Genomic DNA, 72,089 nt, shown 5'->3' on the forward strand with positions numbered 1-72,089 from the left:
CAGCGGAACGAGAAGTGATTTTGGTACAGTTAAACAAAAACGTGTACAGTAAAACAATCAGTGGTACAATTGGTTAAAATAATTATTGTTTCCATTATACCAATCGCGTTTTCGTCGAGAAAAGCAGGTCACTACAGTTAACATCTTTCAGAGATACTTTTCCCAGTATTTCCGTAGGTTTCCAGTATGTATTCGCTTGGCTTATAATGTTGAGGCCTTGATGAGACTAAACTAAATGTACTGAATCATGCATGTTGGTTATGTTCAGCCAAGCGTTTCACAGTTCTGTCAATGTGAGGAATTAATACATGTAAGGATATATATAATCTCCGAGTTAGCTGACTACTTGACCCAGGTCAACTGTTTAGAGTATGGTGCCAAATTCTTGTTTGGTTATCTCATTAAAAAAAATTTTTTCCTTTTATGGATAGTACTAAGTGACAATGTTTTGATGAAGTGAAGTAATAGGATATTCTTATGAGTTCCAGGTGTCCTATCATTCTAGGAGTGCACATTCCACAGAGTACGATCCGACCAAAGGTTTTTGAAATTCTACTCTAGGACTGGTCTCAACACTAGCATTTCTCTTCTCTAATTTCGTGATATAATGTCTGCTTACGTGAGGTTTCACATTCTGATGTGATCATTACGAATCCTGTTTATCTTGCCAGTATACTCATCCCTAATTTAGAGGACTAGTCTAAACCTTTCGGCATAAGTTATGTTCAGTTTCTTTTTAGATATTTCGTTGCATTATTGTTGTCGTTGGTAAACTTCCATTATGTCTTTTTGATTTGTAACGAAGACCTAGACCGTTTAGCTTTTCAGATAAAGACATGAACATTAAGTCAGTCATTTGAAAAACTATCTTCTCAAAGTGAACAAGTAAATAAAGTAGATAATTAGTCGAAGTAGTATATTAAGAGCTCAGATTTTTAAATAATAGAGCTTCAGGCACAATACGTTTAAAAGTCACTCCACATGTTTGCAAGAGCCTTGAATGCACGACCGTCATATGCAATTTTAACAGAGATCTTTAGAACCTGATAATACTGATTAATAACATTAAAGTGGAATTATCGTTAATTTGTACTTTATGGTAATTAGACGCAGTGCATAAAACTTATAAGTAGAAGACTCGTTAGTTAATAATAAAATATCCATTTCGAAGGAAATATTAGTTCGGAATATATCTCAAAATATCTAAAATCTATTGAAAATGATGAAATTTTGTTTCTATTCTTCTGATTTTATATGGAGAACTCACCGCTGATACCTTACAAGGATTTTCTAATCTTCAGAAGAGCAACTTACTTGACTATTTCCTTCAATATGATTCTACACATAAAAAGTAACCAAAGACATAATCACTTATACATTCTGTAAATGATACCTACATACTGAACTGCGATGGATAAGTATACAACTGATCAGTTTTACTCGTCGGTCAGTTTTCCTTTTTCATTGTTTTAATCAGCTATCCTCGAAGTGATCTACAACTACACCTAGACCTTCCCCATCAATTTATTTGGTGGTCATTTACTCACATAAGTCATGATTTGATTATTTTCATGCTTTAAAAAAATTTACACCCCCCTCATTCGAGACATTAATCGTTACTGCCTCACATCAAGAAATTCAGGTGTGTGTTTTAAAAATTATTAGTATATTCTGTGTCTCTTTCAGCGGTGAATGAATGGATGTCTTCAGGATACCGTGCTACCAATACATTTCTTTAGTGCAGCAGTACTAAGGATACTGTAGTTTCGTTGGTGCTACTCAAACCTGATTTACTTAAGACTATCGTTTCAGAAAACACTCACCTCGTCAACTGTAGTGACTTAGTTTTGAATGCGTTATGTAAATAATCTGAATGTTTGATTGTTTTCGCTCTGGTAATCGATTCTCATTAAATTTCAGTACACTGATTTTCAGCATATTTAACCAATATTGTGCTGTAAACACACATATACATACATCTGATCGACGAAGTTTGGTCTATTCGGTTGTGATTTTAAATGACTACTAAAACATTGCTCTTTACTGGTAACATTAACAAAAAGTTATATCGTTTGTAGTCTTAAGAATCCGAGAATAGTGATCATGAAGTTATTTAACTTTTGCTATACTCGTAATTATCTTATTACGATTAAGCCTAATTCTTTTCTTACTATCCAACTGTTAACATCATGTCACAGTAGGCTATTATTTGAGTCCAAATTCCTGCAAGTTATATGGTACCAACAAACACCATAACGAGCAGTTAACACATTGGGCCATATGAGTTTTTATGAGGCCTGTCGGACCATGTTTGAACATAACAAATCGTACCTAGCAAATAACAAGAAACTAGGCATGAATGAACTAAATTCATTGAAAAAAGACAGTTCAGAAGTCAAAATTTGTAAGATAGTGAGTTAACATACTGATACAGGTGATCCTGAAGAACAGGGTTTCACATTCGATCTTGAAGTTATGTTTAATAAATGGTTGTACCACTACACGGCTGAAGTGCTCTCATGCTTTAAGTGGTTAGCAAATGATATCAAAATTATAAATTTATGTAATGGATGTTTATCTGCTTGGAGTAACATCCTCACCATACAGTGTAACTTTTGCTCTACAAAAACCATTTCGGTTGAGGAAAATAAGTTTCTAGAATGTATTGCGTATAACAATGACACATTGATGACTCATTATTTCCTAAATTTTTCTAATGATTTGTTAATATCCATGTCACAGGTATAGAAAATCGTCTTAGCATCTTTATTTCACATACAATATGTTCAATAGCATTCATCGTCCAATTACACCTTGTCTTCTGCTTAAGCGTGGAATTTCCTGTCCTTCCTAACTCTCCTCCTGGACTACTGACTAACTTGACAAGATACGTCATTGGAATATCATGTGAGTTTCTACGTTTTACTTTGGTAGTGTAGCTAAGCCTACTGAAGATCATTTTATAGTTGGGAACTTTAAAATATGTAATCGATGGTAACAGGTAAACTTGTTGAATGGTATTTGTTAACTATAGACCACACGACAATATCGAAGATTATTAGTATACTCAATACACGTCTAAATAAGACAGGTGATATTTAGGATCATATCTCCAACACGATCCTTGTAGAATTTTATCATACTTGGGGGTATCAAAAAGATTATTTCCAAATTTCTCTTTCACGACATCATATGCACTCCTGACAGAATAGATTACTAAGATCTACAAATTGAATAATGGTTATTGAGATATTATAAAATTTAGGTAATAGGACGCATGATAACTCGGACTAACGCGGCATCCAGTGAAAATATGTAAATAGGAAGTATATGGTGACGGTAGCATCGTTACCTCATGATTTATAGTGTGTGATTTACCAATGATATCAAAATTTTTATGAAGAGTATTTATGAACTATGATAAAACAGAAAATAGTTACTAGAATATTGCAGCAATTTCTATTTAATAATGCAGATCAACGAACTACTAATATCGCTTTCTTTAAAAGTATTTTTACTAGGTCTCTTCTAATAAGATTTGTAATTACAGTCCTGTAATTTACAATGCCGAATCATTTTTCTTAAGAATTTACAATACTTATAAATACATATTTTTTGTACTAATATATCAATTTAATGTTCGACACATTCCGGATTTAATCTCAGTAAAACTACAAGAAATAAGAAAGCAGATTAGGTAAGAATTTATTATCATCATATCATAATTGTATAAAGATACTAAAGTTATCAACCCCGTAACATACACCGTTGAGACTGTAAAATTTAAATTCAAAGCACTTGAAAGACAATACACCGTAATGTTAGGAAAAATTTACATTTATGAAGGATCATAAATTTTAATCCGATGAGAATGGCTCTGAGGACGTGCAACAATATGCACAAAATTGTCAGGATAGGATAAGTGTTCGCTGATCCATTGCATCGGTGTTTCGTGGGGTAATGTGATACCGTGGATGAAAAACAGATACCCTGAAGGATAAAAATGGTACGACATAGTTACATCAAAATTTCAAATCAGCATAATCAGACCATATTGATCAAGACAAACATGATTTACAAATGTGGGAACACCAGTTAGTTGTACAGACGAAGCTTATTTGAATCACGTTGGACAAATGAGATCATCAAGCACGAAAGTGCTTTGAAGGACAAGTAACGTATACATTTCATATTTTTGAAATACGCTCTCATTTAATAAGAAAAAGAGAATTCAGCGAAGAAAATTTTCTTTTCGACGAAATCATTTACTTAAGCTTTCATTTCCTGTGTAACTTTTAATTATTTAAATAAAAAGGCTGTAATTATTGAAGTACACGCTTCACTCGAATCATCTACATTTTTTGTAACTCATCGCTAATAACATTCAAAGAACGAGAATTCAGGAGTATGATCACGTTTTCTATTCACTAGAGACGTTCCGATCTCTATCTGTACAAAACCAAGTAAAAGTACAATCTTTTACTCTCAAATAATGCTTTTCATTTTTGTTTTAATGAAAAAGGGAACCAAACGCGTAACAAAAGTCAGGATATACATAAGGCTAAATGACCAGTTAACATATACCTTATTACAAGTCCGAATATCGGTTTACAGGCACAGTAGAGCATGAATATCATTTGCTAATCGCTTGAAAGTAAAAATACGGTTTGAAATTTAACTAGCACTGATAAACTAGGTACTCGATGTCGATGGCATAAATTAAACAACTAACCAATGATATTTACAATCTCAGTTACTAACGTGATTTTATCGTAAAATTACTTATTCTAAGATGATCGATTTGACATTAATAGGCAGAACGAATTAATTAAACTCAATGAAGCATACATTTTATTACACTAAAAGGTATATTCAGCTTTCGATAGAAGTCTAGGTGATTGTACTATTTAAAAAGTGAAATAATATACAAATACTTAAAAAATTACCTTTTGGTTCGGTATTTTGTACAAGCGGATTTTTATTTGTATGGAAAAGAATTTCGATAGCATCTTGAAGTGAAGTAAGCGAACCGTCATCATTTAAAGGGCGAATAAGTTTTTGAATGAAACCAGATGGCGTAGAACTTGGATTCTCAGAGACACAATAAAGACGACATGGAATGTAACGAAAAGTTCTACACTTTGAAGATGATATATTATCGAGACTTGAAGACAATGGTTTGTTTTCTGGAATTTCAGAGGCAGACATTTCCTCTAAAGGAAGATCTAAAGATAATAGGTGAATGAGAACATCTCACAATGGTAAATAGTGTGGAAGAAATTCACAATACTCTTCAATACGTACATATACGTTAAGAAAAGTAAGGTGCTAAAATTAAATTCAGAGTAAGTGAATAAATGTAGGATTTTTTATACACTGCTAAACATCATTTTTTTGACGCGCAGCATGTACTTTTTCTTAAACACCTAAATGTTGTGATGGTCAGATTTATCGTGGTGATTTCTGTTTCACAAATTTACTTACCTAGTCTTGAATACAACAAAAAGTTTCTAAATATGTTTATTACTGTTATTCGATTTAATTAATAAAATGTACTACAATAAAGCGAAGCTGGTGTCGAATACATTTAGCAACTGAAACGATCTTAGCAGTTTCCTATTTTGTGCCATATGTAGAAAATTGGGTACTACGTTTATGTTGTAAGAATTAAATTATTGATTACGATTAGGAACAAATAAGAGACATGATAACATCCAAAAACATGACACAAATAATAACACAAATCACCTCAACTATAAAGTTTTCGAAAACAGACTATTCAAAAAATGTACGTGGTGATAAATATAGGACATACTTACTTCAAATTAAAAATGAATATCAAGAGAAACAACGTATAATAAATATCATATGGGAGCAGAAAAAATATTCAATTGGGAGTGAACAGTCATTCTAATCAGAAAGCAGTTAAATTTACCTACAATTAGCTTACTGAGTCGAATAAAATGTTTGAGCTCAAGTATGGAGTACATTTGCAAATAGTTTAAGACAAAACAATAGCCACATTGGCTGTTATACATTAACTTGTTAACTGAGACAGTGGCGACGTGTCTATGCCATGATGAGAATGTGACACAATGAAGAAATGGAAAGGCGTAAAAACTTCCAAGTTTTCACTCATCTGTGAAATTCTTGTCGAGACTAAAAATAATTTTTGGTTCACATTTATACGGTGTAGTGAAAACATTCGTCTTATGAAATTGATACTTTTTTATTCTCAATGGTCCGCAACGGCCTACTGAACTAATCTAAGTGAAAACAAAAAAGGGATATGATTTGTAAGCAATGACACAGGGATGAAGTTTTCATACAGTGATTCAATGGATTCTCCAAAACGAAAAAAAATCTTTCACATTAGATACCTTCTTTTTAGTAGATGGGAAATTATAAGGTATGACTAATACTCAGTAATATACGAAAACACAACGTCTTTGTAAACTTCGGTTAACCGATGCAAACAGGTTATGCGTAAAATGATACCGGTTGTCTTCCGTTAAATTATTTTTGGGCAGTGTACAATCTGGACTACACACTCTTTAGTATCAGCTGTAATATTCAACAAAAATGCAAAAGACACCCGTGAAAGTAGCCAAAAATGAAGAATTATAGTAGCGGGTAAATATATAAGTTATGTACAGTATTCCAATTGAGTTCATAGGGCTAAATTCTGGTAACAGTCAATTAAATGGGTAATAATTTCATAATCTTGAGTATCTTTTTATTTTGTTTTCTTTGACTACAGACAAGTTCACTCCTAATTGCGTAAACAGATAAGTAATTTTGATATCTACTGAACCTACATTTCCTTGTTTGTAAAAGCTGCTTGCTGTATGACGAGATAGAGCAGGGAAATAAAAGCTCATAGCCTCAGAAAAAAGTACACCGATTTGTATGAATGAATTTCATGAAAACACAGAAATGTTGAGATATTTACATGGAGACCAACAAAAATAAAAAAGGTATTTTGACGTATTCACTTCAAACTTTTATATGGGCTACACACTCCAAGTGTGAGGGTTAGTGATACTGCTTGTTTGCCCGAATCGGAGTAGCTGAAGTAAGGTTCGAACTGTGATTTGGTGGCTTAAAAGTTGAACGCCCTAAACACTAAGACACCACTCCACCGAGATGATACAAATAACGAAAGATTAGTGACACATCCAAAGTCTCAAGAGTAAAATGTATTCTGTCAAGATATGTAAATAATTTCAGATACTAGAACATGTAGTTTGAGACCAAGTGAATATTACATAATCTTATCGTTTAATGTAAAGCAATTCGATGTATATAAACAGAAGTACTATGCCATAGCACTATCAAAAACAAGGATATTAGTGCTATGTTTGGGGGAAGTTTTATCTAGAAAACCACGACGCATGAAGCGTGAAGCGAAAAAACTCCTTCTTATTTAAATAGGAATAATATATTTGTAAAATCTCAGCGAATGAATTTGTAGTAAATCCAACGTTTCGCCTGGCAATCTGGTCCAAGCTTTTTCAAGGAATTATAATCAAACATCAAAATTATCGAATATAAATAGGTACATGGTTCTCCGAGTTCATTATACACTGAATAGGTCATCCAATCAACGTTAACAATAAGTCTAAAATAGGTATGTGTATTAGTGTGCAAAAAGGTGTGTGATGTGAAGTGATGAGTGTTCATATAACATAATGTATAGAAAAAACGTAAGAGGTGAGAGGAGAAAATTACATTCACATTATATATTGTCTCTTATCAGTGAATTTATAAGGAAAAACATACAATTTGTAATATATATGATATGAATCATATCTGTCACAGCATGTATAACATGAAGATAATTAAACAAAATAAAAATAAAATATAAAGGTGAAATTTGAAGAGCGTAATTTTTGACTGTATGTATGTGTCATTTTTAATGTTCCAATGAATTCTTTAACAAATTCCGATAAGACAACAGATTAGAATCATTGAGTGTAAATTGTTGTCATTTTAGATAATACGAATTCGATAAAAACATTAAGGAGTTCAGGTTGTTACTTATTAATGATTAGCTGCCATGGCACTGCTAATTGTATTCCATCCCTCCTATTAATATTGTTTGGGTTAGCCCAAATGTATAGGGCTTCAGCTGTTTGTCTCTCCTTGTAAGAATTAAACGCTTTTTGAAGGATTCTTGTGCCATCGAAATCAATTGTATGACCTGATTCTATCGAGTGTAATGCTATCGCTGATTTGTTCTCCAATTTCCTTACATCATCTGAGGATTTAGGAATATGTTTCAAACATTGTTTGTGTTCCTTCACCCTCACATTCAGTTGTCTTGATGTTTCACCTACATACGTTGCATTACAGTCACTACATTTGATTTCATAGACACAATTTTGTTGTTCTTCTTTGTGTATTGGATCTTTAATTCTTACTAATTTTGATCTTAGAGTATTGTTTGTTCGAAAAAATACTCTTATATTTTGATTATTTAAGATTCTTCGAATATCTTCCGAAACTCCTTTCCGATATGGGATCACTACTGTGTTAACCCATTCCTTTTTCTGTAATCTTTTTGTATTAACAATGTCGTCTTTTCTTTCATTCTTAATTATTCTTTTAACAAAATCTTTTGGATAATTGTTCATAATTAAGGTAGATGTAATTAAATTTATTTCCGTTTTCATATCATTTGGTTCAGTGACAAGTTTTTGTGCCCTTGTAATCATATTTTTGACTACTGTCACTTTGGTCGAGTGTGGATGTGCCGATTTAAAATCTAGAAATTTTTCTGAATTTGTCGGCTTTCGAAATATACTAATTTTTAAGGTATTATTATCTTTCCTTTCCACTAAACAGTCTAGGAAAGGTAATTTGTTTTCAGGAGATTCCAATTCTTTTGTGAACTTGATTTTTCTATCAAAGTTGTTGATAAGTTTAAACAGTTCATCCAAATGGTTCCGTTTTATAATGACAAAGGTGTCATCTACATATCTTAACCATACTTTTGGTGCCTGAGAACATAATGAGATGGCACTAGTTTCCAATGAATGCATAAAGAGGTTAGCAACAATTGGGGAAACTGGTGATCCCATAGCTACACCTTCAGTCTGTCTGTATAAATCCCCTCGAAAACTGAATATAGTTGAACGTAAACATAGATCTAACCCTTTAATAATATCCGAGGTAATTAAAGGACAGCGTTGTTTAAGATCAGTGTCAGAATCTAATAGATTATATATAATATCTAATGTTTTCTCAATTGGAACATTAGTGAATAATGAGCAAACATCAAAACTTGCCATTATTTCATCTTCTATGTGAATATTAGAGATAACATCTTTAAAAACATTAGAATTTTTTATTCCGTGTTTGATTGTGCTTTCATATGGTTTAAGAATCTTAGCTAGGTATCTAGAAAGATTGTAGGTTGGTGAATTGGTATAATCAACAACAGGTCTTATTGGGACATTTGTTTTATGTATTTTTGGTAATCCATAAAATCTGCATGGTTTGTTGCTTTTTGGATATAGAGAAAACCATAGAGATGGTCCTAGTTTCGGTTTTAAAGTCTGTAGCATTTTGGCTCTTTCGGCTTTCAACTTATTCAAAGTTGCTCTACATTTGTTAATCTTGATTTTTTCATAAGGTCCAGATTTGAGATGTTCATTGACTTTTTTCTCATAATCAGAATTATTCATAACAACAGTAGTGTCTCCCTTGTCAGCTCTCATAATAACAATTTTTTTGTCTTTACGTAGCTGTTTTAGAGCATTCATTTCTTCTTTACATAGATTAGGTGTATTTGGTTTTTGTTTCAATAACGCATTTGAGATTTTAAACCTCACTGAATTCGCTTGATCAGTCGGAACATTGTTTAAGGCAGGTTCAATAACCGGAATAATTTCTGAAGCTATAAGTCGTGTTTTGCTCAAATTGAAATTGAGGCCTTTTTTAAGCAATGATAGTTCGTGTTGATTTAAATGTTTGTCAGATAGATTCACAACAATTTTGTTTATATCTAGTTCTTTGGAATTGTTTCTAATCGTGTCATTATTGGAATTTGATGGATGTTTAAACATGTGTTCGAATTTCCTTATTTGACGTTTTTTTGTAATTTGATCATAAAAGTTTTCTTAATGTTTAAAAAATTCAACAACATTTGTTTTTATTTCTGGTGGTATAATTAAAGATAAAACATTATCAATGTTTGCAATACGTGAACGTAGAGATTCCAAATTTTTAGTGGATTTATGAATACGTTCTCTAAGAAATACTCTAGTAGCTCTAATAGCTGCTTTTTGTGATCGTGGTGAATCGTCTGGAGTCTTGACTCTTAACGTTCTTGGATAAACATGATGGTTTAAACAGCGTAGATTGAAAATTCGGTGGTTATACCAATTGTACATTTTCTTCGATAATTTTATGCGATTGCAGAATAATATATAAGAACTCTCGTCTAAATTAGAACGAATAGTTTCACAGTATTTGAGCGCCGAGTTGATGTAAGACATTAAATAGGAATAATATATTTGTAAAATCTCAGCGAATGAATTTGTAGTAAATCCAACGTTTCGCCTGGCAATCTGGTCCAAGCTTTTTCAAGGAATTATAATCAAACATTAAAATTATCGAATATAAATAGGTACATGGTTCTCCGAGTTCATTATACACTGAATAGGTCATCCAATCAATGTTAACAATAAGTCTAAACTAGGTATGTTTAAGAGATATTTATTTAGTTGATTTAATATAAAACATCTATAGTGAAATATAAAGGCACTTACCCTTGGTATTTTGTGGAAGAGGCTCCATTAATTTGCTATTGATCGACCAAAATTGGTCATATCGAAAGTGTAGTAAGCCATTCCATAATTGCCGATGATCTCTAGCTTGCATCTGATTGATAACGTAGCTACGATGCTTTAAAGCATCAGCTTCTTTAATCATCGACAGAAAATGTGTTTCAACGGCTAGTCGACTTACCGGTGGGGATAAAAGCAAGTCAGTCGGATAATTCTAAAATAATATACAGTAAGGAAATAAGAACAGTTGAATTCGACATGATAAAAACTCTGAAGTATTTTATTAAGTGTCATTTACGATGAAAAAATATTGGACTTCCATATTCATGTTTATGATGTTTAATTTACTAAAAGGATTAGTGTATGACAAATCTACATCAGTCAACAAATAAGCTTTAGGGATGGATCTGAATAATGAAGCAAAAGCCTGTTCACTCTCCTTGTTTATGCTATGAAAAAAATTGTTCACCAGAAAGTTTACAAGATGAGCTGAATTTCCGGGGAAAAAATATAACACAAGATAGTGTGCATAGCTCCGAAGGAAATAAAAAACATAAAAACTATCTGGATAAACCAATACGAAGTTTTATACAGTTTATATTATTTCTGTATGAGATAATTTATTACGACTGGACAACTAAAGTGCTTCTTTGGAGTGGGGCAAGTAATTGGATTATTTATCAAGATCTATTTTTTTGTTTCGTTAAAGAGTATTGTCTATCAAAATACAGTGTAGATCTTTGAAATTTAAAAGAGTAGTGACCGTTAACCTTGGATCATTCACTTGATATAACCTACAAGATTCAGTTAAACATTCCCACAAGCCAACGTCTGAAACTAATTCACACAACATAAACCTCTCGCCTTTTACACAACATAGACAAATACTCGATTAAACCAGAATTATGTATATCAGAAGTCAGTTAGATTTATTTCGTTTCCATGACCTTAACCATTTTTCTTTCCGTTGCTTGTTGTTTAAACAGATATTCTCATTTCCTCGGGTTATTATTTTGTTACACAGAATTCTTTTTACCAAGGATTCTTGATTATTATTCACATAACTTACTTTTTAGAGTTTTGGATTCAGCGTACTTAGAGTTATCCTACGCACGTTCATGACCCAATATTTTATGTTTTACAGACTTCACATTAAAACTTATTAAATTCATATTGTTACGAACACTAATAGTTTCCAACCTTAACTTAGTATAAGCATAGGAAACTTGTGAAGATTACACAATAACTTCTTGCTTAGGTTGAAATGTTCATCTTTGAAAACTTGTTGACTTCGATGAACTCATTTACCTACAATTTAATAAGTATATGTAAGTTAAGAAGAGAGAAAGAGTACAAAATAGGAGTTGAAATATTGAATGGAAATAACGCGAATTACAGTGCAATTTAGTGCGTAAATTAAAGAACTACTGTTTATTGTTATATAAATTATCTTTATTAAAAGTTGGAGAATTCTAGTTATGTTCGTGCTGACTTGCAAATGACTGATTTTAGAATACATTGTTTTTTAGACCTATATAACACCAAATAACTCAGATAAACAACATTTTAAAAGACTTTACAATCCCATACATATAAGTATAGAAATCCCAATTATTTAGTATTATCTATATTTATTTACTACGTGGTGATTTTCGATCCGTAAAAATAGTGACATTATTGTGATCAATTCTAATGATTTGCCAACCAACAATAATTCTGAGTGGCAAAAGATAACAGTCACATTGTAATAGTGTGTAGCTAGTATAAATACTCATGATGTATATCGACCACATACACTAAAATGAACTGTTATCTTCCATGGAATGTCCATTGTATTTGCACACATATCAAATACAAGTCCGATCGGATAGTGCCTGTAAGAAACGAAAAGAAGTGTGGAAAGAGAGAATCATTTAAATTAATCTGAAGATGCATGAAGGAAGTGTTATGTATGGTTTTATGGTCAATATACCTTCAAAACTGGCATATTAAGTGTGTTAATCTCTATCAATAAGAGTGGATCAACCAATAATATTAAAGTTAAACACCCACCACTTAAGACTCATTTGATCCCAGACTGGTTATCACTCAGACCATTTTTATTTAACTACCAATGATGAAATTATATAAACATCACTGATTCTTGTTACTGATTGACTTTGCCATGACACCGCTACGATTCGGTATGCGTGTGTCTATTGTTCTCTTTGCAACTGACTAATATATTGTGTTATTGTAATAATTGTATTAATTTATACATTAAAAATGAATTATAATTGTTGGCTATATATATACCTGTTTTGATAACTATAGCCCGACTAAGACTCCGTGAGCGACAGTATGAGGACTTATTCAAGAAATCCACTCGCAGGTAATTACTTCATACAAAACGTACTCACTCTATACAATGTGAAATACTTTAATAGCAGGTTGACTCTAGACCTTAACTACGTTATGTGATGTCAGGAACATCACTGAAAAAGGGAAGCCATTGAAAAAATATTTTGCAGTCATACAGTTAATCATAAGTAGGGTTGTAAAGGTGAACCACACGAAATAATTTTTCATGGTTATCAAAACAGAGAAAAATACTACCAAACTACGACACAAAAGATTAAACTAAAAGTTGAATTAAAGAAAAAAACAAAGAAACTAATGGCGAGGTGCGTATACGTAACAGGAACCAACTTTTGATCATATTATAGTATACTTATTAATACTATTAGTTACCAATACTTAATCATTATAATGGACACTACAAGACATTGGCTTTCGATTTCCATGCAGATTGTCAGTGATTTCTGAAACCGATTTTTATATATCAGGTTAACTTCCGGAGGCTCATTTTGTGATTAATTTGGGTTTTCATTATAAAACTAATATGGTATTAACCTCTTCATTTCGATCTCTCCGTTGATTGAGGATTTGAACGTTTTTAGATCAACAATATCACATAGTATGTAATATTTATAAGACGGTGATAATTAAAACGGTAAAATGGATTCTTAATAATAGAATCCGTAGACTTTATCAGCGAGGAGAAATCAAACGCCTGGTGACCTATTCAGTGGACGCTTAACCTCTAGACCAGTGAGCCGGCATCCAACGATGTCAATGCCTGACTTTAACCAATTCACGATGTTGCTCGACCATCTATTGTTTTTGGTGGGTAACTGCTTCACACCCAGCATGGTTGAACTCAACTGCCCACGGATCCTCACTATAACTCCGAGACTCCCAGTGCTCCTAGGTTTTTAATGGTGGTCTAACACTGATCGGTTCATGATTGCAAGGAAATTGAACAATCCCCACAACCGCAAACTGAAGATATTAGGTTAGTTGACTCATTCTTCTTATCCTCTAGTTACTGTTTGTTAAGACCAACATTATTCCAACTTCCTTTTCAGGTCCCTCAAGAAATACCCTTCCACGGTGTGGGCAGCCGGGAAGTGATGTTAGCCCTCATACCCGTAACAGCACACGAGAACAAGTTGGTCACGTTCAAATCCTTCCTACACCTAATAACTCTCTTATCTCCACGACTAACCCTTCTCACGTCCTTTTATCACCTCGCACCGCTACGGCAAACGATTCGAGTACACGGAACGTTATTCCTGGTCTCCTGAAACCACGCTCTAAACTACATGTAGGAACTTTTAATGTCCGAACAATGTGCCAAATAGGACAACACGCTTCCTTAGCTAGGACTTTAGAATCTTATACCAACGATATGTGCTGCGTCTCCGAAACGCGCATATAGGATCCGAGTAGCGTCATTCATTCGACCTCACCATGTCATAATAAAGAACCAACTCGATTCACTCTTCGAGTATCTGGAAGCCCCGATGCTGCTTCCCGTGGCCTCGCTGGCGTAGATATAGCATTGAGTCTTAGGGCAGAACAGATAACGGCGATTGTCTGTTGCAGCTATGCTCAGATAACCGCCTGTTTCTTGCAAATACCAACTTTAAGCACAAGAAAAAACATCTTTTGACATGGCGACCTCCGAATTCGTCCCAACGCTGGACTCAAGTAGATCACATCGCTATCAGACACCGATGGAGGGGCTCGATGGAAGACTGTCACTCATTCTGGAGCACATGATTAGATTCAGATCATGCTCTAGTGCGAGCATGTATCTGTCTGCGTCTTACTGGACGTGAGAAAGACGCTGCAAGGAAGCCTATTAGGTTTCTACTTAATGATAGGCAAGCTAAGAATATAGGAGTAGGTTGGAGGAAAGCTAGGGGCCGCCAGACCAAGCCGTGGCACAAATCCATGAAGTCACTGACAAGTGGACTGAGACATGTTGGTAGGTGTAGACTACCTGGTTGGGATCCACGAGATGATAGCAATCGATGGTTAGAGACCTTGAATGACATGGCTCAAAATCGTTTGCAATGGCGAAGGTGCATCTACTCTTTGTGTTCTGCCGAATTCTAATCAGTTGAATTCTGCATGTCCCTATCTTTTTTCTCATCTCAAATTTATTTCACTGGATTATACTCCTTGAATAACATCTTCAAACCCTAATCTTCCGGATTACTGCTAATACTCTTACTACTTCTACCACCATGGGATTTGAATCAAAGGTGTGTGGTTGGTGACATCACACACGAATCCATAAGAAATATGAGGGACGAACAGGAACCACCAATGCCATTCTAGTCAATACCTATTACTGTAGGGACATCAACGAAGTTGAAATATGCAAAAATTATGCACGAGAAGAAATAGCTTATTTACATAAACCTGTTACCCCTCATGGGAGCATACGCCACCGCCAACTTGAAAGAAGAGAGACAGTGGACAACGCTGAGGTTGGAAATCCCAGGGACAGTTCGCTATGTCCACACAACCTCTCGCTTAACAGAGTCAAATGATGCCTTAAGGTTAAGGAATATCACTAAAGTCAAGGGTCTGTAAGTATGCTTGTGTTCTGAAATCTGATAAAGAGTGGATATTTGGACTACACATCCACGTACATATCTAAAACCGACCTGGCTTTCTCAGTTTCGCTGTTCACAAGCCGTATATAATCGTTACAAGAATATTAAGGCCTATATTTTAGACACCATTTTAGTCAAACTGATTCCTCTGTGATTATTATAAACTAAAACGATCAGTGACTGAGACCAGTCAAACGGAATTACTTCTGCTCCTCAAATCCTAGCTAAGATCTTAATCAACTTAAACACTAAAACTAGGGTTAAGTCATCAGGTCCTGCTGCTCTCCTTCGTTTTAGATCACCTAGGACATTCCAAACTTCATCAGGAGTTGAGAAAATTATGTAGATTTGCCATTCAGGTTGTTTGGAAATGGTGCGTAGTTGAAAAGTAGCTGGAGGCCAGTTGAATTACTCCTTAAAGTGTTTTACCCATAGATTCAGTCTCCTGGTTTGAGAGTAAATGATAATCACATCTTTTTCTAAGATATTCTCACTAACAAACGGAGTTTTAATACCTTTTTCCTTCATAGGTCTGAAAAGTTGTCTATGGCCACTGTCTTTTCCATCTTGTTTGTTTTCGTTAACCACCACTGCTCACGGTCACTGAGCACACTTTTCATTAGTTTTCGTCTGAGTTGTCGTCGGTCTTCATCGTTTTCCGAGCTTCTACACCTAAATCAATTCAGTAAATGTTACTGAAACCCACTTATCTTTCCTAACTTTTGGTACACGCTGTTAATGGTATCGCCGATGTTTGCATATCTTTCCAAGATTTTTCGGAATGAATTGTTTCACTAATTGTTCCTTGAATGTAACATTGACCTAATCATCTTCAATTTGATATCTGAAGGGTTCACCTGTTCCAACTTTCCTTATCAAGTAAGAGGGATAGAAATTAGTGCTCTCACTAGGACATGATTAGAGTTCAAGCATACACTCCATTAGAAGCAGCAGTATTCCGTCGAACATGCTAATCGTGATGTTGGAAGGCCGCAGGTTAGACAGTGTCTTTCTTTATCGTTACAATTCCTACTTTCTGTGAATATTCGGTTGTCTGAGAGAAATTACAGCATACAGTTGTCGACAACTGACTGTTAGGCTGGAACGCCACAACACCAAAATGAAGTCGGAAGTAAATGAACGCAAATGGGAAATTAATGAGAAAGATATAAGTGAACAGTGATGCAAATAAATAATAAGTTGCTTACGGCCAAGCCAATAATAGTGAGTATCTAAGTTATATTGTGACCGACTTTTAAGCTGACAGTAATTCTCCAAATATCAATTCCTATGATTTTGCGAATTATTATTGTCGGAAAATCGATATTTCTATACACAATTCGGACAAATAGAAAACGACTTCATAAAATGATGATCGGCTTACCTACTGCACTTCGTTACTTACGTCTATAACCCTTCGTGAGAGCATACACCGCCGACAAGGATTCTCCAACCAACTCTGTCCTGGGCAATCTTTTTCAGTTCTTTCCAATAGCTATTCATTCTTTTGATGCTTGTCTCCGATTTCCAAAGCAATGTGTTCCCTCATCTTCTTCATTCCGTTTTACCTTCAGGGTTTCAAGTTAGGGCTAGCCTCGTGACGCAGTTTGGTGATTTCCGTAATGTATGTCCTATCCACCTTCAGCATCTTTTCCCAATTTCCTCCTCAACTGGAAGTTGGTTTGTTCTCTCCCATAGTAGGTTGTTGCTGATAGTATCTTGCGTAGAAAATTGTTTATAAATAATGTCATGGTTTTTGTCTCTGTCAATTATCACGTGACAATGTCACTGATAAAAATACCAACCTTGTCCCTGCATTATTTCGATGGTGGGTCAAACAGCGCTAGCAATCTTGAGTCAACTATTTATTTATTTATTTAAACACATAAATATTGGTACAAGGAAGCACCAGATAAATATGCGCCTCACAAATCTCATTCGATTTGTGTGAGGGCTGTGATACTGCCCAGGTGCCCAGACTGAAGCAGGTGGTTTTCTTAGGGGGCCACACTAGGAGCCTTTGACCTAAAGGTCTAGTCGACAAGGCAGTGGAGCGTCGTGAGGAGATGCAGTCCCATGGTAGCCGGTGACCAACAGTTGGTTCATACGCCATTCGTTCCTTCAGGATACTGGAGCCCATGTGCACCATTGGTTTGGAATTAAGGTTTTCCAACTCCCCTAGGTGGACTCGCCTTGTCCACCAACCCGGTTAAAGCGCCGGACATTCGCTTTTCGTCCTCTCACTTTTGTGAACAACACCCCCGCCACGAGTCAACACTGGGTCCGTAATGATAATCTGTATGGCAGCTTCTCGCCTAGCCCAGGCTGTTCAGCTCAAAACACAACTATTAGTCTTCTCTGTAAAAATTTTATATTTCAAACATGCCCAGACGAGATAGCATCACACCATAAAATGAAAAATAATTATTATACAAGATCAAGCCAAAAGTGGCTGTGAGTATAGGAAACTGTAACTAATAGATAGGGAATAAATTATGAATGGCAAATCATATAACAGTATCTAATATGTCAAATTAAAGTTTATAAGGCAAGGAATATATATATATATATAATTTAGTTACTTAATAATCATTCAATAAGAATATATGTAATAAGAGCCCATAATTAATTCTTAGCAGTTACCATTCATCTGTTCTTCATTCAGATGCTACAAATACCTGTACTTTTTGATAATGGTTGTAGTAGTTCTTCACATTCCAGGTCTGTACAGTAAAAAACTGTCTTGACGTCTGTATTGAAGATTGTGACTGAAGTTGGCTGACAGTTATTTCAAGCTCCATATTATTGCGTCCTTGATCTGTCAACCCAATAATATACAGGAGAACAATTGTCTCGATCTAGGTTAATGTCTTAATACGATAGGCTAACTGGTCCAACCTTGAGGCTAGAAATGCGTGAGTCCGATTGGAGACTAACTGCCTCCGGAAGAGAGACCAAAACTGTTCTATCACCTGATTGGTTGACAAGAGAGCAAGAGAGAAGATGAGTCATTTGGAACTCCGCTCGAGTTATTTCCGACTCCCAATTCGGATTAGTGTGAAAAGATGCATAAATAAATAGATGATTAACATAGCCACAACGCACGAACAATGAAAAAAATACGATATTTTACAAACTTGGAATTAGGTGAAATAACATCCTCAAAAGTAGCTTCTGTTGTTTCTCTGTTCATATCACATATATTCTTCAATAGTAGGAATTCTGCCCTTGCTTTGCAAATCCGTGCATTTACATCTGCATCAGATCCTTTGTTTACCAATGATTCTGTCCGTGTACGTGAAGCTTTCCACCTCTTTCAGAGCTTCTCCACCAAGTGTGATTTGGTTGTTGTTCGTTGTTATATTTCAGGATTTTGCTATATCCTTTGTGGATGTATTGTGTCCGAAATTTGACACTGATACACGATGAGCTAAGCGCTAACCCTCAACTGATTACTTGAGCGAGAAAGTATACTGGGCTATCGAATGAAATGCAAAAATACCCATTTATATATATACAACTCTACCTCTTATAAAATTAATTGATGTATTAGCCAATGAGATTAACTTGCCCTTTAGGTCACTTCTGACTGCCATCGATTAACTCTCTCATTAAGTTCTGATTGGTTTACCATATCAATATGTTGAGGCCTACAGTTTCTGCTGCACTAGCTGTCTTCATCTGCATTTGTTAATCTGTACGGAAAAGAGTAGCGCTAATCACAATACCTGTACTACTAAAAAAATGCTGAGGTCATTCAGATCTGTGCCTTTTTAGATAGTAGGGTAGATGCTCTAGCCAATGAGCTAAGCCTAGATGGAAAACCTAAAATAGTATATTTGAGGACTGAATAATAAATCGTCGCTGCCACGCAAAAACGTTGGTATAGAGCTTCATTCATTAGATTTTTCCTCTGCTAAAATCAGGGTATTGACGGTCAAAGGATTACCGCCAGTGTACAGAACTGTGTTAACGGTACGTCAGATTAAGTCTTGGTCTTGGATGTACACGAGACAAAGGAGGTAAGAACAAGGAAAGTGAGTAAGTAAGTACTTTATTGGTGTGGATGCTGTTCGGACCCCATGACGAAACCTCGTATGAGCAACCGTGTACCTAATTACCACTCATCTGAGGAGGGATTAGAGGATATGTTTGAACGACTATACGCAACTGACTTTAAAGACCCGTTCAGTCGCACTATTTCAATGTCTGTCGTGGATCGCATAGCACTCGAGGCTATATCAAGGTCAGTGCAAGTATTAGACGGACATTATCAAATACGAGCTACTTGATAATAATAGATTAGAAAAACGTAAACCTAGCTGTTTGAAAGGTCGACTTAGTCAGGATGTGAAGTTGCTTCAAGATTATGCTAGCGCCATGATTTGATAATACGAAACCGGATTATACCGAAAAGGTAAAGGATAACCACGCTGATGGAAGAATTTGGTATCTTCCTCACGATTCTATCTTCCACTTCAAGAAGCTTAAGAGTTAAAAATATTGTTCTATTGTGCAGCTCAGTACGCCGGGATATTTATAACAAGAATCTTTATTCTAGACATGATCTAGTCAATAACTTAGTAGATGTCTTCACCAGGTTTAGGAGACGAAAATAGGTCTTACGGCCGACATTGAAGTTATGTCCCATCAAGTAGGAGTTCCGCCACATGACTGAAACGCTCTTGGACATTTGTGGTGGCCAAGAGTAGACTTAGAAAAGAAGTCAGAGGTGTATAAAGTGATAACCCATTTGTTCGGAACAACCTAATCACCGTGCTGCGCCACATTCGCCTTGTAGAATACAACTTTCGATAATCAGGAAACGTCCTGCAGCTGTATCACGTAAGCAGATAAGAAACATTTTTAAATAGTCGATTTATTGACGGGAGTGGATACTATGGAAGAAGCCTGTTAGCAGAATATGGATTGGATTAAAGTAAATTTCGTGCAAAATTTTGTTGGAGCACGCTGATTGGCTAATTCTTATCCGATCAGCGCTGGTGGATATTTGGAGAAGACTGAAATCTTCTTGCGTAAATCATGAATACAATAATGTTTTTCATATTGTAATTCCTACTTCCATCTAACCTTGTTATTTAGAATATAATTTCGTACCTGTTCAACCGTGTTCTGAGCGCTTGACGAGTGAAGTAGTGTCCAAGAATACTAAGCAATAGGAATAGCTGGGTCGTAATGAAAGAAATTACAACAAAGCCAGATAAACACATCCACAATTTTAAAAAAATGAGATTGGGGGGATTAGTAACAGTGTTGAAGTGACGGACTTCATTTTGAGGGAAGACTGTATATTAACGTTTGTGAGTCCAATGAAGTGAGTAAACAAACCCTGAAAATAGAGAGTGGAACGTCCGAATGGATGAATTATGTTTTGAGGTCCATACGTTTCACGAAAACCCGACCGCAAGAACTATTTTGTCGTATTCAGCATCTATTTTTGACCCGGTCGGGTTTATAGCTACAATAATATTACTGGCCAAAGTGATCCTACAGTATAACTGTCGACAAAAACTAGACTGGGACGTCGAGTTACCCATGGTTTGTCAGACAAAATGGAATTTTTGGTGAAGACATATAAAATGGTTGAATGAATAACGAATACCGAGATGTTTAAGCCCAGAAAGTGAACCATTATATGCTTAGATTCAGTTTAGCCGATGTTATCTATATAGAACCTATGCCATCCTCCCAAACAATAGCACCGTTATCAGAATGCTGGATGGAGGGCCCACTCACTACATTTCCACTCAGTAAACATGGATTACTTCGGGCCATTCTATACCAAACGAGTAATAGCCGTTGAGAAACGTTACAGCTTCTTGTTCACTTGTTTGACTACCAGAGTCGTCCATATTGAAATGGCATATTCTTTAGACCCGAATTCATTTCCATGTGCATTATCAAGGTTCATTGTCAAAAGAAGCCCGAAGCGCATTTTTAGCGACAACGGTTCAAATTTCAGAGGCGCAGATGCTAGTTTGAAGCAGATTAAATGCTCTTGAGATCAAAACAAGATAGAAAACAACCTTAAAGAACGTGGATGTGAATGGCATTTTAACCCACCTAGGGCAAGCCGTCGACGTGGAGTGCGGAAGCATATCAAAAGATCAACCAGAAGAATTCTAATGGCACTTCTACTCCAAAATATACTGACTGATGAAACTTTGCAAACGTTCTTGGCCGAGGTTGAAAAAATATTGAAGAACAGACCACATGTAAAATTGATGGATGATTCCGGCGTCCTAGAGGCTCTTACTCCGAATAAGTTGTTGATATATAAACGGATATCACTCGACCAAACTTCAGCTGATAGGGGTTTATTGTATAATAAAAGATGGAAAGAAGCGCAGAGGTTAACTACCGTGTTTTAGAACAGATGGATATGAGAATATCTGCCTACCCTTCAAGCAAAGGACAAACAGTTGGACATACGAGAAATTTACAACCAAGTGACTGAGTATTCGTTAGGAATATTGAATCAAGTAGGAATTTATGGCCTAGAGCTATTGTCGACCAAGTAAGCTACGGCCCTGACAATCAAGTTCGAACAGTAAAGTTGAGGGCCGCAACCGAAGAAATTGTTCAGGATGTAAGAAACTAATGCTTACTTGAAGGAGCCAGTTCGTTAACGACGATGACCGAGGACAATGGAGGTGGTGAGTGTTTCGGCGAGGGATGTTAGGTGTTATCAATAAACGAACGCACCAATGACAAAATTAAACATCCATCACCATCTAGACTATCTTTAACATTGCATGACTACACTTTGTTTATTCACCAATCACGTCTTCCACGTTTATCATAAACGATATTAAGTTTTGTTTACTCATTTCCCTTATCCTCTAGTTACTGTTTGATATGTTATTTATATCACTCTTTTTCCCTGTTCAATAGACTGTAATAATTGTTTTTGTATGCTAACAGTATTAATTTACGTTTTACAGACAGATAAACTTTACCAAGCCAAATAGCTTACTTGTTGTGACTTTGGCCAAACTAAGTGTCTCAGTGTTCGACAGTCCGGGGATCAGCTTATAATTGCGTCTTTAGAAAATTAATTCCTACACCAAAACTAAAATGAAGTCATACTTCCCTAGATCGCCAAATGTTACAAGTACCTATACATCTTGAAACGAAAGTAGTTGGTTTGGTTAAGGACAATCGGAAATTGTGTATTAATTGGAGTTTTGATGACTCTGGTGCACTCAGTTAAAATGATTCGCAAGTCAATTTTGCGGTTTAACTAGTAGCAAATAAGGTAGCAGATGATTTTAACAATAGTTCATACCATTTCAAGGGTTGATGAGCATATTCAAGCCAAAATTCGTGTACTAAAGGATGCTGTTTGAAAGTATCAATCTGATCGGATTGTGCATATTGCATTTCATGTTCTAATTTGCCCCGAGTCTCAGAAGTCATATCTTTGGATGCAGTCTTGAGTGCACATTCAGAAAACTGACTGAATTGTCTTATAACTTTTTCAGTAACCAGTGGGAAATAAGAAACACGAGGAAGGAACATCTATAGGAGAGAGAAATTATTTCAAGACAAAAATATTTATATAAATTATGTTTACTGAGACGAAGTACTAAAAAGTCAAGTAACAACTATCAGAGCTGACGTTCACAAATTATATACTGATAAGGATTTACTGGCATGCACTGCTGTAGATAAAATAGATTCATTTTTTGGTGGATATTAGCTTATGTAATATTTCTGGTGTAATAGAATAAGGATGTTGTAAGGACAAAATGAGGCCTGGAAAAATTCAGTCCAAGTAATAACATAACCAAGATCAATATTGTTCAGTCGCTAGGTAAAGTTTACTGTTCAGGAAGAATGTGATACAAATCAGGGCAAGATAGTAGTTGGCTACTCAGTTAAGGCATGTTTGATAACGGCCGTAGCTGTTCGGATTCATGATATCTAAAACCGTATTTTGAGTTGACATTCGATATAGCTGGGTTGCGAAAAACGGGAAATCTGATAATGTTTTGCACCAATACACTAATTTATAAAATTGGTCAGGAAATCAATTATTAAAAGCTAATAACTGTGGTGTGTGCTACTGATGTCGACAGATGTAAGTAGTATGTATCGTCAATGGAAATTGAAATGCCGGGGTGTGGAACGTTAAGAAGATCAAAGGAAAGAGAACGAGAACAGAGAATGATTTCTTTGAAAACGAGAGAACTATGAAGTCTGTGACAATTGATTGACATTTTGCAAGTGAAGTATTTACTGTATGGTTCTCAGATTTTACTAAGATGTTCTGTAATTTTGTATTCAAATGCAACCGATTGTTCCCCCTTGTGTTGTCATTCACTACAATAACGAAAAATAAAATTTCCTTCTAACAACTTCAAGTATATATATATATATATATATATATATGGCATCTTATCACAGTGAAAAATAGAAATCCATAAGTAAAAAACGCGACTTAATAAATAGACTACAGAGTACTTATATTAGCTTTTTGATTATAGTGTAAAACTCTTGTTTAAGAGTTTCAAATATTTTCACCTTAAATAAAGAGAACCAACCGCTGAAGATATATAAACCAAAGATTTACTTTCACACGAAAGTTTGTTTTGAGCCTTTATTTCATATACTTACAGTGAACTGTCTTAGAACGAAAGACTTCACAAAGATTGTTTACTACAGTTATTTACATGAAACCGGTTAAAGTACGCTTTGTCGCTTACAAATGATAAATCAGTCTGAGAAATAACATTTTATAAACTCACATAAATAGGCGGAGGCGCATGATCTTCATGTGCTAAATCCTCTAGTGCCAGCGTAAAGCAAGCAGGAACTTTACCCTCCCAAACACGTTTCAAAATATTTGAATCTGTCATACAAGCGATGCAGCTGAAAAAAATTAATAATACTGAAGTAATGTAATACTACTGATAATAAAACAAAGCACAAGTTTTATGAAGCTATACACACAAGAGGTGCGCAATTAACCAAAAATTGAAAGGCTATCTGACTATTTTCTTCAGACACACAAACTGATATGTTGTGTTTAAAGTATTTCAGATTTACTTCCCTTATGATATTATGATGAAAGTAGCTTAATAGTTAAGGCCTTTAACTTCTAGCCACTAATCCCCAGTTTAGAGTCCCACCCAACCTACTTCAGTCTAAAGAGCCAGATGCCCTCATACTTAGAGTGTGGCTTATAGCCCAGTACCTGGTAAACGAGCTAATTTTATTTTAAAGAGAAACATTTACAAGAATTGTCCCACAACAAATAAATTAAAACACACTTCTGTCTGGAAAATTCTGCATTTAATGAGATGTGACAGAAACTGTAGATGGGCTGAAATGTTTACATGGAAGATTTCAGTCCGTTTATTAGGCCATAAACTGGGTGCCACATAATTCATGATTGACTGAGTAGTAAACAGAAAAGCATATTTGCATCGCTAACATGAAACTGAACATTAGTACATGGCTATAACACTTAAGTCATTTCTGGTGAACATTACTTACGTTCATGACTACATTCCAAATGACTTCTTACACTAGTTTAAATTTGTTATTTAGAACAACATTAAATGAGGTCTTAGTAAGAAGTGTGAAGGTCACGTAATCCTGATCGCATAAATTTCAAAAACGTTTGCACACCTAAGTGGCAAAATAACACCGTTCCAAATATGAGACAATAATTAGTTCTACGCGGTATTGGTATTGCAAACATAATTTACGGAAAATCTCGGTAACCGTAAAAGGCAGTTTTATTTATTCATCGGAAATACTGTTTACTGAGCAACAAATGTCTGAACAAACGTACATAATTACTTACGCCTATTATCCCTCGTGGTGGAGCATAGACTGCACACCAGCATTCTTCATCCAACCCTGTCCTGAGAAATCCTTTCCCGTTAACATTCATCCTTTTCATATCTGCTTCTGTTTCCCGGCGTAACGTGTTCTTTGGACTTCGTCTTTTCCGCTTCCCTTCTGGATTCCAAGTGAGAGCTTGCCTCGTGATGCAGTTTGGTGATCTCCTTAATGTATGTCATATCCACTTCCAACGTCTTTTCCTAATTTCCTCTTCAGCTGGAAGCTGGTTTGTCCTCTCTCACAAAACGCTGTTGCTGATAGTATCCGTGGAGTGTTTTGCGTAAACAACTGTTTATAAATACTTGTACCTTCACATTTCAGCTCCGTACTTATGACTGTCTTGACGTTCGTATTGAAGATTCTCACTTTGAAGTTAGTTGAGAGTTGTTTGAAGTTCCATATGTTTTTCAATTGTAGAAATGCGGTCCTTGCTTTGCCAATCCTCGCCTTTACATCTCCATCCGATCCTCCTTGTTTATCAATGATGCTCCCCAGGTACGTGAATGTTTCCACCTCTTCCAGAGTTTCGCCAACAAGTGTGATTGGGTTGGTGTTCTCCGTGTTGTATTTGAGAATCTTGCTTTTTCGTTTGTGTATGTTGAGGCCTATTGATGCAGAGGCTGCTGCTACATTTGTTGTCTTCGTCTGTATTTGCTCGTATGTATGAGATAGGAGGGCTAGGTCATCTGCGAAGTCCAAATTGTCTAATTGGTTCTGAGATGTTCACTGTATTCCGTGTTTCCCCTCAGATGTCGAGGTCTTCATAATCCAGTCAATCACCAGAAGAAAGAGGAAGGGGGAAAGTAGGCAACCTTGTCTGAGTCCAGTCCTTACCGGCAATGTATTTGTCAGCTGTCCTCCATGCACGATGTCGCACTGTAGTCCGTCGTATGAGTTCCGGATAATGTTGACAATCTTCTCAGGAACTCCATAGTGTCGAACATACATACTACTGATTGGATTCAAGTTGGGTGCATTAGGGCTTGCGGCATCATCAACAGAAAGTCAAGAAACAAGGAAAGATATGTAGTTTGACCATGCCTAAACCATTTGGGAAATAAAAAATTGTTGCTTATCCAAATGAAAAATATTTCACCATTCGTTTCAATCAATTTCATCGCAAAAACTTAATTGTAGTGCATTGTTCCGCATACGAAAGGACATGGTTTCAGTCGCGCTGCGTTCTAATTGGTCGTGCTTATATGGTAAGATATAATAATAATTTCCTGGGTGAAAGTAAGCTATGATTCTCCTCTAGAATAAGTGCTTCTACATAGTGCAAAAATGAATGGAAACAGCATACAATAAAAATCAAAATTGTCAAGTACCATAAGGCTAAAACGTAAAAATGAATATAAAAGTATTTTATTGAACAAAATAAGGTACAAAGTCTTTAAAATCAATATCTCAAAGGTGTCAACGTGGAGAGCGTGAATACCTTCCAAACGTACTCGCTCCTTCCGCAAATTTAAAATAAAGTGTTCGGTTCATAACTCCAACCCATTGATCTCACACATAGCATGAATGGAATGAGATCTGTTTCACTTGACCAAACGTGCAAGGTTAAACGTCAATATTGCTATGTGAGTCATCACTACTTTCATAGGTCACAAGTTCGACAGAACTATCTGTCACGTGATTACAAAATAGATTGGGAGTTGAAAGAGTGAATTCATTTTCTTCAATTCCAGAGTCTCCACACTTGTTAATTAGTTTTTTACTCTTACAAGGACGATAGATAACCGAATCCATCGACATCCTTGGAGTCTTTTTTAACGTTGATGTAGTTGACTTTTTGATATTATCAGCTTTCGATGCACTTTTGGTCTTAGAAGCTGGCACATGTGAATTTCTATTACGAATGAGAGACATAGGATTCAAAGGATTTGCGGTTATATCTGAAGGTTAAAAAAAAGGTTGAAATCACAGTACACCAAATACTTACAAAGTTGAGGATTGTCATAAGTGAAACGAACTTTAACTGTTCTAAGGTGCATGTAAATTTCGAAACCACCTGCCAAAACTTATGTGGAACAAAGGAAATTTCATGATTTACTTAACTTTCGTGACCTCATTATCAAACTATGAACAGATAGATATATAATTATACAATTATTTACCCGTTAATGGGACGAAATTTATAAAAATGAGTTTGGGATTGCAATCTAGACTATTTATAGCGATATTTTTGTAAAAATAGGTATCACGCAGCTGCAATATCATATAAACTGGTTGGTGTTGAATTGAGTAGTAAAAACATTAAAAGTGATAGTCGATAGGGATAACTTTGATAATCGGGTCTAATGTGACGAAGAAGAGATGTTTATGGTCACGGAGAGCCGTTTATAATCAGCACTAAAATTTATTTTACGCCAAGTACTGTACTATATTGTGGACCCGACACAATAATGTAAAAACTCGGCCACACTAAATAAGGTACGGATATCCTAATAGGATCTTTAAATTAAACATCAATTGTTGCTTACAATTTAGTACAGGAACAAATAATTGGTGACAGAATTATGTTTAACTAAAGTTTACTCTTAAACTCCACAAAGTGAAGTAGATAAGATCAAATCTCAACCTCTAGCCTAATGGTTATAAATTATGTTTGTCTAACACTGATGTGAAGCAGTTTCAAATCTGGAAACATTTTCATAACAAACTTCTAAAGTCTAACTAACAGCATACTTCATAGTTAATTATAGAAGATTAGGTTTAATTAACAGAAACGTCAAGTAGGTTACAATACTTTATAAGGTTTGAACCCACTCGAAAACTTAACCTACGTTTGGAACCCGGTATACGACGGATCACTGTAGCGTTGCGTAGACTGAACTACAGCTCCACGATTTATAACTTTAGTACATAAAAACTACACAGGTACATAATTCGGGCATACTTGACCTGTTCGGGAAGTGCGAAAATAGGACTGGTATTAGTGAGAACTTTTTAATATACCCATAAAACATTAGAATAACGCACAACATATTTATACTCATAGTCTATAGTTGATCTTGGAAATGGACCTAAAAGTATTGTATTGGCCAATACTCGAAAGTCATAGATGCGAATGGCTAGGGATTCCCTAACAACAATAAGATAGACGTCTAGTGCTCCCAGGTGGTCACTTCGTACTGAAAAAATGATTTATATCAGTCAAAATTCGGGAGTTAAAACAAGATTCTAGTTGATTGGTCGCTATCTGCTTCAGATCAGGAAAACTGAAATGACGAAGACTTTGCTACGACGTGTGGTGTGATTAGTTGACTGTAAGCAAGTTTAGAAACAAAGTAAGAATCAGATAATTCTTAAAAAAAAGGAAAATAAGAACTGTGATTTAAATACCGTCGCATCGAACGATTGTACGTTTTCGGACTCATTAAATTGAAATATTAGTAACATAACTTCCAGGATACGTTGGTGTATGGATATATTTACGTCCATTTACGAAAAATCCAAATAGTAAGTGGTGGGCAAAATTCAATGCAATTAATGCAAACATATTACTTTGTCATGCTTCAGGTTTCGAACATATTATTTAGCACCCGTATACTTCCCACCATCACTTGTTTTAATGCTGTCCTTTTTTATGACAAATTTGATCCCTATTTTACAGGCAACGACGTGAAGAGCGAAATGATTAGGTAAGTCGCTGGTTTTACAGATTGGATTCCAACCGCCAAGTTACAGCATAAAAACTATCCGCCAATAACTTCAGTTTGGACAAACAGTCAGCATGCGCAAACATGTAACTATTTATGACATAGCGAGGAGCAAGTTTGACAATTATTCATTAATTTTACAGGTTAGTGAATGACGCACGAAATATAAACCTTACAATTATTGATGTTTTTTTAATGTATCTTAATTGTTTATATTAGTGCTAAAAATTCTGGATATAACTGTAATTTCGAAATATAAAACTATTCAGTTTTGGTGACCATTTATTTTGTCATCTGATATCTATTCATTGAAACCCTGAGACCAATACTTCAGATTTGCGAATAATGGTTACCTGGCTATGATCTCTGTCATTACAACCCAGCTATTCCTATTACGTTGTATTTTTCGGACACTTTACTTCACTGAACAAACCCCAAATCATTATATGGGTGGGCAGGAACGTCATTATATTCCAAATAAACAAAGGTTGAGTGGAAGTAGAAATCACAATAAGAAAAACGTTATTGTACTTATGCTTTACGCAAGAAGATTCTAGAGTCTTCTCCAAGTATCCGCTAGCACTGGTTGGCTAAGAAATGACCAATCACCGTGCCCCAACACAATCTATATTACGCTAACAATATCTACCGTAACTGGTTAATAATTTGCATTATTATTACTATTATCACTATTAATTATTAATTATTTCATTTACATCAACAGAATAAAACAAATAAACGTAATACCTAAATTATGTGGGAACTTATAAACGATGTATATAGTTGATATTAAAAAGACTTACTACGTTTCGAATGTGTGAGGAACATAACTTTTGCCATAGTTGAGTCGTCATCAGTTTCTGGAAGAAGTTCAACCTGAGACCCAGTTAGCGACAAGCGGTTTAAGAGAGAGTTATCTCTGACCAATTGTTCCTCAGATTGCTTTTTGGCTTCCTAAAGTAAAAAACGCAAATGGATTGAAAGCAACTAAAAAACTCACCGAATAAAAGTAATTTCGAATTTCGTATCGTCTATGACCAATGAAACATATATACAGAAAAGTGATAGAGAACAAATGGAATACAATTAACGTAAGTCAGAAGTTCGGAAGCAGGAAGGTAATCTGACAGCATATTAGTTACTGAAGTAAATGGTTATAAATAAGCACACTGAGATCTTATGAAAATGCTGTTCATCATTTATGTTGTTGAAGTTCAGAGTCTGCACAACTGACCTACGGAAATTTACAGGTCAGTATACAAACTAACTTACGCCTGTTACACAACGCAGAGGACCTTAGACCACGAACCGGTATAGCCCATCTAACATAGTAATGTACAATAATTACCAGTTGCTAGTTACCCTTTTGACGTCTGTTTCCAAATACAAACGAACTGTTCGTTGACGTTACTATTTTCCGTTTACATTGCATTGTCTATCTTGGGACCTAATGCGTTGGAGGCTACTGTTACACCGACAGTCTTCACCTACATTTGTTCAGTGTATGAGATAATAGACTTACGAAATCCGCGAAGTCCGAATCATCCGGCCGCATCTCCAAACTGGCATACATATCCACGTACATATCTAAAACCGACCTGGCTTTCTCAGTTTCGCTGTTCACAAGCCGTATATAATCGTTACAAGAATATTAAGGCCTATATTTTAGACACCATTTTAGTCAAACTGATTCCTCTGTGATTATTATAAACTAAAACGATCAGTGACTGAGACCAGTCAAACGGAATTACTTCTGCTCCTCAAATCCTAGCTAAGATCTTAATCAACTTAAACACTAAAACTAGGGTCAAGTCATCAGGTCCTGCTGCTCTGTCTGACTCTAGTCTTCACTTGGAATGGATCTGTGAGCTGCCCTCCATACACAACTTCGCGGTGCAGTCCGTCGTATGAATTCCGTATGATATTTACGATCTCAGGTGCACCATAGTGTGGAAGACAGTTCCATAAGGTCCTTATATCCACACCGTCAAACACTTGCTCATAGTCAATGAAGTTGACGTATAGTGACGAGTTCCATTCAACTGGTTGTTCAACGATGATCCATAGTACCGAAATTCGGTCTGTGCACGACCGATCCCTACGGAATCCGGATTGTTGACCTCGAAGTTGGGAGTCTACTGAATCTTTCATCCGGTTCAGCAACAGTCTGTTGAAACTTTCCCTGGTACTGATAGTAGTGTGATGCCTCTGTAGTTCTCACATTTGCTCAGATCTCCTTTCGTTGGTATCTTGATGAGATATCCTTCTTTCCAGTCTGTCGGCACTTGTTCTTCCTCCCAAATCTTGCTGAATAGAACGTGGAGCATGTTTGCAGTTGCTTCTATGTCTGAATTCAGTGCTTCGGTTGGTATGTTGTCAGATCCTGCTGCCTTCCCACTCTTGACTTGTCTGATGACCATCCTGATTTCTTCGATCGTTGGTAAAGTGACATCTATAGGAAGGTCTGTAGGTGCTGCCTCGATGTCTCGTGGATTCGATGGAGCTGGCCTATTCAAGAGTTCCTCGAAGCATTCTACCATCTGTTCCTCTGCTCTTGACTGCCTGCCCTTGTTTACTATGCTTTCCCTCTGGTTTCTCCGTTGAATCATGTAGTTGTCGCATATTTCCTTCTCTTGCAGCTTTTTCCACCGTCACTGCTAGGTCTTCCACGTATTTCTGTTTGTCAGCTCTAATGCTTCTGTACGCTCTCTTCTTTGTTTCTGTGGGTTCGGCCTGTGCCTTGACTTTCTCTATTCTTGTTCAGCTGTTGTTAATTGCTATCTTCTTGTTCTTCCTTTCTTGAATCCTGTCCAGTGTCTCGCTGGAGATCCATTCCTTATGATGATGCTCCTTGCGGCCCAGCACCTCCTGACACGTTGAAGTTAATGCTTCTTTGGTCACATTCCAGTTGTCCTCCATCGTAGTTTCTTCTTCTTTCAGTACATTCTGTAAGGCTTGGAACCTGCTGCTCAAAGTTATCTTCAATTCATTGAGTTTGTCAGTATCTTGCAGGAAGGCTGTATTGAAACTTTGTACTGCTGTGTCTCCAGTTGTTCAGTGTTTCTTTAGCTTCGTTTTCATCTTGGCAATCACCAGGTCGTGATCTGAAACCATGTCAGCTCCTCTCTTGGTTCTCACGACTTCCATTGACCTTCTGAATTTTTTAGTGATACAAATATGATCGATCTGGTTCTCTGTAGTGTGATCCGGTGAGACTCATGTCGCTTTGTGCATGCTTTTGTGAGGGAATATTGTACCGTCAGGTCCTTTCCTAGGCACTTTTCTAGAACGGACTTCAGCACCACAAAACTAATATGTGTCATTTTCGCTGCCATCGTTGGTGAGTGCATAGCGATGGATGATATTCACTGCAATACCCTCCATCTTTGTTTTGAATAATGCTTTGATAATTTTGGATCCATGAGATTCTAATCTTTTACGTGCTTCTTTGGACACCACCTCTCCCGAAGCTAATCTTTACTGTTCAGCTTGGATCGAAAGGGTTTCACTTATTTCGAGCACCGCTAATTTGTATCTCCTCATTTCCGTAGTTATTCAACTGATCCTCCCGGTCTCCCACATTGGCCGAACATTCCATGTACCTATATTAATTGTTGCTCTGGTTGTTAGAAGTGGAATCGGCCTCGTGATTTCTGGAGAATCTCAGCTTTCTCCATGACGCATCATAATTCTTCTAAATGAAGATCCCTCAACTCCCAAGGGAGGGTTTAAATGGTTTTTTCTGGTTAGTATTGCTTCGTCAAGGTCGTTTCCCACATGATGAGGTTGCTGACTTTGCGCCCGACCTCTTCCTTTATCCGGGATTGGGACCGGCAATAATCCGAGAAGGGCTGCAGGCGGACTGTTGTAATCTAATTACATGCTATAAGGTATAAGTGGGAGAAATGCATGAGTGCTGTTTGAATGTAATGGAACTACGGCACAAACCCACTTCCATACTGTGGAACAGCTAAGTCGAGAGCGCATCATTCCGAATTAAAAACTACTAGTTTTTATTATACATGTAAAGGACAAACCCTACAATCAAACTCAAAATTTGTCATACATCGTTCAAAGACACGTAAAATTACGCTAAACGAAAACGATAATAAGTGGAAATGAATAATTTACTTGTCAATATCCAAAATACCAACAAAAGGTTTTAATTTTAGTCTCAAAGGTCAGTGAAGTGTGCCACAATGGAAGGCAATGACCGATAGAAATATCGAACTTTTAAGTCATATGACTAGAAATTAATTCAAGAAATATTAGAGCTGATTCAAATGCCCTTTTTTACTTTAACTAGAATCACAGCCTACAGCTAAATGATAGGAATAAAATAATGTACAACCCATGCCTTACTTGCAATAAGGATTTGTTCATTTTCTTCTGAATCCCACTTTTGTACTTTACGTCTAGCACCTTCCAGAATAACATATTGGAAGTTTTTTGGATCCGTCTGCATTACAATTGTACCAGCACAGAGATGGCAAGGCATAGAGAATTGGTAGATAGGAGTTGAGTGATACATCCCCACTTTTTTCTTTTCTGCGTTATATCTGACACCCATACCGATAGGATTTTTACAAGTGAGACACCAGCAATTGAAAGGCATTTCAAATCTAATAGTGATAATGCCTTGACCTGCCTTCCTCCCACGTTGACGTAGAGCATGTGTGCCATGGTATGAGTTGAGATTCTTGTGATAATTAGGGTCGAAATCGGGAGGATAGTATTTGTTTGTTCCTTTTCTCTCACCCTTTATAAATAAGAGGACAAATGCATTGAGACGGTTAGTAGTTGCATTTAACGATGTATGTAAAAGATAAACATTTGGTTGGCCATTAGAAAGAAACAGGACCCTTCAATATGATCAATTGCGTTTATAAATCGATTTGAATGGACATGTATATATTTAGTCAATGTATATCGACTACAACTTTAAGTACAATATAAAATAAGCATCAATTCAAGCCGCAACACACCATATCTCATCGACAAGGGTAAATACACAAAAAGAAAAACCAAAGTAGAAATGATGCCGACAACATCAAGAATTCAAAATAACAAGAACAGTTTAAAATAGTGAAATCAAACAGTGAACTGTATGGAGTATTACTGCTTGAGATTTGAAAGGAAATAAAGAATGAATCCACCTACACCACAACGACCTACTTCAAATCAAGCTAAGTAGCGTTCGACAGTAGATACACGAGCCCACACCGACTCAAAAATTCGTAAATCCATTGACTGTTCGTAACCATGTGATTTAAATTACTGCAAGTAACACTGGTGTTCCCACATCTATTTGGATATTATTATAAAGTATCTCAGAATGGATATCACTTTTATGGTTGATTAGCTCGTCTAGTTGTTCCTGAAAAATTTTCTTAACTTCTTCATGATTAAGTTGGACGTTAAGGGGTTTTCTATGTCCAGTAAGACGTAGACAAACACGTGCTCGCACTAGAGCATGATTTGAGTGAAGACAGGTGCTCCAGAATGAATGACATTCTTCTATTGAGCTTTTAAAACGATGGCTAGTAGCAACGTGGTATATTTCAGTCAGTTATTGAGTCTATTTTGCGAGCTGCCACATCTGACAAGGACGTAGATGATGTAGTTATGTTTAATGAAGACTGACAAAATAGTCTTCTGGTCACACTAAGCAATAATGCAAGCATGTTTTAGGTGAAGTTCTCTCCCCCCCAAATGTAAAATGTTACTTCAGGATTGATTTGTGTCACCCCATGAATTAGTAATAAGGAGTAAAGTAGTTGAATGTATCGACCACTTTACTTATCTTAGGAGTCTCATCAGTGCTGATGCTTCGATTTCTGACGAAATCTCGGTACGGATTCAGAAGGCTCGATTGGCTTTTTTTTAACTTGCGTCACTTGTTGTGTAGGCGAGATATCCATCTTCCAGCCAAAGGGTCAGTTTACTGTGCAGCAGTTCGCTTCGTTATATTTTATGGATGTGAAACACGACCATTAAGAGTAGATGATATTCACAAGTTACTGGCATTCGACCATAGGTGTCTATGAAGCATTGTTTGTGTATTTTGGGACCATGGAGTAAGTAATACCTGGAATAGAATACTAATTAAAGATGGGGAATCGATTGATGAGGTAGTAAATCTTCACCAACTGAGGTGGTCGGGATATGTTATGGTCAACCACCGCCCTATTGTCGGAGATGAAAATTTATAGAGTAAATTGAGATGTGATATTTTTAGGTTTGACCTTTTCTAACCTCTTCCTTTTGTTGTAAGAAGATAGAACTGTTGCAGATGCTGACTGTCAAAGAGCAACACTATACTACTGTCACAACGCTCTATAGTCAGCAGCACGACCTCGCACCTGGATCCTAATCTGCTACTTTTAATCTCAACGTTCTCCAACAAACCTGCCTGGCATGACAGGACCTAAGGGAACATGTGTTCCAGCCAATACAGTTCGGTTAAGTCACCACAATAGGCAATACCGACAACCACGTTAAGGCAGCAGCTATGGTGGAGGGAGAACGGGGAGATTTGATCAGTGATGCTTAGGCAACAGACTAGTTGAAATGTTTCACGAAAATATCTCGTTTTCCAAAACGCCTCTGAAACTTAATAATCGGCGTCCTAACAGATTCATAGGCTGTTTTAGTGACACCAGACTTCATGCTTCTAATGGCTTATATGAGTTTAAACAGCTTCCATAATTTACAGGATGCAGCTGCTTAATGATAGCCAAGCTAAGAATATATTTCAGGAACAACTAGAAAAACAGTTAGGCAGCCTTGTAAAATGTGCCCATCCCGAAGCACCGTGGAACTAATATGGTATTAACCTCTTCATTTCGATCTCTCCGTTGATTGAGGATTTGAACGTTTTTAGATCAACAATATCACATAGTATGTAATATTTATAAGACGGTGATAATTAAAACGGTAAAATGGATTCTTAATAATAGAATCCGTAGACTTTATCAGCGAGGAGAAATCAAACGCCTGGTGACCTATTCAGTGGACGCTTAACCTCTAGACCAGTGAGCCGGCATCCAACGATGTCAATGCCTGACTTTAACCAATTCACGATGTTGCTCGACCATCTATTGTTTTTGGTGGGTAACTGCTTCACACCCAGCATGGTTGAACTCAACTGCCCACGGATCCTCACTATAACTCCGAGACTCCCAGTGCTCCTAGGTTTTTAATGGTGGTCTAACACTGATCGGTTCATGATTGCAAGGAAATTGAACAATCCCCACAACCGCAAACTGAAGATATTAGGTTAGTTGACTCATTCTTCTTATCCTCTAGTTACTGTTTGTTAAGACCAACATTATTCCAACTTCCTTTTCAGGTCCCTCAAGAAATACCCTTCCACGGTGTGGGCAGCCGGGAAGTGATGTTAGCCCTCATACCCGTAACAGCACACGAGAACAAGTTGGTCACGTTCAAATCCTTCCTACACCTAATAACTCTCTTATCTCCACGACTAACCCTTCTCACGTCCTTTTATCACCTCGCACCGCTACGGCAAACGATTCGAGTACACGGAACGTTATTCCTGGTCTCCTGAAACCACGCTCTAAACTACATGTAGGAACTTTTAATGTCCGAACAATGTGCCAAATAGGACAACACGCTTCCTTAGCTAGGACTTTAGAATCTTATACCAACGATGTGTGCTGCGTCTCCGAAACGCGCATATAGGATCCGAGTAGCGTCATTCATTCGACCTCACCATGTCATAATAAAGAACCAACTCGATTCACTCTTCGAGTATCTGGAAGCCCCGATGCTGCTTCCCGTGGCCTCGCTGGCGTAGATATAGCATTGAGTCTTAGGGCAGAACAGATAACGGCGATTGTCTGTTGCAGCTATGCTCAGATAACCGCCTGTTTCTTGCAAATACCAACTTTAAGCACAAGAAAAAACATCTTTTGACATGGCGACCTCCGAATTCGTCCCAACGCTGGACTCAAGTAGATCACATCGCTATCAGACACCGATGGAGGGGCTCGATGGAAGACTGTCACTCATTCTGGAGCACATGATTAGATTCAGATCATGCTCTAGTGCGAGCATGTATCTGTCTGCGTCTTACTGGACGTGAGAAAGACGCTGCAAGGAAGCCTATTAGGTTTCTACTTAACGATAGGCAAGCTAAGAATATATTTCAGGAACAACTAGAAAAACAGTTAGGCAGCCTTGTAAAATGTGCCCATCCCGAGGCACCGTGCAACGGACCCCAAATGCCCTGGTACGGCCGAGAGTGGGGAGAGTCCGCTCTCCCTCTCGAAATGCTCTCACATGGCCGGCGAATATATAGCCTCTGCCAGGGAAGTCCTACTCACTGCCTTCTCGTGGCGGGGGTGTTGTTCACAAAAGTGAGAGGACGAAAAGCGAATGTCCGGCGCTTTAACCGGGTTGGTGGACAAGGCGAGTCCACCTAGGGGAGTTGGAAAACCCTAATTCCAAACCAATGGTGCACATGGGCTCCAGTATCCTGAAGGAACAAATGACGTATGAACCAACTGTTGGTCACCGGCTACCATGGGACTGCATCTCCTCACGATGCTCCACTGCCTTGTCGACTAGACTTTTAGGTCAAAGGCTCCGGGTGTGGGCCCCTAAGAAAACCACCTGCTTCAGTTCGGGCACCTGGGCAGTATCACAGCCCTCACACAAATCAAATGAGATTTGTGAGGCGCATATGTATCTGGTGCTTCCTTGTACCAATATTTATGTGTTTAAATAAATAAGTAAAATTCCATATGAAGAATAGTTAGTGCTCATAAACATGTTGATGTTTAAAGGAGTCAGTTCATAAAACTTCTGAGCTAACACATTCTGTGCGGTTGATATTTCACACCCGGTACCCGTCGAAAACCCATTTCAGTTCAATGTGCATATACTGTTTCGCCCTTAACACCGTTACAAACTGTAATACTTCATGCAGCTAGACTGAATCCATGTATGCAGCTTACGCTAGTGAAGCAGTGTTAGAAGCTTGAAAACTGAAAGACAAGTATTTCTTCTGTACAGAGAGACCCTTTTCAGCAGCTCCTCGCAGTTTATAGCTTATTTTAGCTATTAACATCTAACGCAGTTATCCTCAACAACCCCATTTCTCTAAAATCTTGGGTTCCAATAGACTGTAACAACTAACCACTGACGAGATGAATGTTTACATGAGTGCCATGTCTGTTCCAACTGTAACTTTTGTCCAAAAGATACGTATAGTGGGCCAAAAAACTTGAGGTTAGTTTTACGACACGTTATTAAGGTTTAAGCCGTGTGGATATGCTATAGCCTGAAATACGAAACAGTGATTATACATTTAAGTAACAAAGATATGAAATGATATGAGGACTGTAACAACTTCATGTCCTATATATACGCCATTTAATGTTTGCGTAAGGATTCTACAGAATCTACTGATGTAATTATTCAGTTCATAAGATATCTGTACTTCATTACAACTCAGCGAGCTTCAAAAAAATCCCACAAAGCAAAATTATCTGAGCACATTGAACAGATAATTCTGGCCAGTCAATTGAGTGGATAGCTGATTACGTAAGTTTGTTTGTAATAAAACGTGAAGCCTAAATTAGACAACTAACCATTGCTTTAGAGATTGCGCCTCCAATATTAAGTTCTTCTAGGACAAGGTGTTTCAATAGCCAACTTATTAACATGAATCTAGAAAAACAATTTTTTAGTGTTTGTAAATTTGTTATGACGAATGGCTTTCAGTGTGATTAGTTAAAACATTTAGCTATGGAAGACTTCAGTGACAGCAAATTTTTATAATTTACATGATCTTATAACTATTTTCGTGTCTCTGACATTGTATGCATAATCACGGCCGTATTCAGTATTTGTGCAATATATATATATATATATATATTGCCTGTAATATCACCAACATATATCTGCTTTCTCTATCCGAGTACAAAAACATGTTCCTGCTTACATTGCTTTATACTTCTACATTGTTGGTCGAGGCATTGACTATACAACAGTGTTTTGTATGTTTGAGCTACCCAGCAAGTTGTGTGATTATTAGAATTTCTGTAGTCATGCCCTTTGTAGCATTCGGAAGACTTCAGAAAATTGAGTGTGACGTAAATAAACAGAAGTAGTAGACTGTAACCGACACACCGAACTCTCTCGAACATATATCTAATGCACTGAATATTCATTCAGCGGAAAACAAGGTGGAATCTATCTTGGAAATGCTGGAATCAACCATCATTAGGTGAATTCGAGGTTTGATCGTATCAACTGATTTTCATTTACGGCTTATATCATATTATGCATCTTGTGGCGTTAAATAAATCCCCGAAACAAATGGTTTGTAAGCCTTCACCATTGATGCTGACCTCATTAGTTTTGCTAAGCATACCATAGCTGAAGGTGCTCGGCCACGTATTGCCACCAGATCATCAGTGAGTACGTCTTGCTTCTCAGCCCTCACAACAACTAGTCAGCTTAGATCAGAAACATCTCGATATTCCGAAACCCTTCCAAATATATTGTAGGACTCCTTGATTTCGAACATCTGGTTTGACTGGCTTTACGATCTTTGCATATAAAGGTCCTACAAACAATAGCGTTTTCAAGCACTGATTACCCGCAACATCTTTGATGACGAGCATTGATTCGATCTGGTGCATCAAACGATAAACTGTGAGTCTGTTTCTTATCGTAACGCCATATAAATATCTTATTTATTTATTGTTTCTGTGTTTTCAGACGTCTTCTGGTATTCATATATTTTAAAATTATTGCTTTGGGACAGCAAGGATTCAATGGGTCTTTTTCGAACCACCCAACAGGAAAGTCACTGAATGTCGAACAGTGTACCTATCCTCTTTAAGGTTACAGTATTTGGTCTGAACCAAATCAAAAGCCCCCATTAGTACTACTGCATATTCGTACGACTCGTCAGTCACCACAGTCTTCTGGAAATGTAAGGCGAAACACTACGATCCTTAACATCCTTCCTGAAAACAACCCAGTAATATAATGAGAAATAAGACCCTTCATTTGTTTATAAGAAATCGACATTTTACAATGCATCAACCCCAATAAGACGATTTTCATCACGGATTTTCAACAACTCCGAAACATTGGAAGGAGTAATGGTTTAGTAAACAGAGACAGTAAATTAAACAGAAGGGTCAATCGGAAACTGTATTTTAGGATGAAAACATCGAAATACAAGTACATAGACAGTTACTCATTTTGTACAGGCAGTGTATTCTCTATGTTCTCCCACAGAATGGCATGGAAAGATTGGCACATATTTAACATAGTCGACTATCTCTGATTTCCCAACAACACATGCAGTAGTTTGTAATTTTCATACACGTAGGTCCCTACTCTATAGGACCTAAGAGCTGGACAGTGAAACACGCAACAACAGAATTATTGTAAGTACAGAGATTAGTAGGTAGCTATAAAGAGGCATAGATAACTCGAACAAATGTGAGATTTGTGTGCCTCATATTCATTATTTGCCTCAATTTTCCCTCCCTGAACAGTTTAGATAGTGATACATTGAAAAATCGTTAAACGGAGTAGAAATTTGCGCTAACATCATAAAGATTAGGAAAGACCCGGAAAAGAGGGAAATTTATTGTTCTCACTCGTTCACCAGAATGATCCCCTATAGATATTTGGGACCAAGAAGACTTATTACTGAATCTGTAGCTATAGAAGTAAATAATTATCTCTACTGACTAGTTTTGACGCGACACACAGCAATGTGCAAACTTTACGTGGACGACTACATAGTATCGCTTCCTAATGGAGGTGAGAAAACAGTTGTTGTACAATTGAGCGAACTGATGGCCCGACGAGGATTCAAGTTGAAAAACGTGGGTAACTAATTTAGAACTGGTAAGGGATTTTCTGTAATCTGATAGTGTGGAAGCGATAGTTGATATGCCTTTGAATTAAAGGTCTACCCTTCGATCATTTGTGACTGAGTGAGACAACATACATGGTGTTTTTTTAATTTCGATTTGACCTGGACGAAAACGTCGGACTAGAAAAGGAACACTATCCACCGTTTCATCTTTTTTCGATCCACTTGCACTAATTGCTTCAGTGTACCTTCTTAAAAAACTCTCGCACAATCATTGTAAGTGGCACATTAGTTGGGACCAGCCCCTTAGTGCTAGTGTTTTGTCCTCGTGGAAGGATCGTGTTAGGTTTGTGCGGGAGCTCAAGACAATCAACATTCTCTGGAGCATTAGGAATGAGCACAGAAAGAACTTTGGAACGATTAAGTTGCAATTGTTTTGTGACACCTCCGAAACATGTCACTTAACAGTGGCCTACTCATAGAACATCCCCAAGCACAAACCTCCGTACAGCGTTTCGCCCTATGAAAAGACTAGTGTTGCACCCATCAAACTACTAACTGAGCCTATTTTGGGGTCATCAGTTGAAGTATTAAGTGCTCGAATAGGTGAAGTTTTATTATCGAAACCGTTCGCGAATGTTTGATAAGATTCACTTCTGGACGGGTGATGTGATAGTTCTGTACTATGTGAGCAAAACGGAAAGCAGATATTACACATTTGTGACGAATTGTTTAGCCATTATTTATTTTATTTTATTTTATTTAAACACATAAATATTGGTACAAGGAAGTACCAGATACATATGTGCCGCACAAATCTCATTTGATTTGTGTGAGGGCTGTGATACTGCCCAGGTGCCCAGACTGAAGCAGGTGGTTTTCTTAGAGGACCACAACCGGAGCCTTTGACCTAAAAGTCTAGTCGACAAGGCAGTGGAGCGTCGTGAGGAGATGCAGTCCCATGGTAGCCGGTGACCAACAGTTGGTTCATACGCCATTCGTTCCTTCAGGATACTGGAGCCCATGTGCACCATTGGTTTGGAATTAGGGTTTTCCAACTCCCCTAGGTGGACTCGCCTTGTCCACCAACCCGGTTAAAGCGCCGGACATTCGCTTTTCGTCCTCTCACTTTTGTGAACAACACCCCCGCCACGAGAAGGCAGTGAGTAGGACTTCCCTGGCAGAGGCTATATATTCGCTGGCCATGTGAGAGCATTTCGAGAGGGAGAGCGGACTCTCCCCACTCTCGGCCGTACCAGGGCATTTGGGGGCTCTAGCCATTATACTCCAGATAACGTCTGTAGGCCAGTAAGGACACGTTGGATCCAATGAATATACTGCCGAATGGATAACATGAGGTATACGGATAGAAATAAATTTGGAACCTTGGACTGAGGGTCCTTAATTCTTAAGGAATAGGGAGTAGGTAAACATACCGAAACTTTTCTTGGAAGTGACTCAGGACAATGTGGCATTCAAAAGTACTCAGGCAATCAACACAGACTCCGAAAATCACAACTTCAGTCTGGTTCTGTTATACCACTAGGATCGAATAAAATTGATTCGAGCGGTATCATGGCTAGGGAGATATGTGATCTATATGTAGACAAAAGGTGTTTTGTGGAGATTTCAGTATTTTCATAGTTGAAATCATGAGTCAATTGAAGCTAGACCACCATGGAAAACCTGGAAGCACTGGCCGGCCGTTCCATCTTATTGTGGGACTCCTCAGCAGTGTGCATCCACGATCCTGCCTTGCGAGATTCAAACCCAGGACCTATCGGTCTGGCGCGCTAGCGCTTAACCTCTAGACCACTGAGCCGGCATCCGACGGTGTTAATGTCTAACTTCAACCAGACCATGAAGTTGAGCAACCATTCACCAATTGTCTTCAGTGAGTTGATATCTCACGACAGACGTGTCGCAGTGGTCTAGAGGTTAGGCGCCGTCCATTGCTTCCAGGTTTTCCATGGTGGGTTTGCTTCAATTGACTCATGATCTCAACCATGATGTATATGTAGTCCCGTCTCCAGGATAGATACTTAAGTGCAGGCTGTCTGACCGTTGATGAATTTACGCAAAATTTGTACAGAAGGGTGAAGTTGTTGCCTTGAATATGTGTGATAATCCACATGCTCTCTCGCTCTATCACCCTCTCGCCACCAAAGGAAACCTATTCCTCCACAATCTTTACTTGAATGAACATTTGTTCTACATCTCCAGGAACGGCACCCGGTTCCCTGCGGAAATTTATCAGGATAGCAGTTTAATCTTTTGTAGTATCTGGATCTTAGTAGAGAAGGTCATTCGAATATTTACCATACACCCATGCAGGACAGTTCACTACCACTCTCAGTTTGTTTGATTTCTTAAGTTTAATCACAGAGTGATGGGCAAAAACCACCTTGGATGGTAACTTGGGTCGACTTGAGTACCTGGGACTACAACCACATACCCTTTGTAAATGGTCTGCTTCATGACACGGGTGTAGCTTCACCGTAAGTCTTTATTGCATTCAGGTCTGTGTCCCAGGTGTTTTAATCTTTGACTAGCTAGAACGTAAATCCCGGAGTCCACATTTGTTTCTGCCTTTCAAGGTAAAGGGAAAACTCAGTGACTTTCATCAAAATAAGTATCACACCCGACTATGCTAATTGCTTTTAAACCGTTCAAAGATAATGGTTTATCAGAGGAACGGACGTCAGAAAACTTATATATATGTTCTTCAACTGCTCTAAAGGATCGACAGTTTGAGAGATATAGTTTACAATCTTTTTATTGCCTTTGTTATAGCCTGCTGATCTCAAAAGAGACAGTCTCAGCAGTGTCCTAATAGTATTAGGACCTTTCCTTCCGTTTAACCTTTGGTCCAGAACCCAATGAGCTTTAGGCACATCACAACAAATAAACAACATGACTTCGTCGCCTGCTCACTCTGACCAATGTAAATCCGTAAGATGGGGTCATCTTTTAGCGCTGTGCTTAACAGGTTTCCCTGGTCTATGAACCGGCAAATCATCTACTTTAACAATCTGTTTGATACGTACACAATCGTTTCCTTCTAGTGAGTAGACTCCAAAAGTTTGGTTGTCGATCTGGCCAACTTACTTCCGCTTACCGTTTTGACGGTGATCGACTCAAACCCTAGTGATAATTCTAAGAGTCGTACGGTACTTGACCTAACTACGGCAGTATCTGAGCTACCGTCTAGAAAGACATAGACACAAACGTCCTTGTCTGCAGCTCGAATGAGCACAGAGACTAAACCCGGAAACACATTCTGTATTAGTGACTCTGTGTACACACAATGACCTTTTAATCTCTCATTTGAGGAGCCCCGAACTGTTATGGGTTTACGCAACATTGGGTGACGCCGATTCGGACAACCTTCTACGGTACACACAACGTGAGCTTTACAATGGGCTGATCTGTGGTCACTACTAAGACAACAAAAACGAGGGTTTTTTCTGTCGCTTTCTCCCACATGTTGTTGACTGCTAAAGTGGGGAATCGGGAACATTTATCAGTCATGTGACTTTCTCCGCATATAACACAAGATGACTTGCTTACGATCTTACCGGACGACAACCCTTGTATGGAACAGGCTGCTCCGCTACCAACTCGTTTACTAGTTGTTGCGATCTCTCCGAACCTGCTGACTAATATTTCTGCTCTAGATGGCACATATTCTGTTCACTTGGCAAATCTGGGCTCTCTCCCATTCGGTGTTACTTTTCTGACTGTTTCAGACCATTTCATCCGTGACACCGTGAGCAACTTCTTTACTGTGCTTTCTAGTGTTTTTGGAGAGTTCAGATCCGCTGAGTTATACATTTTTCCTGAGGCTATAGAACAATTTCCCCTTTTTATTGCCAACCCAGACAGCATTTCCCCGTCACTGTGTTCCATAATGGAATCTTTAATCAAATCCTTTAGCAAAGTCGGGCTAACTTCGTACGTTCTACCAAACAACCGTTCCATTATATCTCATGCTCTACGGTAACCCGAAGACGATGAAAGTATGATACATTTTCTGTGACCTCTCGAGCCTTCCCTTTACAATAATACAGCAAGAATAAGAGCCAGTGATCGCCATCTTCAAACTTGGACTCAACATACAATTCGAACTGTTTGATAAATTCCCAGTATGTTGCTGGCTAGCCATCGAAACAACTTGGTTCTACCTTCGAGAGCTCAAGACTCACACTGACCGATGACAAAGTCACTTCCCTCTTCTTTGTTTCTGGATTGTCTAGCAGTTTTGACATTTCTGGGGACTAGTCATTATAAAAAGGGTCAAAGAAACGACGAAAACAGTCCTCTGTGTCATCACAATCAGAGGCAGTAGACACTTCACTACAAATGTTTTCTTTTAGCCTTAAGGATCGGAACCCCCTCTGAAGACACATTAGTTGTTTCCTCTGTCTATCCGTCGAGTCTGTAATTCCTAATGATCCTTCTTCCCTCAACTGCCTCTCAACTCTACTAAGGTGATTCTGGAACTGATCTTGATATATCGACTAACTAAAATATCATGGGAGCCATGACATTAAAATGAATCAAAAAGGACTTCCCGTGTATCTGTAAGTGCATCTGATCCAAACCTAGTTCCAACTAGGTTCAGCTTCCTGAATAACTGGCAAGTAAAAGTGAGGAAACTCGCTAACCCCAGTCGAAATCACAACAAGATGATTGGAGTAATAACGGTTCTAAACAAATATTACCACGCAGTTATTCAACCAACAATTGATCTCAAATAATTCAATCGAACACACCAAAAAGTAAGTGTTATTCTGTCCTTTCTAGATAGATCAAGTAAGATTCCGTTTGAGCGGCTGTTCTATAACATAAAGTGTTTCAAACTCTGGGAAAGTGCTCCAATTTACAACCAAATTGCGCGATCCCAGTCAAAATCAACCTCCCAATCAAAGAGCGGACAGTCAATATGGCAGCCGCCAGAATAATAACAATTAGAACAAATTAAATACAGTTCCATAAGAAACATAGAAACTCAATGAAAACGGAAGGAAAACCGAGAAATGATTATAAATTTAAACGTTACAGTCTCAGTTGGCAACAAAAAAGTTAACAATATATACAAATAAAGAAACCATAAAGAAGAAATTGCAAATGTATACATGGGGGGATTTCCACCTTCAAAATGTATCTTACAAGTTCCATAAGGTTCTTATATCCATACCGTCAAACACTTGCTCATAGTCAATGAAGTTGACGTATAGTGACGAGTTCCATTCAACTGGTTGTTCAACGATGATCCATAGTACCGAAATTCGGTCTGTGCACGACCGATCCCTACGGAATCCGGATTGTTGACCTCGAAGTTGGGAGTCTACTGAATCTTTCATCCGGTTCAGCAACAGTCTGTTGAAACTTTCCCTGGTACTGATAGTAGTGTGATGCCTCTGTAGTTCTCACATTTGCTCAGATCTCCTTTCGTTGGTATCTTGATGAGATATCCTTCTTTCCAGTCTGTCGGCACTTGTTCTTCCTCCCAAATCTTGCTGAATAGAACGTGGAGCATGTTTGCAGTTGCTTCTATGTCTGAATTCAGTGCTTCGGTTGGTATGTTGTCAGATCCTGCTGCCTTCCCACTCTTGACTTGTCTGATGACCATCCTGATTTCTTCGATCGTTGGTAAAGTGACATCTATAGGAAGGTCTGTAGGTGCTGCCTCGATGTCTCGTGGATTCGATGGAGCTGGCCTATTCAAGAGTTCCTCGAAGCATTCTACCATCTGTTCCTCTGCTCTTGACTGCCTGCCCTTGTTTACTATGCTTTCCCTCTGGTTTCTCCGTTGAATCATGTAGTTGTCGCATATTTCCTTCTCTTGCAGCTTTTTCCACCGTCACTGCTAGGTCTTCCACGTATTTCTGTTTGTCAGCTCTAATGCTTCTGTACGCTCTCTTCTTTGTTTCTGTGGGTTCCGTCTGTGCCTTGACTTTCTCTATTCTTGTTCAGCTGTTGTTAATTGCTATCTTCTTGTTCTTCCTTTCTTGAATCCTGTCCAGTGTCTCGCTGGAGATCCATTCCTTATGATGATGCTCCTTGCGGCCCAGCACCTCCTGACACGTTGAAGTTAATGCTTCTTTGGTCACATTCCAGTTGTCCTCCATCGTAGTTTCTTCTTCTTTCAGTACATTCTGTAAGGCTTGGAACCTGCTGCTCAAAGTTATCTTCAATTCATTGAGTTTGTCAGTATCTTGCAGGAAGGCTGTATTGAAACTTTGTACTGCTGTGTCTCCAGTTGTTCAGTGTTTCTTTAGCTTCGTTTTCATCTTGGCAATCACCAGGTCGTGATCTGAAACCATGTCAGCTCCTCTCTTGGTTCTCACGACTTCCATTGACCTTCTGAATTTTTTAGCGATACAAATATGATCGATCTGGTTCTCTGTAGTGTGATCCGGTGAGACTCATGTCGCTTTGTGCATGCTTTTGTGAGGGAATATTGTACCGTCAGGTCCTTTCCTAGGCACTTTTCTAGAACGGACTTCAGCACCACAAAACTAATATGTGTCATTTTCGCTGCCATCGTTGGTGAGTGCATAGCGATGGATGATATTCACTGCAATACCCTCCATCTTTGTTTTGAATAATGCTTTGATAATTTTGGATCCATGAGATTCTAATCTTTTACGTGCTTCTTTGGACACCACCTCTCCCGAAGCTAATCTTTACTGTTCAGCTTGGATCGAAAGGGTTTCACTTATTTCGAGCACCGCTAATTTGTATCTCCTCATTTCCGTAGTTATTCAACTGATCCTCCCGGTCTCCCACATTGGCCGAACATTCCATGTACCTATATTAATTGTTGCTCTGGTTGTTAGAAGTGGAATCGGCCTCGTGATTTCTGGAGAATCTCAGCTTTCTCCATGACGCATCATAATTCTTCTAAATGAAGATCCCTCAACTCCCAAGGGAGGGTTTAAATGGTTTTTTCTGGTTAGTATTGCTTCGTCAAGGTCGTTTCCCACATGATGAGGTTGCTGACTTTGCGCCCGACCTCTTCCTTTATCCGGGATTGGGACCGGCAATAATCCGAGAAGGGCTGCAGGCGGACTGTTGTAATCTAATTACATGCTATAAGGTATAAGTGGGAGAAATGCATGAGTGGGTCACTCATCTTCAATGAATATGGACTGAAACTCCTAAACAAGCAGGGTTACAAACGCCATGCGTTCAACTAAACCTGTTTCCACTTGGCCGCAGTCAACTGACGTTTTTGTTCAGTCTGCCCTACGATAAAGTACACACGTTTTTGTGCGTAATGACTCATTACGAGGACCCCTCGAAATAGCTTACAAATGACCTTTCAAAGTCCTTCAGCGTAGACCTAGGTACTGTATCATCAATAAAAAGGAAATAATGATAGCATCAGCATCAATCGTCTTAAAGCCATGTATTTAGAAGCAGACCCTAATAATGTTGACTTCCCTCCAGTACATTTGAATGACACAAGCCCCACAATTACAATACCCCATTCGATAATCAACAGTCACGTAGAAACTTGGGTGGCATGTGACAGGCGACTCAAAGCAACGAGTTTCGGAGGACGAGTAATATTTCCGGAACACTTAAACGATCACTGAACGTAAAACACAACACTACAGTTCGTTTCGTCTCGTTATTTTTTGTATCAGTGTATCAGAAAACAAACCAAGGACCAGATCTTTTCTGTTGATATGCCTATATGCACGTGAGCATATGTACATCTTTTCCGAAAAAACCAAAAAAATTATCGTGGGAAAATTTTTTCTATGCTATCTCATGTTATCAAAACGCATGTATACAAATTTGTTTCCCCTTTTTCCCCAGTTTTGTATCCTCACGTATGAGTATATTTTGACACGCACTTGCAATTCCTTTTTTTATTTTCCAGGACGGCGGGAAGAGATGAAAAGACCGACGAAGTTTACGATAAATCGAAATTTTCATTGCTATTTTGTACCACATGACCCCTTATATTACGAAAAGACAACCAGATGCTGCTGAACATAGCAAGCTATCAGGAGATTGTTCACTAACGACAAGCTCATTGGGTTTAAACTTCTGGATGACAACGTCTTAAGGTAATCACTACCCCATTAAGGAGGGAATGGGCTGTAGCGGTAAACAAATCCCCAAAATAAATCGTTCTGTAAGTCTCCAACATTTGATGCCGATCGCACTAGTTTTGCCGGACAAACCTTACTTGAAGCGCTTGGTCACGCATCTACACCAGATCACTATTGGGTACGCCATGTTGCGCATCTCCTACAACCGTCAGCCAGCTTAGATTAAACGCATCTCGACATATCGATAGCCTTTCAAGTATAACTTCGAACCCCTTCTCTTCCGACTTCTGATTTGACTGGGTTGGAACACTTCGATTGTGAAGGTACCACTGGTAAAGGCGTTGTAGATCATAAACCCAACTGCTAGATGATTTGGCTAGGGCTCAGTGACATTTCACTGGACCTACAGAGTTGTCAGACTCTGAATACCTGCGGCATCTTTATATCCAAATGTTCAATCACAGACTCCATCACAACGCCAATATGATAATTAGAAGTATTCGGGTTAATGTACAATCTTACTGCCCTAGAATAAACACAATAGCACTAAAGAAAATATTCACCTTAATTAATTGTCAAATAACCTAGTATCAGTGCATCTGGACAAATATAATACTCAAATTAAACGAAAATACGAACTTGAAACCACACCCGAAGATCAAGAAGAGACAGATCACTTTATACATGTTCCCCCTGAAGATATTGTTTGTTGAATAACCTTGTGTTGGACATCACGGTATGACCTCAGGTAGCAAGACGATGTTTGCGCTACATCGTCTTACTTCGTTATTTGCTTTCAGGAGATATTTCCAAGCTTTTTACAGAGCCAGAAGTTTATCGTTGGAAACCCCAAACTTAGGCAAGATTAATTCTGTCAAGAATTACCTGAAAAATATTGAGAAAAACGGTATGCTTTCAATATAACTCACTGTAGTGAATTTTAGAAATGGCACTTAGTATCGAAAAGAAAGAATATGAGAGTGGTAGAAAGTTCCTTGCTCAAATTATGGGTTATGACCCTGTCCATTTCACACCTGAACAGGTTAATGAGGCTATTGAGTATCTTCTTCCGTCGTCGTTGTTTACTAAACGTGCTCGTCCTGTCTTCAAAGTAAATATACGTTTATCTTATTTTAAAAATTGTAGGAACCACACCTAGTGTTTCCTCCGCAAAAACGTTAGTTATCAGCGCGTTTATGATATTCGTTTAGAATTGCAGTGCGATATAAATGGCAGACCAGTTAATAGCTACTTTTACACAACACACCAAAACTTTTACAAAATCATGAACGTAAGAATAAATCTCTGGTAACAACACTCTTAGGAAGCGACTTACAAACTAGAAGAGATTAAACATCATGCTGATCAGTCGTATTTTGACAGGACGACCATTAAGCCCACATTGAAAGAAGTCCAGTACGTTAAAAATGCTTTTCTGATTATTGGGTCACAGTATGTATACTTGGTGAAATAGTTTCACATCTATCTGGTTTTTTATTTGAATATTTTAGTACCACTGGATGTACTCCCACTTATATTTATAATTTAATTTTCAGATATTGAGGTTTGAGGCCATCTCAGCCCTTTATACCATTAATGCAACTTTTTGGCGTATGTCAACAACAGGCGTTAAGACAACTTGCAAATATTTCGCTTTCATGTGTACGTACTATAATGAACTTTTGATTCTCCCCAGTGCCTATCAGTTTAGCCAAAATGGCTTACTTAAGTGACGAAGTTGATGTGACAATACGATTCGACGTTACTTTTTATTTATTTCAGCACATATATTGTTACAAAGGGGCATCAAATGCATATGCGCCACACAATGACGATGAAAATGTTAAGAGATGGAGAATGCAAAGTACGAATAAGAAAAAAGAAAACAATAAAGAGCAGAAATCAGTGTATGATAGTGAAACAATGATAATAATGGAAGAAATAGTTCAGTTAGCAAAGGTACGACCATAAATAACTCTTCCAGTTAAAGAAGTTATAACCACTTCTTATGAAGAAAGTAAGATAAAGTCACAGCAGGATCGCCACTGACTTCTATTCTAAGCCATGTCTAGTAAAGTCTCTAGCCACTGTGTTGCACCATCACTCGGACCCCAACCAGGAAGTCGGGAAGGAGCAACAGAAGTCAGCCCTTTGCAGCTTTCTTTCATACCACGATACCATGTCATACACTGACCACCTCTCCGCCTTTTACAACCAGTCCCAGAGTCCGCAAATAATGCACGACGTGGACTTCTCTGAGATGACGTTCGTAGAACATGTCCAAGCCACCGAAGTCGATGTTTCAAGATGGTGACACCAATTGAATTATCGTCCCTGTGCCTGAACACTCGATGCCGAACCTCTGCATTACTAACATGGTATTGCCACTGGATATCAGCAATCCTTCGGAGACAACGATGATCAAACACAGAGAGGCGTCTAACATCCTCAACTCGGAGAGACCAGGTTTCACAAGCATAGAGCAAAACTGATCTCACCGACGCGTCGTAGATCCGACCGTTTACAGCCAGACTAACATCACGAAGGCGCCAAAGATGGCCCAGATTGGCATAAGCTGCTCTGGCTTTCATTATACGTGAATCGATCTCATCACTCACGCCACCACCAGCACTTGTGCAGCTACCTAGATACTCGAACTTCTCGACTACTTCAATCTGCTCACCACCCAGGGTGAGTACAGGATTAGAATCCTGCCAGTCTTGTAGAAGTACTTTGCACTTCGAAGGTGCAAGTCATATACCGTACCTATGGGCACTGATTGCTAACTGATTAGGTGCGGATATCAAGGTCGAGAAGTCTTTCTCTAGGTAACAGATCCACACCATCATTACATGCATCCGTCAGAGCTGTTTCCAGAACGTCATCGTTAGCAAAGTTGAAGAGGAATGTTGAGATTGAGCAACCCTGTCTAACCCCACTGCTTGGATGGAACAATGGTGAGGGGTGGTTGTATGCCTTCACTTTACTTGAGGTGTTTGTATATAAGGCTTTTAAGATGTTAATAGACTTCTCAGGCACACCCTTCTTCAATAGACAATCCCAGAGCACAGTCTTATCCAACGAATCGAAAGTGTCCCAAATGCCCTGGTACGGCCGAGAGTGGGGAGAGTCCGCTCTCCCTCTCGAAATGCTCTCACATGGCCAGCGAATATATAGCCTCTGCCAGGGAAGTCCTACTCACTGCCTTCTCGTGGCGGGGGTGTTGTTCACAAAAGTGAGAGGACGAAAAGCGAATGTCCGGCGCTTTAACCGGGTTGGTGGACAAGGCGAGTCCACCTAGGGGAGTTGGAAAACCCTGATTCCAAACCAATGGTGCACATGGGCTCCAGTATCCTGAAGGAACGAATGGCGTATGAACCAACTGTTGGTCACCGGCTACCATGGGACTGCATCTCCTCACGACGCTCCACTGCCTTGTCGACTAGACTTTTAGGTCAAAGGCTCCGGTTGTGGTCCTCTAAGAAAACCACCTGCTTCAGTTCGGGCACCTGGGCAGTATCACAGCCCTCACACAAATCAAATGAGATTTGTGCGGCACATATGTATCTGGTACTTCCTTGTACCAATATTTATGTGTTTAAATAATAATAATAATAAAATAACGAAGAGGGATTAGTCTGACTAACATAGCATCTAAAATACTTGCCTCAAGAATTATCGGGCGCCTAACTAAGAGTCGTGAACTGCAAACACGAGAAAATCAGGCTGGCTGCATCGACCACATATTCACTATTCGTCAGGTTTTAGAACACAGACATGTTTATCGGCGTCCGACAATGATAGTTTTTCTTGACTTGAATGCAGCATTTGACTCTGTAGACCAAGAGGTTCTGTGGCAGTGTCTGTAATTGAAAGGTGTACCTCAGAAGTACATAAACCTTGTGAACCTTAGCGAACAGTCATCTGATTTTACAACCTCAAGTGGTGTCCGACAAGGCTGTTCACTATCCCCATTTTTGTTTAACTTCATTAGACCTATTGCTGGAAATAACACTCTCGTCGACTGAATTTTCAGGAATTAATCTTCTACTAGGAGGTTCACTTATCGACTTAGAATACGCAGATGACATAGTCCTGTTTAGTGAAGACGCTGACAAAATGCAGAGTCTTCTGTTAGAACTGAGTAATAATGCCAGGATGTTTGGGATGCGTTTCTCCCCATGCAAATGTAAATTGTTACTCCAGGACTGGCCTGCGTCAACACCTGAACTAAGGATAGGGAGTGAAGTAGTCGAACGCGTGGACAACTTCACTTATCTTGGAAGTCTGATCAGCCCTAATGGGTTGGTGTCTGACGAAATCTCAGCACGGATTCGAAAAGCTCGTTTGGCTTTTGCCAACTTACGTCACCTATGGCGAAGACGAGATATCCGTCTATCAATTAAGGGACGAGTATACTGCGCAGCAGTTCGCTCTGTTCTACTTTACGGCTGCGAGACATGGCCATTAAGAGTAGAAGATACTTGTAGGTTACTAGTATTTGACCACAGATGCCTTAGAAATATTGCTCGCATCTTCTGGGATAACCGGGTAAGTAATAGTGAGGTTAGACGCAAGGTATTAAGGAATGGTTGTAAATCAGTTGATGAAATCATGAATCTTCATCGACTGAGATGGTTGGGCCACGTGTTACTTATGCCTGAACAACGGTTACCACGACGCGCAGTGTTGACTAGTATTGGGTATGGTTGGAAGAGAGTTAGGGGCGGCCAAACCCAAACATGGCATCAGTGCTTGAAGTCACTAACTTCTAGTCTGAGCCATGTTGGCAGATGCAGACTACCTGGTTGGGGTCCGCGTGACTATCGTAACCAATGGTTGGAGACTCTGTGTGACATGGCTCAGAATCGATCACAATGGCGCAGGTGTATACACTCTTTGTCTTCCCTTAAGTCGTGAGATTAAAATTGCTTCATATCTCTCTTTCTTCCTGTACTATATCCTTATATACAAACTTTCTTTTATATTACCACCACTAAATTAGCTACTTCTGTGAATTCGGTGTTCATCTTGTGCTAATGAGGTATGGCAACTTGGACCAATGCATATGTGTGTCTGCTCCTACGTTGTAGTTGACTGACTGACATCCTTGAGTAGAACGAAAACCAGCCTGCTCCTCACGAGTCAATCTTGATGTAGTATTAAACAGTCTACGAAGTATGACAGAAGTCAATATTTTGGACGCAGTCGAAAGAAGACTCATCCCCCGATAATTGTTACAGCGACGACGTGATGTCTTTTCAAAGATAGGGATAACTATCGACTCGTTCCATAACTTTGGAACAATCTCCAGCTCCCAGACCTTAGTAAACAACTCAGTCAATTCCCTAGCCAGAAAGTCACCATCGTCTTTAAAAAGAGCCAGTGATAAATCGCCTAGGCCCGGAGATTTGTAGCGCTTCAAGAGTCGGAGTTCCGTGCGGACTGAAGAAACCCAGTGCTTATAAGCGGGACGTTTCGCGAAGCCGCAAGTGACTTTACTCGCCATTTTCATGGCGCCATGCAATCGCAACCAATGCTTATCTATACTTTTCGGTGGAATGGTAGCTAGCCTTGAATGTAGCTCGGTTTGATATTTAGTTGCAATAGAAGCTTCAAGCAATCTACTGAAATCGATCCGTTTAGGACGATGAATTTACCGGTCACTGAAACGTAAAGTGAGATTAGCCTAAGCAAGGTCATGATCAGAGTCCAGATAGGTACTCACAAAGGAGCGGCAGTCTTGTAAGCAACAACGCCAGCGGCAGCTGATCGCAAAACCAGAGGAAGATGCTACAATATACCCGGATAAATGCACGTAAGACGAACTTTTCGAAGCGACAGATAGAGATCAAACTTGTAGTACTTTACTAGAGTCTTGAATACGTGTCCCGTATAGACAACAGACATCGATTTTGAGACTATCTAAAGACATAGCCAACCCTATCTGTTGTCCGATCTGCATTAGTGTGCGAACATTAGAGGAAGCCAGTTTGAATGGCATACGTGGTTTCAGAAAGACTTTCAGTGTTTGTATTCGGTGGCAGCATTCAACTTTCGACCAGTCAGTGACTTGAGATCTTTTAGATAGAACAGGGTTCCCACCACAGGCGACCTGCTGTATAGGTTGGAAAATAAGAATACGCAAAAGTGAGAATAGAAAAGAGTAGATAAGTGATGTAGTATATAAAAAAACAAAAATGAATGTGAATTGTCCGAATTTTAACTGAAGCTATAATAGTATTTCCAATGTTAATTGTCATTTTTTTAAATTTGTGTATGGGATGTGATACTCCTCGAGTGCTCAGATCGAAGCAGGCGGTTTTCTTAGGGGGCCACACCCGGAGCCTTCGATCTAAAGGTCTAATCCACAAGGCAGTCGAGCAACTTTTTGAGATGCAGTCCCGTGGTAACCGTTTGCCAAAATAGGTTCATATGTCATTTGTTTCCTCAGGATCCTGGAGCCTATATACATATCATTCGTTTGAGATCACGGTTTTCCAACTCCCCTAGGTGGACTCCCCGTACCCACCAGCCCAGGTAAAGCGCCGAACATTCGCTTTTCGTCCTCTCAATTTCGTAAACAACACCCTAGTCGCGAGAAGACACTGAGTAGGACTTTCCTGGCATTGGTTATATGCACGTGGACATGTAAGAGCATTTTGAGAAGGAGGGCGGACTCTCTACACTCTCGGCCGTACCAGGGCATTTGGGGCAATGTGACGTTACAGTGAAAATGAACTTAAGAATTTATAATGCTCAGTCTTCAAATCTCTAATTACAACACAGTGCTCTCGGTTTACAATTTTAAACGTGGAGGACAGATCAAAGACGTACTACTTGTACGTTTCCATCAGTCATGTCCAGTCGATTGAACATATAGCAAGTTCTTTGCTAAGTTAATCACTCAATAATATCAAATAGTTCCGGACGGAATAGGAGAAGCTCTCGCTTGACCGGCTTCTGTAACTAGTAGCAGTGGATCACCGATGCCTCCAGGTAAGAACTTAAGTATACTTAACGACAAGAGAAATACTGGTACATTATAATGAGATACTGTCCTTAGTTTTTGAGAATATGTCAAGTTTTCTTTTAATGAGCTGCTGGAAAGTCGCTTAGACTAGCTCAACCGGCAGCGAATTCCAACGTTTGATTACTCTTAAGTAGTAAGTGTGTCTACAGTTCGTTCTACTGTGTTGTGTTACCAGTTTCTGGGTGTTACTCCCAAGGTTTGTGTTGGGACAAAACTTAAGTAGGTATTTAAGGGGATGCCCAGAAGTTTTTAGGATGCTATAATTCATTAGGTCACCTCTAAGATGCCTCCACTCTAATGTGTAAAGGTTCAGTGATTGAAGGCGCTCTTCACAAGACTTGAATTTGAGTCCACGAACTGATTTCGTGGCTCGATGTTGGATGGGTGGAGTGGAGTGAGGGAAGAAACACTTTCCATGCTTTTAATGGAACGAATAAAACTGTTGAAGATTACGTGGAAAGTTCTCCCGTCGAGCTGGCCGTAAATGCGCTTCAACGTTACCAATGCAAGGTTTGCTCAAAAGGCATTTTTGTCTCAGTTGGTGTAAGATTTCAAATCGTAGGACACCAACACTCCTAGACCTTTTTCAACTTCGGATATCTCTAGAGGGGAGTTACCTAAGTTGTATTCGTAGTCTGCAACATTGTCTCAAATGGACTCCTTTACATTTTGAAGTGTTAAAAGTAAATCTGTTGTTATCTGCCCATCTTTGAAGTCGAGTCAGATCATCCTCAAGTGCCGGTTTATCCTATTGGTTACATACTGCTCTCCAGAGTTTCACATCATCAGCGAAAAGTAATAAATCTGATGATACCTGCTATGGAAGATCGTTTATATAAATCAAGAAAAGGTCCAAGTATTGTTCCCGACCGTTGCTGCTACCTTGACGTGGTGGTTGGGCTTGCCTATCGTGATGAAGCAATCGAGCTATGCTGGCTGGAACAATCGTTCCTCAAGGTCCTACCATGCCAGGCAGGTCGTTTGAAGAGCGGTGAGACTAAAAGCAGCAATCCCAAGGTCCGAAGGCGAAGTCGTACTGCCGACTGTACGGAGGTGTGACGGCAGTAAGGTGTTTCCTTCAGACAACCAGCATGACAGCGATGCCGCCTTCCCACAAGGAGGGGTGGGGTTAGAAAAGGTCGACCCTAAAAATGCACACTTCGCCTTATCCCACGGATATCCGTCTCCGGCGGTAAGGTCCTTTGAAGAACGGAGCTAACACGTCAAAAATCCCCCACAAAAACTTCGTGTGTGACCGACCTCAAGCAGTTGTCCCTTGGGCACTGCGGTCACGCTCCCAGGTCGTTATGACCAACACTAATCCGACTTCTTTTTCAGGTCCCTCAACGAATACCTTTCTATGGTGTGGACAGCCGGGAAGTGATATTAGCCCTCATACCCGTAACAGCACACGAGACCAAGTTGGTCACTTTCAAATCCTTCTTACACCTAATAACTCTCTTATCTCCACGACTAACCCTTCCCACGTCCTTTTATCACCTCGCACCGCTAGGGCAAACGATACAAGTACACGGAACGTTACTCCTGGTCTCCTGAAACCACGCTTTAAACTACATATAGGAACTTTTAATGTCCGAACATTGTGCCAAATAGGACAACAGGCTTCCTTAGCTAGGACTCTAGAATCTTACACCATCGATGTGTGCTGCGTCTCTGGAACGTGCATACAAGATCCAAGTAGCGTCATTCATTTGACCTCACCTAATCAAAATAAAGAACCATCTCGATACACGCTTCGTGTATCTGGAAGCCCCGATGCTGCTTCCCGTGGCCTCGCTGGAGTAGGTATAGCATTAAGTCCTAGGGCAGAACTAGCTCTTTTAGACTGGATCCCAGTAGACAGTCGTCTATGCGCTGTTCGACTAAACGGATCAGTAAGGACTCGGAAAGATAGGGAAACCCGTCGTTGCCTCTTCGTGGTCTCTGCCTACTCTCCCACTGACTGCGGCTCAGACGATATAAAAGATGAGTTTTACAGGAAACTTTCTGACCTTCTCCGAAAAGCTAGGCGTTCTGATGTAGTAATAGTGGCAGGTGACGTTGATGCTCAAGTAGGTAAACTAAGTGAAAGGGAAAGACACCTGGGTGGATCTTATGGTGTCGTGGCTAAAAGGACAGATAATGGCGACCGTCTGTTGCAGCTGTGATCAGATAATCGCCTATTTCTTGCAAATACTAACTTTAAGCATAAGGAAAAACATCTTTTGACATGGCAACCTCCGAATTCGTCCCAACTTTGGACCCAATTAGGTCACACCGCTATCAGCCACCGATGGAGGGGCTCGGTAGAAGACTGTCACTCATTCTGGAGCACATGATTAGATTCAGATCATGCTCTAGTACGAGCACGTATCTGTCTGCGTCTTACTGGACGTAGGAAAGACACTGCAGGGAAGCCTCTAAGGGTTCTACTTAATGATAAGCAAGCTAAGAATATATTTCAGGAACAACTGGAAAAACAGTTAGGCAGACATGTAAGTTGTGTTCACCCCGAAGCAGCGTGGAATGACATCTGAAAAGCTGTGGAAACAGCAGTGATATCCGCTAGTAAGGTAAACCATACGTTTAGGGAGAAACAATGGATCTCGGCAGCATCTACCGCACTGATAGATGCTCGAAAACTCATCCCACCTGGCTCTGAACATAACGAAGAGCGAAGTCAGCTTAAGCGAAGGCTAATAAGAAGCCTACGCAATGATCGCAAACAGTGGTGGGTAGCGAAAGCAAGAGAGATGGGAAAGGCAGCGGCAATAGGTAACAGTAGACAGCTATTGAGACTTATTAAAGAAACCGGCATTAGGAACCCAACTATTAGCGAAACTATCTCAGACAAAGATGGACATATCATTCATTCTCAATCCAGGAGATTGGATCGATGGGCAGAACACTTTAGGGATCAGTTCAACTGGCCTTTAGCCACACTTCAGTTACCCACGATCCCCAGTCGTCCTGGATGGCAAATTGAGGTAAGTCCTCCAACTCTCTACGAGGTTGAAAAGCTATAGGAAATCTAAAGTGAGGGAGAGCCGCAGGCCCTGACAGGTTTACCCCTGGAATTTTTAAGGATGGTGGTCCAGTATTAGCAACGAGATTGACTGAGGTCTTAGGTAGAATCTGGGAACTGGACGTAATTCCATCTGACTGGTCCCAATCACTGATTGTGTCAGTCTATAAGAAAGGACAAAAGTCCTCCTGTGACAATCACAGAGGAATCAGTTTGACTAATATAGTGTCTAAAATATTAGCTTCAATAATACTTAGGCGCCTAACTAAAGCTCGTGAAGAGCAGACTAGAGAAAACCAGGCTGGTTTCCGACCTGGACGTGGTTGCATAGACCAGATATTCACTCTACGTCAGGTCCTAGAACATAGACGTACATTCAGACGTCCCACAATCGTAGTATTTCTCGACCTTGGGGCGACGTCTAACTCCGTTGATCGTGAGGTTCTATGGCAGTGTTTGTCACTGAAAGGAGTACCAGAGAAGTACATTAACCTCATAAAGGCTCTCTACTCGAACACAACTGGTCGAGTTAGGGCCTATGGCGAACTGTCATCAGAATTGGTTACCTCAAGTGGTGTTCGTCAGGGCTGTCCACTCTCCTCATTCCTGTTTAACTTTGTCATTGACATGCTTTTAGAGATATTTATTTCATCATCTCAATTTCCTGGAGTTGAACTTTTACCAGGAGATTCACTTGTTGACTTAGAATACGCCGACGACATAGTTTTATTTGGTGAAGACGCTGACAAAATGCAGAGTCTTTTGACCACTATAAGCAACTATGCAGGCATGTTCGGGATGCGATTCTCTCCCTCGAAGTGCAAAATGTTACTTCAGGATTGGGTTGCATCGACACCTGAACTAATGATTGGGAGTGAAGTAGTTCAGCGTGTCTACTACTTCACTTATCTTGGGAGTCTCATCAGCCCTTGTGGTCTGGTGTGTGACGAAATCTCAGCACGGATACAGAAGGCTCGTCTAGCTTTCGCCAACTTGCGCCATTTATGTCGTAGGCGAGATATCCGTCTAGCAACAAAAGGACGGGTTTACTGCGCAACAGTTCGTTCCGTCCTACTTTATGGCAGTGAAACATGGCCTATAAGAGTAGAGGATATTCGTAGGCTACTAGTGTTCGGTCATAGGTGTCTTCGAAGCATTGCTCGTATATCCCGGGACCACCGGGTAAGTAATGCAGATGTTAGGAAACGGGTACTAGGTAAGGATGGTAAATCGATTGATGAAGTAGTGAAACTTCATCAGTTGAGATGGCTGGGACATGTGTTACGTATGCCCAACCACCGACTGCCCCGACGTGCAATGTTTCATGGTGTAGGAGTAGGTTGGAAGAAAGCTAGGGGCCGCCAGACCAAAACGTGGCACAAATCGATGAAGTCACTGACAAGTGGACTGAGCCATGCTGGTAGGTGTAGACTACATGGTTGGGATCCGCGAGATGATAGCAATCGATGGTTAGAGACCTTGAATGACATGGCTCAAAATCGTTTGCAATGGCGACGGTGCATCCACTCTTTGTGTTCTACCGAATTCTAATCTTCTGAATTCCTCATGTCCCTATCCTTTTTCTCTTCCCAAATTTATTTCACTGTATTATACTCCTTCAATAACATCTTCAAACCCTTATCTTTCACATAATACTTATACTCTTACTACTTCTACCACTATGGGATTTGAATCGACAATTGCATTTCTGTGCTAATTTGGTATGGCAACTCGAACTGATGTACGTACGTACGAAGTTCTACGTTGTAACTGACTGACCAAGTATTGAACCCTGGGGTACCCTACTAGGACATTCCATAGCCTGAGAGAAATTGAAGTCAACCTTGACCTTAAAATGTCGATTTTTTAAGATATAAAGTGAGCCAATTAATTAAAGGCGATTTGAAACCTAATTTTTAAGCTTATTGATAAGACGTACAGTTGACCCTATCAGAAACTTTTGAGAAGTCAAGGTAAATGACGTCAACCTCCTCCTTGCGACCAAGAATGGATGTACATCTGTCCACCGCAGTCAGCAGATTGATTTTACACGAGTGACCTTTTCTGAAACCGTTCTGTTTGGGTGAAAGGAAGTAGTCACGTAGACCGTTCCATATCAGGGACTCCATATTTTTTGAGGGTGTTGAAAGAAGTGCTACTGGCCGGTGTGAGCCAGTGTCCAATTTTCTGGTAATGTGCCTCGGTTTGGTGAATGTGAGAACATCACGCTAAGCGGTGTTGCAAAGTTTAAAGCTGCCTCCCTCAGTATAACATATCCGGACCAAGATGTGTCTTCTATTAGGTGCTGCAGTTTCCGGTACACCACGTTATGATTGTGCTGAGCTTCATCATATCCTCATTAGTGTTGATGCATGTTTTATCGATACTAACGTTGTCGTAGACCCTCTTCTTTCCTTCACTACGCGTCTTTGTTGGTTAATCCGTTTTAGGACTGCCTTTTCTCAAGTTTGGTGACAACTTTTTTCACAAACCTGCCAAGAGAATGATGATTTTGCTCAGCAAATCCTCAGCATTCATGTTACACATGCCCACTTACGATCCGACTTACTCTGTTGTTAGCAGTTACTGAGGGATCTGTATATTCTTCGTGGAACCAACCTTTGTAATTGTCACTCTGCATGCCAGAGGTGACAGCATACGGCATCCAAGTTGCTTGCATGACTATGGTGATGTGAATTGTTTGGTAGGTCCTAGTAAAAGTTTACAACCGTAAAACAAAAAAAGCAATACACGCAAAATATAAAATGAATAAAAACAGGTGGTACAAAAGGTAAGAATACACTAAAACTAGCCTTGAAGTGGAAAACTGAAAATCGAATAGTGAGCTGAGGCAAAACCACATTCAACTAATGACTTAGGTGAAACTGAAAAAGAAAAGTTATCTACCGGACGTTAAGCTCAGGACAGATTCTTTGGATCAAAAATGGTGCTTTCGTTGAGTAAAAACACAGCGAAAGTTTGAGAAATGCAAATCATTTTAAAACTAAACTTCCCATTCGTAAAGCCGTACCATCTTGTCATCAGATGCTACGCATAGATGGTGAGTATCAAATTAACCTCAAAGTCTGGCAAGCTTATTGAGTGGTCTTGAACAGTCAAATGGAAACTGGGTCCTGCGATTCGCAGACAGGAATTCATAAGTTATCTGTCCGTTGGTAACAAGTTTTTCCAAAAAAGCCAATGTCTTAATGGATAAATCACAATCCAACTTTAAAGACATCTCTATCGTTTAAATCATCATTCAAAAATATTGGCAAATCCAGGCTCGTAAAAAACTCCTATACTGTTTACTTTCAAATACATTAATCGCAACTCAGAAATGACATGATAACCAAACTTCCATCTTTCCCATCGGAGCTTATTTCAAACATATCTATGGTGCTTAAAATTGAAGTTGTCTTTCGTGAGAAACGCCTGTAATTCCTCATCATAGACATTTCCTTCGAATTTCATGTCTTCAGCTTTCGGTAGTTACACGTTTATGATTTTTGCCATGGGTCACCATTTATTTGTGATGTGTACTTCTCGCAAAATACACTTACAGGGAACTGAAGTGTGATGTGTAAGTTGAGTCATAAGTTGCCAAGTATTCATTAAGGAAACCTATATGTTATGCCACTGATCCATATTGGTTACAGAATAATTGAGGTGCGAAAATTATGTGTTCACCAGTCATATTCCTTATGGATTGAGGATTTCATCTGAAAGTCACTTAAATGATAAAATAGGACAAATTTGAATAGATCATTCCATAAACCTATTATCTGTTAAATAGGGATATGTTAGATTGTGCAGAACTGGTTTGAATCTTCGATGTGATCATAATCTATTATTAGAGGAGTTAGATATAGCTCTAAGTTGATTTCAATGTGCCAGTTAGATCTCTTCATTTTAAATTAAGAAAAGGTAGTGAATTCCATGATCAATTAAGACAAAGCTGAAATGAGATACTACATAAACCTCAAGTTACGTCATAAGTGATTAAAGGCAATCATTTCCAACTGATAAACATCTGAGTTGAAATCATCCAACGATCGTCCCTTTACAAACATCTTTTTACAATTTAATTGTACTTAAAATGTTTGACCTTAGTTATTTTTTGCTAATCAACTACCTAATTGTTTTTGCTTTCAGTTGTGCGACGTCAAGCGACTTTATGTCGAAAATAAATCTCATGAAAATGATTAACGAAACTATATCGGATGCACAGGTATTGAGTTTTTGTCCAGGTGTATTATGTTATAATTGTGATAGTATAAACAGTGGTTAGTCTTAATGAAGCGTTTATCAGAACACCCACTGTCGTATTTGGTCGAAGAATTTATTCAGCGTTTTAAAGCCCAAATATGCGGTCCTACTTCAGAGATTAAATTTCCCGAGGTTGTTTCAATTATGTCAAACAATGTAACGTTTTAGCCATTTCTAGACTCAGTAACAAACAGAAAATGTGTGCAAGCATTTGGTCAAAAGAAAAACTCGTTTGCTGAAGTAACACTATACATGCCTGGCACTGGTGACGTCACAGTAAACGGAGCACGACTTCTAGAAGTATTTCCTGAGCTTGGAAATCGAGAACAAATAGTATTCCCTTTACAACAAACAAGTAAGTTTTTTAATATTTTACTTCGGATTGTGTTTTTGAAGATCCAAATGATATATAATGGTGAATATAATAAAATTATTTAGGGAAATAAATCCTGTTTCCTTAACTACTTGCAGCCCTTGTACAACCACGTGTAGAAAAATACCGCTCCTCTTTAACTGCTCTCATATGGCCGTGTGTATATATTGTATATAGAGTATATATAGGGTATTCCTATTCTCTCAGCAACGTCTTGTTTAATTAATTGAGATAATGAACAGCCAGCGTCTGGTGCTTAAACTGGGATGGTGGGTACGGAGTATTCAGATTAGGAGGACTAAGAATGCCTGATTCCAAACCAATAGTGCACTTAAGCTCCAGGATTCTGAGTGATAAAACGGTGTGTGAACTTATTGTTGGTCACCGGCTACTATGTAACTGCATCTCCTAACGTTGTTACTCTGTCTTGTGGACTAGAATTATAGGTTAAGGGTTTGGAGAGGCTCCATATGAAAACCATGTGCTTCAGTTTGGGCACCCGGGCAGTATCCTAACTCACACACAAATTAAATGGTGATTACAACCGAAAAAAATATCGCATCCTCAAATTATATTCACAATTACTTGGTAACAGTCATTTTTACTTGACATCGTGTCACTTGTCTGTTCTATTTTATTCCCATTTTGTGCATTCTTTTATTTTTCAACTGGCACAGAAGCAAGTCTGTGATAGAAATTCTGTCCTATGTAAGCGACCCCGAGTCACTGACTAGACGAAAGTTGAATGTGTATAAGACTCCTCCATTTTGAGTGCTTAAGTGTGCTCTGATTGAGCTCTTGTTTGAGCTAATCTGATCTTACGTTTTAATGGCCAACAGGTTCATAGTCCTAAGCGGACTGATCTAAGCAATTTGACTGCAGCTTCAATTGTAACCACTTATCAAACTGAGCTAGGTTTGATGCTACCTACTAACCCATCGAAAAGGATAAATGCTCACTGGCTACATTTGCAGGATGTGATGAAAGTGGCGCCTGCATCCCTTCTAGGATTACTACCGGTCCCAATCCCGGATAAAGGAAGAGGTCGGGCGCAAAGTCAGCAACCTCATCATGTGGGAAACGACCTTGACGAAGCAATACTAACCAGAAAAAACCATTTAAACCCTCCCTTGGGAGTTGAGGGATCTTCATTTAGAAGAATTATGATGCGTCATGGAGAAAGCTGAGATTCTCCAGAAATCACGAGGCCGATTCCACTTCTAACAACCAGAGCAACAATTAATATAGGTACATGGAATGTTCGGCCAATGTGGGAGACCGGGAGGATCAGTTGAATAACTACGGAAATGAGGAGATACAAATTAGCGGTGCTCGAAATAAGTGAAACCCTTTCGATCCAAGCTGAACAGTAAAGATTAGCTTCGGGAGAGGTGGTGTCCAAAGAAGCACGTAAAAGATTAGAATCTCATGGATCCAAAATTATCAAAGCATTATTCAAAACAAAGATGGAGGGTATTGCAGTGAATATCATCCATCGCTATGCACTCACCAACGATGGCAGCGAAAATGACACATATTAGTTTTGTGGTGCTGAAGTCCGTTCTAGAAAAGTGCCTAGGAAAGGACCTGACGGTACAATATTCCCTCACAAAAGCATGCACAAAGCGACATGAGTCTCACCGGATCACACTACAGAGAACCAGATCGATCATATTTGTATCACTAAAAAATTCAGAAGGTCAATGGAAGTCGTGAGAACCAAGAGAGGAGCTGACATGGTTTCAGATCGGGCAAAGCTTGCGTAAGGACCGAGAAGCCTGGTGGTCGGTGCGTGCTAATGAGATGGAAGCAGCAGCTGTATCTGGTAACTGCCGGAAGCTCTTCCAACTCATCCAAGCCACTGGCAGCAAGAAGTCTGGTGTGAGTGAAACGATCTACGAGGATGACGGGATGCCAATCACTAACATCTCTCGACGTCTTGGACGATGGGCGGAGTTTTTCGAAGGGCAGTTCAACTGGCCTGCTGCTCCGGCAACATCAACCAGTTTGTCCTGCCTTCCATGGCCGGTGACGACTGATTCACCAAACGAGGCGGAAGTCCGCAAAGAACTCCAACTCCTGGAGCGCTACCAATCCCTGGGCCCAGATGACTTACCTCCAGCTCTTTTTAAAGATGGTGGTGACTTTCTGACTAAGGAATTGACTATGTTGTTTACAAAAGTTTGGGAGTCAGAAAGTGTTCCACATCGTGGAATGAGTCTATAGTCGTCCCTATCTTTAAAAATGGTTCACGTTGTTCCTGTAACAACTATCGGGGGATAAGTCTACTTCCGATTGCGTCCAAACTATTGGCTTCTGTCATTCTTCGTAGGTTGTTTAAAACCCGAGAACGATTGACTCGCGAGGAGCAGGCTGGTTTTCGTTCTGGTCGAGGATGCATTGATCACATCTTCACCCTCCGCCAAATGTTAGAACACTGTCATACTTATCGCAGGCCATCAATCGTAGTGTTTCTTGATATCAGGGCTGCCTTCGATTCGTTGGGCAGGACTGTTCTCTGGGATTGTCTATTGAAGAAGGGTGTGCCTGAGAAGTTCATTAACATCTTAAAGGCCCTGTATACGAACACCTCAGGCAGAGTGAGGGCATACAACCACCTTTCTCCCTTGTTCCATTCGAGCAGTGGGGTTAGACAGGGTTGCCCAATCTCACCATTCCTCTTCAACTTTGCTAACGATGACGTTCTGGAAACAGCTCTGATGGATGTAAGTAATGGTGGTGTGGATCTGCTGCCTGGAGAACGACTTCTCGACCTTGAGTATGCGGATGATATTGTCTTACTGTGTGATCATGCCCAAAGCCTGCAATCCGCACTTAATCAGTTGGCAATCAGTGTCCATAGGTACGGTATATGACTTGCACCTTCGAAGTGCAAAGTACTTCTACAAGACTGGCAGGATTCTAATCCTGTACTCACCCTGGGTGGTGAGCAGATTGAAGTAGTTGAGAAGTCCGTGTATCTAGGTAGCTACATAAGTTCTGGTGGTGGCGTGAGTGATGAGATTGATGCACGTATAATGAAAGCCAGAGCAGCTTATGCCAATCTGGGCCATCTTTGGCGCCTTCGTGATGTTAGTCTGGCTGTAAACGGTCGGATCTACGACGCGTCGGTGAGATCAGTTTTGCTCTATGCTTGTGAAACCTGGTCTCTCCGAGTTGAGGATGTTAGACGCCTCTCTGTGTTTGATCATCGTTGTCTCCGAAGGATTGCTGATATCCAGTGGCAATACCATGTTAGTAATGCAGAGGTTCGGCATCGAGTGTTCAGGCACAGAGACGATAATTCAATTGGTGTCACCATCTTGAAACACCGACTTCGGTGGCTTGGATATGTTCTACGAATGTCGTCTCAGAGAAGTCCACGTCGTGAATTGTTTGTGGACTCTGGGACTGGTTAGAAAAAGCGGAGAGGTGGTCAGTGTATGACATGGTGTCGTGGTATGAAAGAAAGCTGCAAAGGGCTGACTTCTGTTGCTCCTTCCCGACTTCCTGGTTGGGGTCCGAGAGATGGTGCAACACAGTGGCTAGAGACGTTATCAGATATGGCTCAGAATAGAAGCCAGTGGCGATCCTTCTGTGACTTTATTTTACTTTCTTCATAAAGAGTGGTTCTAACTTTCTTAACTGAAAGAGTCTTCTGGTTGTACATTTCACTCCCCCTTTTCTTTTCATCCCTTCTCTTCTTAGTTTCATTATTTTGTGTGGCGCATATGTATCTGATGCCCTTTTGTACCAATATGTATGTGTTTAAATAAAATAAAATAAAATAATGGTTTCAGATCACGACCTGGTGATTGCCAAGGTGAAAACGAAGCTAAAGAAACACTGGACGACTGGAGACACAGCAGTGCAAAGTTTCAATACAGCTTTCCTGCAAGATACTGTTAAACTCAATGAATGGAAGATAACGTTGAGCAGCAGGTTCCAAGCCTTACAGAATGTACTGAATGAAGAAGAAACTACGATGGAGGACAACTGGAATGTGACCAAAGAAGCATTAACTTCAACGTGTCAGGTGCTAGGCCGCAAGGAGCATCATCATAAGGAATGGATCTCCATCGGGACACTGGACAGGATTCAAGAAAGGAAGAACAAGAAGATAGCAATTAACAACAGCTGAACAAGAATAGAGAAAGTCAAGGCACAGGCCGAACCCACAGAAACAAAGAAGAGAGCGTACAGAAGCATTAGAGCTGACAAGCAGAAATACGTGGAAGACCTAGCAGTGACAGTGGAAAAAGCTACAAGAGAAGGAAATATGCGACAACTACATGATTCAACGGAGAAACCAGAGGGAAAGCATAGTAAACAAGGGCAGGCAGTCAAGAGCAGAGGAACAGATGGTAGAATGCTTCGAGGAACTCTTGAATAGGCCAGCTCCATCGAATCCACGAGACATCGAGGCAGCACCTACAGACCTTCCTATAGATGTCACTTTACCAACTATAGAAGAGTTGGTTGGAGAATCCTGGTCGGCGGTGTATAGTTGATGTAGTTACGTTCAAACTAATCTTCGTTTATCTTCAAAACTCTGGATAACCGTTTGGAAAAGCTACTTTATCTGCGAACTATGTGGCGAGGATGTGAATATGATTTATGATAACACCCATAAAATTTTGAGTTTTTGTATTATGTTACACATAATATTCTTTGATTGAGATTGTTATTCTTATAGTATATTTTATAAGTTGAGTGTTCTGTGTTTGTCAGTGCAACTGTTATTTCAACAAACGTAATTTTCGTCTTGTTAATTTACTGTCACTGTGCATATTCGATGAGTGTTAACTAGAACCGATGCACTTTTTCCCTAATTCTTCGATCGAATATTTTACAGTCAGAGAAACCAGCGATGTTAAGCCCCGGTAATTATCTTTGTATTTCGAAACCTGTCGACATCTGTTAGACCTGAAACCTGCCTGTATTTGACTGGTTCCCAGGTAAATGTTAGTTGATGAAGGGAGATAAATTAGCACAAATCTCTATCCTTCCTTGTTAACTAAAGTGATAAGTAGTCAAAATAAAACCCAACTTAATTTAGGATTCCCAACCTGCTTTCTTCAAAACTTTGAAAGTAGACGATCAAGAAGTACAATGTTTTGTATATATACTTAGTACACTCAGTTGAAAATTTCCATGTGCCTTCATTTTGACGCCGATACCAGCTCAAATGAACACAAACCAGTGTATAGTTACTACCACAGACCAAATATACTAAGTACAGAGTTTTTTTTAATTTATCCCAAAAACTATACAGTTTACGGTAAAAAAAAAGATAATAAAAAAAAACAAATCGATGCTTAGGTTTAATTGTGAAGTTGCTACCCGCTCTCAGCAACTCACCAAATGGAAGTTATCAAAGGCAAATGTTCCTAATGGACCAATGAAAGTGACCGTTGCTGCTACCTTGACGTGGTGGTCGGGCTTGCCTATCGTGATGATTCAATCGAGCTTTACTGGCTGGAACAATCGTTCCTCAAGGTCCTACCATGCCAGACAGGTCGTTTGAAGAGCGGTGAGACTAAAAGCAGCAATCCCAAGGTCCGAAGGCGAAGTCGTACTGCTGACTGTACGGAGGTGTGACGGCAGTAAGGTGTTTCCTTCAGACAACCAGCATGACAGCGATGCTGCCTTCCCACAAGGAGGGGTGGGGTTAGAAAAGGTCGACCCTAAAAATGCACACTTCGCCTTATCCCACGGATATCCGTCTCCGGCGGTAAGGTCCTTTGAAGAACGGAGCTAACACGTCAAAAATCCCCCACAAAAACTTCGTGTGTGACCGACCTCAAGCAGTTGTCCCTTGGGCACTGCGGCCATGCTCTCAGGTCATTAAGACCACTTCTAACCCAATTTCCTTTTCAGGTACCCCTAGAAGAACTCTTCCACGGTGTGGGCAACCGGGAAGTGATAACTGCCCTCATACCTCTAACAGCACTCAAGACCACTGTATTCATAATCAATCTCCTTCTTCAATTCCTACTATTCCTTCTACCTTGACTTTCAACACTAAACTTCCTGTTCCGGTTTCCTCCTCAAGTGTCACCATGGCCAACGATTCTAGTGCGCGAAACGCTGTCCCAGGTCTACTAAAACCTCGCTCCAAACTATACATTGGAGCCTTCAACGTACGTACCCTAAGTCAAATCGGTCAACAGGCCTCCTTAGCTAAAACCCTAGAATCTCGTACGATTGATGTATGCTGTGTCTCCGAAACACGCATACAGGATCCTAGTGTGGTCATTCACTTGACCTCACCTCGCCAAAATGGACAGCCAACGAAGTACACTCTCCGTGTATCTGGCGACCCTATGGCTAGTTCTCGTGGACTTGCAGGTGTAGGCATAGCACTAAGTACAAGGACAGAACAGGCACTACTAGAATGGATCCCCGTTAACAGTCGCCTGTGTGCTGTCCGGCTAAATGGCTCCGTAAGAACTCGGAAGGATAGGGACACACGTCGTTGCCTTTTCGTCGTTTCTGCCTACGCTCCCACTGACTGCAGCCATGATGAAGTGAAAGATGACTTTTACAGAAAGCTCTCTGAGCTTCTTCAGAAAGCTAAGCGCTCAGACATAGTAGTCGTAGCGGGTGACTTTAATGCCCAGGTAGGCAGCTTAAATCAAACAGAAAGACATTTAGGTGGGTATTTTAGTATTCCGGCTCAACGAACCGATAATGGTGATCGTCTGTTGCAACTATGCTCAGACAATCGTTTATTTTTAGCAAGCACTAATTTTAAGCATAAGGAGAGACATCGTCTAACATGGCGACCACCTGCACCAAACCAACGATGGACTCAAATAGACCATATTGTCATCAGTCATCGTTGGAGAGGCTCAATAGAAGATTGTCGCTCGTATTGGAATACTTGTTTAGACTCTGATCACACTTTAATACGAGCGCGCATTTGTCTGCGCCTCAATGGACGCAGGAAAAGTACACTAAGAAGACCCATTAGGATTGAACTGGCGGACGAGAAAGCCAAATGCGAATTCCAGAAACAACTGAGTTCACATCTAGGCAGTTCTGTAAACGAGACTGACCCAGATGCTGCTTGGAAAGACATACAAACAGCTGTCAAAACAACAGCGACATCCGTTAGTGATTTGAACCAAGGGGTTACGAAAACCCACTGGATTTCTTCTAAGTCTATTTCACTGATGGATTCGCGTAAACTCATCCTATCAGGCTCCGAACACGACGAAGAGCGTAAACAAATTAGATCTAGGTTAACTAAAAGTCTGAGGAACGATCGTGAGCAGTGGTGGGCGACGAAAGCAAAAGAGATGGAAAAGGCAGCGACTGTAGGCAACACCAGGCAACTATTCAGACTAATAAAAGAAACCGGGACTAAGAAGTCAAGTGTAAGTGAGACAATCTCGGAAAAAGACGGAACCCCTATCTACTCTCAACCGAAACGTTTAGAACGATGGGCGGAACACTTTAAGGAGCAGTTGAGCTGGCCTTCAGCTACTGCACAACTACCCACTATTCCCAGAAAACCTGAATGGAACATTGAAGTAGGCCCCTCGACCCTACTTGAAGTTCAAAAGGCTATAACTAATCTGAAACGAGGAAGAGCAGCTGGTCCAGATGTCTTTAAATATGGTGGTCCAATTTTAGCGATTAGGTTGACTAATATTCTGGCTAAAATCTGGGAGTTGGACGTAATCCCATCTGACTGGTCACAATCTCTGATTGCCCCAATATATAAGAAGGGGCCAAAATCATCCTGTGATAGCCATAGAGGGATTAGTCTGACTAACATAGCATCTAAAATACTAGCCTCAATAATTATCGGGCGCCTAATTAAGACTCGTGAACTGCAAACACGAGAAAATCAGTCTGGCTTCAGACCTGGTCGTGGCTATATCAACCACATATTCACCATTCGTCAAGTTTTAGAGCACAGACATGTTTATTGGCGTCCGACAATGATAGTTTTTCTTGACTTGAAAGCAGCATTTGACTCTGTAGACCGAGAGGTTCTGTGGCAGTGTCTTTCATTAAAAGGTGTACCTGAGAAGTACATAAACCTTGTGAAGGCTCTTTACTCGAACACTACCAGTCGAGTGAGAGCTTATGGCGAACTGTCATATGATTTTACAACCTCAAGTGGTGTCCGTCAAGGCTGTCCACTATCCCCA

General features: G+C 39.3%; 2 protein-coding genes across 2 annotated transcripts; one reads left to right on the top strand and one right to left on the bottom strand.

Annotated features, from left to right (window-relative positions):
- Positions 1–3,682: 3,682 nt before the first annotated feature.
- Positions 3,683–38,171, bottom strand: Smp_164770 (apg5-related; the record flags this gene model as incomplete). The annotated part of the gene is made up of 10 exons (XM_018792646.1): positions 3,683–3,990; positions 4,947–5,225; positions 10,776–11,007; positions 12,589–12,667; positions 23,052–23,284; positions 24,514–24,637; positions 26,947–26,953; positions 27,217–27,516; positions 30,087–30,233; positions 38,150–38,171. The coding sequence occupies 10 exons, from the start codon at positions 38,169–38,171 to the stop codon at positions 3,839–3,841; spliced, it is 1,575 nt and encodes a 524-aa protein (XP_018644312.1). The 3' UTR covers positions 3,683–3,838.
- An 11,818-nt stretch (positions 38,172–49,989) lies between these two features.
- On the top strand, positions 49,990–63,989 carry Smp_164780 (hypothetical protein; the record flags this gene model as incomplete). The annotated part of the gene is made up of 8 exons (XM_018792647.1): positions 49,990–50,131; positions 50,169–50,335; positions 50,371–50,401; positions 50,436–50,515; positions 50,549–50,640; positions 63,438–63,513; positions 63,558–63,683; positions 63,720–63,989. The coding sequence occupies exons 2-8, from the start codon at positions 50,171–50,173 to the stop codon at positions 63,987–63,989; spliced, it is 840 nt and encodes a 279-aa protein (XP_018644313.1). The 5' UTR covers positions 49,990–50,131; positions 50,169–50,170.
- Between the last annotated feature and the right edge of the window lie 8,100 nt (positions 63,990–72,089).

This window comes from Schistosoma mansoni (genome assembly GCF_000237925.1).
Source record: "Schistosoma mansoni, WGS project CABG00000000 data, supercontig 0234, strain Puerto Rico, whole genome shotgun sequence".
In the NCBI taxonomy this organism is placed as follows: domain Eukaryota; kingdom Metazoa; phylum Platyhelminthes; class Trematoda; order Strigeidida; family Schistosomatidae; genus Schistosoma; species Schistosoma mansoni.